General features: G+C 37.1%; 1 protein-coding gene, 1 long non-coding RNA gene, 1 other non-coding gene and 1 pseudogene across 9 annotated transcripts; 1 reads left to right on the plus strand and 3 right to left on the minus strand.

Moving 5' to 3' along the window:
* The first annotated feature begins 5,363 nt into the window (after positions 1 to 5,363).
* MDA1 (Mitochondrial transcription termination factor family protein) lies at positions 5,364 to 8,365 on the plus strand. 7 transcript variants are annotated; one of them, XM_039027302.2, is made up of 5 exons: positions 5,364 to 5,610; positions 5,942 to 6,109; positions 6,315 to 6,364; positions 6,492 to 6,704; positions 6,811 to 8,365. In XM_039027302.2, the coding sequence occupies exons 2-5, from the start codon at positions 6,036 to 6,038 to the stop codon at positions 7,893 to 7,895; spliced, it is 1,422 nt and encodes a 473-aa protein (XP_038883230.2). In that variant the 5' UTR covers positions 5,364 to 5,610; positions 5,942 to 6,035; the 3' UTR covers positions 7,896 to 8,365. The 7 variants fall into 7 exon arrangements, with proteins under 7 accessions (XP_038883230.2, XP_090168480.1, XP_038883231.2 ...); XM_090312354.1 differs by having other exon boundaries at positions 5,401 to 5,610; positions 5,997 to 6,109; positions 6,297 to 6,364; XM_039027303.2 differs by having other exon boundaries at positions 5,401 to 5,610; positions 5,997 to 6,109.
* A 5,565-nt stretch (positions 8,366 to 13,930) lies between these two features.
* On the minus strand, positions 13,931 to 14,037 carry LOC120080674 (small nucleolar RNA R71). Its single transcript, XR_005482624.2, has one exon. It is a non-coding gene; the product is annotated as a small nucleolar RNA R71 (small nucleolar RNA).
* Positions 14,038 to 20,886: 6,849 nt separating this feature from the next.
* LOC150037295 (uncharacterized) lies at positions 20,887 to 22,036 on the minus strand. The gene is made up of 2 exons (XR_016528195.1): positions 21,564 to 22,036; positions 20,887 to 21,480 (listed from the first exon to the last, which is right to left on the minus strand). It is a non-coding gene; the product is annotated as an uncharacterized LOC150037295 (long non-coding RNA).
* A 14,732-nt stretch (positions 22,037 to 36,768) lies between these two features.
* Positions 36,769 to 46,401, minus strand: LOC120090800 (F-box/LRR-repeat protein At1g67190 pseudogene; annotated as a pseudogene).
* Positions 46,402 to 72,089: the final 25,688 nt, after the last annotated feature.

A 72,089-nucleotide genomic window follows, 5' to 3' on the forward strand; every position in this document is an offset into this window, starting at 1 on the left:
CCTAATGGATGTGTGCTTCACCACTGGATAAAAGACCTCAGTGTAGTCAATTCCTTCTTTTTGTGTGATCCCCTTAGCAACTAGTCTTGCCTTGAACCTAGACTTTTGAACCCCTGGAATTTCTTCTTTGAATTTTTAAATCCACTTACATGAAATAGGTTTGTACCCTTTAAGCAAAGGTACTAGTCTCCAGGTGACATTTTGGTTGAGGGACTTCATTTCATCATTCATTGCCTTAATCCACTGTTTAGCATCAGGGCTACTTGTTGCTTCCTCAAAGCTGGTGGGTTCATTGTTTCTTAATGAAATGGCAACACTTAAAGCAACACTAGTAAAGTCAGATTCTTGATATCTTGCCAGTGGCACAATAGTTCTTCTAGTTTCGTCTCTTGCTAATGAGTAATTCTGTAAGTCTCCATGTGTCTCTACTTGTTCACTTGATACATGTTCACTAGTTTCAGCAATGTCCTCGCCAATAAATTAGATTTTGAGAGGAAGTAGAAGCTTCATGATCATTTTGAGGCTCTATCTCAAACCTTGTGCTACTTGTCTTTGACATAGATATAGTTGGTTGTTCAGACATCATAAACATTTCATTCTCTTTGAATACCACATCTCTACTGTTTACACATCTCTTCTGAACAGGATGCCACAGCCTATAACCCTTCACTCCCAGTGTAAAGCCTAAGAACATGCATTTTACAGCCCTAGGTTTCAACTTACCTTGGCTTTGATGCATATAGCCTACACATCCAAATACCTTCAAGTGTTCCAGCTTAGAAGATTGTCCTGTCCAATTTTCTTCAGGAGTTTTCAGCTCTATGGACTGATGTGGGCACCTATTTAGAGTGTAGATAGTGTAGGAAATAGCTTCAGCCCAATATTTTTCAAGCAAAAGTGCATCGGACAGCTGATATCTAACCCTCTCAAGCACGGTTCTTTTTAATCTTTCAGCTACTCCATTTTGTTGAGGTGTATACCTCACTGTTCTGTGCCTCACCATGCCATTCTCCCTGCAAAACAAGTTAAATTTCTCTCCATAAAACTCTAAACCATTGTTAGTTCATAAGTGTTTAATATGTTTAGAGGTATGTTTTTCAATCAAGGTCTTCTATTCTTTGAATCTACTAAACACTTCATCTTTGGTTTTTAGAAAGTAAACCCAACTCTTCTTTGAGTAATCATCTACAAAGAAAAGAAAGTACCTTGCTCCACTTAGAGATGGAGAGTGACCTGGCCCCCATAAGTCTGAATGCACGTATTCAATTTTCTCTTTGGAGGCGTGTTGTCCTTTAGGGAAGTCTTGCCTTGTTACTTTGCCTAGTATGCAATGATCACAAAATTTTAAGCTGACTCCAACACCCTTAGGAAGAATTCCCTATTTTGAGAGTACTTGCAGCCCCCTCACACTGATATGAGAAAGCCTTTTATGTTATAACTCATCTTCAGTGGGTTCTTCATCAGTTGTAATCAAGGCCGAATGTGCCATTTGCACATATTTGATGACATACAAGCCATTTACTTTGGTTGCCACCAATACTACTTTTAAATCTTTAATTATTTCAAAGGTGCCTCCGACACCTCTATACTCACAGCCAATAGCATAAAAAATCCCCAATGATAAGAGATTTCTCTTCAAAGTAGGAACATGCCTCACATTCCTAATCAATTTCACTGAACCATCTTGCATCTTCAAGGATATAGACCCTATTTTTCCCCTTGTTCTGTTGGTTTAGCTTCCTCTTCAAGACATAGCAGTCCTTCTTCATGTGTCCCATTTTGTGGCAAAAATGACACTTAATCTTGGAGTTGTCACCACTATTCTACTTCCCCTTCCCGTTATTCTTTGTTTTCCCCTTTGAAAACAAGCCTTCTCCTCCTTGCTGATCTTTCTTGCTCATTTGTAACTCTAGTTCTTTGACTCTTACTGCTAATATGATTGCTTCTGTTGTTATTCTTTCTCTACCGTACTTCATGGCTATCTTGATATCTTTGAATGATTCTGGTAGAGAGTTAAGAAATATGAAAGACTCATTTTCTTCCCCAATATTGTCTCCTATTGATCTGAATTCTGAAGACAATTTCTTGAACTCGTTCAAATTATCAGTGAAGGACTTTGCAACATCTATCTTGTATGTGAAAAATATTTCCCTCAAGAAAGCTTTGTTAGGCAAGTCTTTGTTGAGATAAATCTCATTCAGTTTGTTCTAGAGGGCATAGGCAGTAGGTTTGTTAACAATCTGCCTTAAAACACTATATGTGATATTCAAGACAATGGTTCCATAAGCATTTACTTCGATTGTCTTTTTCTCTGTCTCGGTGAGTGTTTTAGGGTATTTTATAGGGTCTGTAATGGCAGAAGAGCCTTCTGCTGTCCCAAGACTGCTTTAATCTTCACTTTCCACAGTTCAAAGTCTATCTTTCCATCAAACTTCTCGATTTCATATCTAGTTGTAGCCATTCTTGATCTTCAAGATTGACTTATCTGATTATAATATGCAAGAATTCAAATCTTGGATCTATCTTGAACTGTTCACTGAGCTCTAGTACCACTTATTGTCCCAGATGACTATGATCAACTTGTTTGCAATAAAAAACTACTCAGAATTAACGGTCAAGACTCAGGGGAGGCTGTATGCTTAAGGCTCCAAAACTCTTTTATCGTTTACCCAATGACAGCTCAATCGTGTAGACGAAGATCTAAGAACTAAATTATAGTTCAATTATGTAAACGATAGACCAAAGTGCTAGATGATCGTGTAGACGACAGTTGATTAGAGCTAAACAATTGTATAGACGACAGCTGAAGAGCTAGACGATCATATAGACGATGAGATGCGGAGCTAAACACGATGCGATAGGAGCTAGGCGATCGTGTAAATGATACTTAAGTAAATGCTAATCGATCGTAGAGTAAGAAAGAAAGAACACGAGTGTTTAAGTGGTTCAACCAAAGGCCTACGCCCACCGTGCAAATCGGGAGGGTCTCTTTTATTGCTTCTTCTTCAAAGTTATTACAGAATGAATGCCTTGGTCTCTCTCGTACATTATTCTCACATTGATTTTCCTTTTATACACAGACGCTCATGGTTAACGATGAAGCTCTGGTGGTTACAACAACATAACAGAAAGAAGACGACAACGTTTTAACTGTCTGCAATCTTGTTTTCTTGTCTTAGGTTCTTTCTATAACACCATCCCAAAGTTACATTTTCAAATGTTGCTATGTAATTACAATAACTCTGCTAAAACAAATACAAAACATCGACAGAATGAAGAGAAACATGGTGTTGGCACTGGCGCTAGGAGTTTGCAGGAGGATGAGGCTTCTCCTTCTTCCACATTGAATACATTCAATGTGATTGCCCAATCTGGAAGACGCATCTTTTAAAAAGAAGAAAAAAAACACAATCATTAAAATTTTATGTGATGCTTCATTGGGTTGAAAAATGAAAGAAGATGGAGAATGATAGAGAAAAGTGGAGATGAGGGAGAAACAGGAGAGATATAAGAGATATTAAAAATAGGGAAATTATATCAAATGGTAAAACCGCTCAAAATATTTACAAAATATAGTAAAATTTCATAACTATCACAGATAGACGCTGATAGACATTCATAGACTTCTATCAATGTTAATCAATATACACTGATAGTTGTGAAACTTGGCTATATTTTATAAATATTTTGGTTAATTTTTAGTTTTGAAACTTGGCTATATTTTGTAAATATTTTGGTTATTTTTTCTCAATTTGAAAATAGCCCTTAATAATATATTTTTTTTTTCATGCCATCCTTGCCACATCATCCACCTAGTCAATTTCATGAATAAATTTAATGGTGTAATTGTAGAGGGACCTTTTAAACATATTATTAAAAATTTAGGGACTAAAATCATTAATTTGAAACATTAAGACCAAATTTCTTAAAATTCAAAGACCAAAAAGTATTTTTATCATATAGATATATTCTAATAATATTAGAAATTGGAGTTGATTTGAGTCAAGCCAAATTTTTAAAAGTGTAGGTCGAATCTAACCTAACCGGAAAAAAAACCATTAGAAAATCCAACCTAATCAACCCCGAAATTAAAACTAACCCAATCCAACCTTTACAATTTGGGTTGGGTAGTCTGGGTTGTTTAGTTAGTTGACTAATTTAAATACCCCTAATAACAAGGGCCAAAGGAAGCATTTTTTTTAAAATTCAAGGCCTAGAATGGACGCTATTGAAAGTTTGGGTATCAAAATAGAAGAAGAAGATTTAAACATTTTTGGTTAAATTATAAAAAATGCCCCTGAACTTTATACTTTGTGTCAAAAATGCCCCTAAAGTTTCAAAATTTTCAAAAATACCCTTAAACTTTCAAAAATGTTAAAAAAAAAAATACCATTACTATTAGTTTTGGATGGAAACCGTTAAAACTTTATTTAAAAAATACCCATGAACTTTCAAAACGTTTCAAAATACCTCAACCATTAGTATCTGAACAAAAACTGTTAATTTCCCGTGACAAAAATGACTTAAATTTTTTTTTAAAAAAATTAAAAATGTTCATACCATTAATATGACAATCAATTTGTTTGAAGTTTTTTTTAAGCTCAAAAAAACCAATTTTAAAATAAATTATATAGATATCCTCATTTTTTTCATACAGATGCTCTCATATTTCTCTTAATTTTCCAAATCTTAGTTTATACCAGTTTTTTCAACAACCAAAATTTTAAGTTAAAACATAAAATGCCACAAAATTTAACAAAATTCCAAAATCAAAATTTCCTCTTGAAACATATCAAAATCATAAATAGTCAAGTAAAAAAAGTATTTAGCTATTAACGCACACTCAACTACTGACGTACAATTTTGTGAAAATATTTTAATCTTAAAATCATTTGGTGCTTTATCTATTATCTTTCTTCTTATTATAGTTGATATACCTTAATGAAAGTGTGCAATCTTGTTTATTTATTTATTTTAGATAAAAAAAAGTATCAAATAGTTAACAAAAATGAAAGTAAGAGGGTATTGAAGAAGGGAGAGGAGAAAAAGATCGAAAATAGAGAGGTAAGACGATATTAACAATTTTTGTTTATATAATAGTAAGAGTATTATTTTTTTATTTTTCATTTTTAAATTTAATAGTATTTTTGAAACTTTTGAAAGTAGAGAAGTATTTTTGACATAAAATATTAATCGCTTCTAGTCAAAATTAACGGTAAGGATATTTTTAAATTTATTTTGAAAGTTTAAAGGTATTTTGAAGTTTTTTGAAATTTTAGGAACATTTTTTTAATGTAAAGTAGAAAGTTGAGGGACATTTTTTTTATAATTTAGCGATTTTTTTTTAACCTTCTATCTACCGCACCCGACTTGTCACTCTCGAGCTCGAAACTCGTCCGTCTTGCTTTGGCACATAATTTAGGTTATTATTTTACCTTCGTCTCTTTCATTCTCTCTTTCTTCTATCTCTGCCCTTCAATCTTAATCTCTCTTTCCGCTCACTCTTCTTCTTCTTCTTCTCAACCATTCTTGTTCAGTCACTCAGCTTCTCTTTCGATTCTCCCACCCACTTTCTGATCTTAACCATTCTTCTGCGGAGCTTCAATTTTGGTAAGTTCCATCCTTCCCTTCCCTTCTCTCCTTCATATCTGCAATTCGCGATTAGAAAACACTTGCACTAAGAATTAGTAAAGAACTTCTAAATATTGAAATACCCAAAATCAAGGCAAGCTTAATGGTACATAGTAAAACATGTAAAAGGAGGTTGGTTATCTGTTTTTGCTAGTAATGAGATTGTGAATATTAAATTTGGCCGACGTAGTTGCCAGCGTATCTGCCTGCATTTATTCACGTTGTTTGATTCTTACTTTTGTTATACTGGGGGTTTTTCACTTTTCTGGGAGAGTTTTGCAAATGGGTTGTCTTTCTTTTTGGTTCATAGCTAGGTCTGCGGCTGATTGCACAAGTGACTCACTGACTGTACCGTTCAATTTTAGTCACTCAATTCAGAGAATCATTTGCGCCAAAGCTTAAAGATGAGAGCTGCTGGTTTGCTACACTTCGCCCGTGTCTTCTTCATGTCAAATCGTAGTCTCATCACTACTCAAAGGTACCCTTCGAATCTGTATTTTTGAGCTTGAATGAATATGTCTTCACTTATTTAACAGATTTGCATGTGTTTCTTTCTCTGGTTTGTTTTGAGATATGTTCAGTGAATAATTTTAAGTTAGAATGTTTGCACGAGCTGCCCTATCTATGATTCTTTGTCTGTCACTTATTGAGAATGGGTCATCCAGAAGTTTTGTTTTATATAGGGTTCAGGTTTCATTCCCAAGGAAACCCTTTTCTTGCCGAGCAAAATTTGGTTAGTGCTTCAGTTTGAAATTCCATTGATGTTGTCATTGACTTGTTGTAGTTACTTAATCTCTTGATGAAGTCATGTGGTCTCTTGACCATGCTAAGTACTATGTTTTGATGATCTAAAATAACAGATTCTGAGATTGATGGATCAGCCAACATAAAGATTGTTTCTCCAGCCCTTCTAACAGCAGAAAAAGAAGAGGCCAAGGCAGTTTTAACCTTGTTTTTAAAGAAACAAGGTCTAAGCAATGCAATTGCTGCAAGAACAATAAACAAGTCTGATCTCTTCATTGACCATCTTGTCTTGAGGCTTCATTTGATTCATAAATCTCGGTATCTAGTAGGTACAATTTTAATGTACTTGTTATCACCAATCACAGTGCATTTGATTTAGTTGGATAAAGAAATGACAATGCCAGAAACTATAATCTAGTTCATATGACTATGCAGGACGAGAGTTGACTACACTTGAGATTAGAGATGCTTTGAATCCTTATCTTGAGTCCCTTTTTGAAGAGCATGGGACTCATCTCGTGCATGCTGTAGAAAACTTTCCGAATCCTCCTATTAAGGAAAAAATTGCTACTAGAGTTCCTGTCTCAAATTCAACAATTGACACGAAGAAGCTGAGAGCCATCTCTCGAGTGAGTGAAAAAGGTCCTACTGGAAAGCTCCGACCTCAGATACTTTACCTGATTGAGCATGGCTTAAATCTTGATCAAATTAAAGAAATTACTCGCAGATTCCCAGCATTTGCTTACTACAGCTTGGAGGGGAAAATAAAGCCTGTGATCGAGTTTTTTCTTGATCTTGGAGTGCCAAAATCTGATATCCCTGTTATCCTCAACAAGAGGCCTCAGTTATGTGGAATTAGTCTGACTGAAAATCTAAAACCAACCATGACATTCTTAGAAAACTTGGGCGTTGACAAGAAAAAATGGGCAAAAGTGATATACCGTTTTCCAGCTGTTCTCACCTACAGCAAACAGAAGGTTGAGACAACTACTAGTTTTCTTTATGAAATGGGACTCTCAGAGGAGAGCGTTGGTAAAGTATTGACCCGTTGTCCAAACATCATAAGTTACAGTGTTGAGGAAAAGTTAAGGCCCACGGCCAAATATTTTCACTCACTAGGAGTTGATGTTGCTGTCCTTCTCTATCGTTCCCCGCAGACATTTGGTCTTAGTATTGAGGCTAATTTGAAACCAGTGACACAATTTTTCTTGGAGAGGGGCTACAGCATGGAGGATGTTGGAACCATGATCTCAAGATATGGAGCCTTGTATACTTTCAGCTTAGCTGATAATTTAGTGCCCAAATGGGATTTCTTTCTAACCATGGGGTATTCAAAATTGGAGCTTATCAAATTTCCCCAATATTTTGGTTACAGCTTGGAGGGGAGGATTAAACCAAGGTATGCAATTATGAAAAAGAGCCAGGTGATGTTGTTACTGAACCAGTTGTTAACATTATCAGAAAGTGACTTCATCGAGACTGTGAAAAAGAAAGTGAACAAGTTGCTTCCCAAGAATTGACTGACTTTCTGTAAGAACAAGAGTACTATACTGGGAAGCTTTTATGATGACCTATATGATGTCCGGCCTTGTAAGTAATTCTCTTGCAGTGCTTTATCTGCAACAAGAGTTACCGTGTCTTGGGATGATCGGAATTCTGTCATTTGGTCTGGTTATAAGAAGAGATTAAAGTATCATGTGGTTCATTTTCCAGATCTACACCTTTCATCTTACTGTGAACTCTCATGAGTTTTCATACGTGGATATGGAAGACAATGCCTGGGGCGAGTTCTGTGTACCTGGCCTGGAGATGCTTTCTTGAATCTTGATTTGATCTATCCCTTTGGTCTTGATTTTTATTCTTATATTCATCATTTCCCACCAATGTAATAATTTTAGTACTCGAGTCTTGGTCTGTACAAAACTTTAAATTTTGGGAAAAATGTGAATTCTATATTTCTATATAAAAGATAATCTTCTCATTCTCTGAACTTCATTCAGCACACAAGCATTTGAACCATCGTGGCCTGTTCTAATGGTAAAAAAATCACGGGTTTTTAATAAATAATTCGAGGGAATGGGTCCAATCTCATGGTGGCTATCAATTTAGAAAGGTATTTTGTGTATGATCTATGATTCAAAAATTATTTCTAATACATGTTAAATTGTGAAGGGGTTGTAGGCTTGTAAATAAAACTACTCGTATTGAAACTAATGAAGCTACTTGCCCTTAGGAAAACAAACGAAATATAAATAAAGGGTGAATTATTTCTTTAATATTTAATAGTTATTTGGTTGATATTTATTTTTAAGTGCAAAAAATTTGTTGCAACCTTTTTTTTTAGTATGAGTGTTGGATTTATATATTGTAACGTCCTACTTTCTAGGATGGGTGTTGATTTACATGCAAATATAAATCTCAAAACGACTCTTTCATAAAATTTAACTAAATCTAAAAGAATTTCATAAAATAACTACTATTATAAAATCTAGAAAGTGACATAAGATCATTCTTCGGGATACCTCTAACTCAAGTTTGAAATAATTTAAACAAATAAATAAACGAATAAATAAATAAATAACCAAAGAATATTGAATGTTTGACCACTAAACCAAAACATGCCAATTTGAGAAAATAAGTGCAGAATCGATGTCAAGTCCCAAGGCTCCGTCACAGATTCCTCTTGTCATTTACTGTTTTGTCCTTTCCTTTACCTAAAAAATATAGAAAAGAGTGAGTATAAGAATACCCAGTAAGTGACCCACTACTAGGTCCACTAGGTTTATAGGTTAATATCCCTATCACGACAGAGGTGTGCATCTCGGCATAGACATAGACATAGGCATAAGGAGCAAACCCGAAGACATGCTTTCATAGGAAGTAACTCCGAAGAGACACCATAACATAATCGTAGGTGGTGATCCCATATGTAACGACCCAATCCCCTAGGACTCAAGTTAGGCCGTTACTATACATATGCATGCATAGAATTTCAAATGACATATTTTCCTAATGAAATAAATGCTAGATAAATAAAGTCAAATACAAGATTTCCATTAAAACCAAAAAATAAAAGTTCAATAACAAGTACCCATAAGTCATAAATAGATATAAATAAGTAGAACTTTAAAAGACTGAAACTAATTCCAAATGGTGAGTTTCAAACATCAAGACTGAAAGTTTAAAACATAAAAGAAATCTTAAGACATGAGCAGAAGCATAAAACTGGTGCCAGTGGCTCGATCATGGATTCCACTTGTCATTCGCCGATGTATCCTTACTCTTACCTGAAAGATAAAACATGAAAATGATGATGTTGAGTTTTATGTCTTAAAACTTGTGATTTGTAAACAATAAAATCATTCTGTAATTCAATAACGTTGTTATTGAATATATGAATTGTTTATTTCATTTTAGAAATAAATCCAATAAACTAAAAAGATCCATGACTATTATATGAGTACTTGAACTTTATGTGGAGACATAAAAGTGGATCAGGTTCGAGTAAATAGTCAAAATGAACTATAGTATATGAATAAGGTTGGGTTCTTTATTCTGGTAACCCTATTGGATGCAATCCACTCTGTAGTTATTACAAGAAGTTGTAAAGTGCTACAAATGAAGTGATCATGATTTGTACATGTGATGACATGAGGAATGAGGGTGTCATGTGCAATGAGTTTGCACAAGATTGGACCACGAAGTAAGTCACTCTTACTTTATAATGTTGTTTACTATTTAAGACTGATTATTTCAAAACGATGACCTAGGTAACTTGACCTTAATTCTGAGCTAACTATGAACTCCTGTTTATTCGGGATTATCCTTAAATTTGCATAAGTGAGGGTTGGTTCAACAACGCCAGCTCAATAAGCCTCCTATTTCAGGAGTAAACCGGGTAGATAGCTGGGGACAAAGGGTGCGAGATGGAATTCACTCCTACTCGTCTTCAGGGATAGTAGAGAGGTTGTTCTCTTAAGTGCTGACTCCGGGTCTTGAACAAGGGGTCCCACCCTCTCATCAGCCCGAGAAGAACTCAGTTTGATGATTGGATCACTAATCAACTGTTCATTAGAAGATCAGTGGGACTTAAGGAACAAGTGGTAATCTCGGGGTAGAATAGAATTTTGACCCAGCCGTTATTACGAACAACCTGTGAAGGGTTAACTTACTAATTATGGTTATATCGAGTGGACACAATATATCTACAATGAAGGGAGTGCAACTACGAGCTTTAGTAGAGTAACCCAGTAGTTAATGAATAGGGGTTAATTCGGTGTAAAGAGTTTAACCAATTAATCTCAGATCGTTGAAGCCCATGATCTGTAGGTCCATTGGGTCCCTCTACTAGATTACAAATGAATTAGCCTTAGAGTAGTGTGATAAGTTGATTTGAAACATTCAAATTAGAATTAAGGAAATTGGTAATTATATGTGATATAATTCCACGTTTAATTTTAGAATTAAATGGAATCGGAGAATCGATTAATATTTAAATATGATTTAAATATTAAATTCATGAATAAAGATTCATAGTAATGGAATTGGTGACAAATTAATTTAATATTTGATATTAAATTAATAAAATTATTTAATTACTTTATTAATTTTATTAGAAAATTAATAAAATCGTTTAATTAATTTATTAATTTTATTAGAAAATTAATTATTGAATTAATTTTTTAAAATTAATAAAATTTCATTTTTGGATTAAAATGGTTTTTTGATTTTGGAAATCAAAATAAAAGAAGAAATTTGGAAAAATAGAAAAGTGAGATTTTCCCATTTTCTTCCTAGCAGCTCACACACAATTTCATTCCTATTTAGCTCAATAATTCAAGCATGAGCTGTGATTCATGCAAGGCTGTTAGTTGTATAAAAGTCATGCAATATAAGGCTGGAATTTTGAGTGGAAAAGAGAGAGCAATCGTTGCTAAAGCTGAGAATTTGTGCTGAAGAAGTGTTCTTCACACTGTGAAAAACCAGTAACCTCCTCTTTAATTCCCCTCAATTCAAGCTTATTTTGAGTCTCACAACTCAATCTAAGATACTAAGAGAATAGTAGGGAAGACCTTGTGGTGGTTCACACCCAAAGAAGAGAGAGATTGCAGCTAGAGTTTGTGAATCAAAGGTACTTCAAAGTTTAGTGTTGAAACTATGTTTTTAGTTTATGAGTATGTGATAACTGGTAGAAATACAAGTTATTACAGCTCGAACAAGTAAAACAATGAGAGAATGCGAGGTTAAAATAGGCAATATCATGTTTGAAAGCACCAAACTAAAAGGAATTGCGATCGCGAGTGCTCATCGCATAAAAGCAGTTAATTTACGTATTTTATGCAGGTACAATGCGATGGCGCATATGAAATTGCGGTCCAAAGGCACAATGCGACAGCGCACTTAAAGTTGCGATCGCAAGTCATGCGATCGTGAGAAGTTTCTTAAAAAAGTGATCGCATAAAGACCTTACATCAAGGCGACAACATAATAAATCATGATGGGACATAAAGCTGATAACAGTTGATTCCACATTCAGTTGACAAGCCGTTAAAAGCCACGCTGTAGCAAGTACATTGAATTTTTGGTGACTTTTAAACGGCGGAACAGAGTAGGAAAATTAATGCCGCCCATCATTGTAATCATTTGCAAGAAAAGCTGCTTCACCTTGAATCTATAAATACTGAATACCACCAGAGAGAAAAGGGGTCGATCGATCCACACACATACATATACATATACATAGAGAAAGGAGAGAGCAAGGAGACGAGGCGAAGCCGAGAGAAATTGCTCCGAACAAATCGAGAGACTGCCGGAAAGCAATACAAAGGAGAGAGGGTCAACCCTTGCGAGAGCAAGAATTCATAACTAGAACAGAGTTGAAGTGATAAAGAGCAATGTAAAAGGCCACGGGAAGCAAGACATTGCTTACCGAGCTTGTTATCTCTCAAATCCATTTGTTATTTTGTATTCAACACTTTATTTTCAGAAAATGGAAACTTCATTTCGATTTATGTTCAATCTCTCCACACCATGCATAAGTAGCTAAATTTTTGAATGGGTTGAGAAGTACTTAGCTAGCATGACTTAAAATTTACATTTTATGCGATCATCTTGTCTTATGTATGCATCATTCACCTTTTGGACATACTTGAGAGAGTAGTCTAAAGATAGAATCTAGGCTTGAGAGAGTCAGATTAGAATCTAGGCTTGAGAGAGTCGGATTAGAATCACATATGCAAGAGTAGAAACTTAGACATAAGTTCTGTTGCTATTTACACATCACATGCGCCCTAGAAATAGGAATGGGGGTATGCGGTCACCTTGTCTTATGTGTGCGTCATTCATCATTTGGACATACTTGAGAGAGTAGTCTAAAGATAGAATATAGGCTTGAGAGAGTCGGATTAGATTGTATAAGCAGGAATAGAGACTTAGATATAAGTCCTATCGACAGTTTTCGCATATACATCGCATGCGTCCTAGAAATAGGAATTATGGCTTTCTGTATTGAGAAATGTAGTACTGTTATTTGTATATAGCTTGATCGTATAACTTGTGCACAATCTTGGAAAATGTTAGCTAAACCCCTTCTCAACCCCTTCATCGCATACTTATTGTACTCTACACTTTCATCACTCCACGTTCAACTTTGTCGCATAGGAAAAATCTAAAACAAAACAGTATCCACTTCTTTTTCACGCCGCAATAGAATCAAAGAGTTTGTCGCATATCTACTTAGTAGTCCTTGTGTTCGACCCTGGACTTACCAGAAAATCTAAGAAAGCTTATACTTGGGCTTTGTTAGGAAAACTTGCATGACCATCCATAACACACACATCATCGCATACTCACACCATCGCATCATAATTCTATGCATCAAGTTTTTGGCGTCTTGCCGGGGACTACGGTATAGATTGCGCTAACATTAAACCTCTTTGATCTTTGCAGCTTTCGACCTCTGCTGCATTGCCATTCCTTCGGTAAAGGAAGAAGCAAGCATCGCATGAGCGAAGGACACCCTCTTGAGCCCAACTACGACCCAGAGATCGAAAGAACATTTCACAGAAGATAGAAAGACAGACGTAGACAACAAGGAAGAACTCACAAAATGACTGAACAACCTGAAGAACGAGCCGCAAATGAAAACAACATAATGGCAAAGCCTATCCTACTGGAAAATGATCGTAATAGACCCATTCTGGACTATGCGTCACCAAACTTGTATGATTTCTCCCCAGTAATCATGAGACCAGCATTGGATGGATCAAGGTTCGAGATGAAGCCGGTAATGTTACAAATGATACAAACAGCAGGACATTTTGGAGGACGACGTGGTGAAGATCCGCACACCCATCTACGAAGCTTCATTGAAATTTGTAACACTTTTGTGTTCCCTAATATCTCCGCTGAAGAAGCTCGACTCACGCTATTTCCATTTTCACTATGCGATAAAGCACGAACATGGGCATACTCCCTCAAACCAAGAGAGATAACTTCATGGGAACAAGTTGTGGAGAAGTTTATGAAGAAGTATTTCCCTCCTACAGAGAATGCCAGAAGGAAGAAGTTAATCACCAATTTTGAACAAGAAGAAGATGAATTGCTCAGTGACGCATGGGCGAGATTCAAGAGACTAGTGCGCGACTGCCCACACAATGGATTGCCGGATTGCCTCCAAATGGAGATTTTCTATCATGGACTAAATTCTGCATCGCAGACAGCTGCCAATGTGGTAGTAACAGAAGGTCTATTGGACAAAACTTATGACAAGGAAAAGAACATTCTTGATCGCATCTCGAAAAATCACGAAAATTGGCAAGAATGCGATCAACGAGTAAAACCTAGAGAAGGTAACACAAATAATGGTGCCATCACATCATTGCAAAACCAGATGAATGCGGTGATAAATTTATTACAGGGCATCGCAATAAAAAATCGCATAACACAAAGAGGGCAAGTCAACGCAATAGAACAGACAAGCACCAGCTGTGCTACATGTGGAGAATCGCATTCAGTTGAAGAGTGTCCACGAAATCCGCAGTCGATCTACTTTGTCAAGAAGAACCCTTTTTCAAACACGTACAACCCCGAGTGGCGAAAATTTTGCTTGGAAAAATAACCAACAACAAGGCTATCAACCTATGGCACAAAAAGAAGGACCACCAGGATTTTTCCAAAGAACTAACGGTCAACAGCAACAACAAGCCAACAGCTCTCAAACACCACCATCATCCTCTCTAAAGAACCTGTTAAAATAGTACATCGAAAAGAATGAGTTGGTCCTCCAAAACCAGGCGACTTCCATCCGCAACTTGGAAATCCAAATAGGATAGATTGTGGGAGAGCTGAAGAATAGACCGTAAGGGACACTACCGAGCTCAACTGAGCTCCCACGCAACCTGGGGAATATAGGGAAAGAACAATGCCTAGCAGTCACACTAAAAAGCGGAAAGGCGACAGTGGAAGTTAGGAAGGAGCTTAACAGGACCAATTCAAATGCGATGGAATCTAAGAAACCATTGACCCAAACTAAGTCAGAGGAGCCTAAGGTTATGGAACCTGAAGAACCTAAAGATGCGATCACCTCTAAGCCTTCAGACCATGGAACAATAAAAGTACAGCTACCTCCATTCCCTCAAAGATTGAAAAAGAAGCAAAACGATGAAGGTCAGTATCATCGCTTTCTAGAAATATTGAAACAACACATAAATATTCTATTTACAAAAGCGATAGAGCAGATGCCGATGTATGCCAAGTTTTTGAAGGATATTTTTTCGAAGTAGAGAAGCATAGGAAAATTCGCCACGGTGGCATTAACACAAGAGTCAAATATTATAATCCCACCAAAGATACGCGACCCAGGCAGCTTTACGATACCCTGCTCAATAGGAGGGATCTACATTGGTCAAGCATTATGCGATCTTGGGGCAAGCATCAACTTAATGCCCATTTCAATCTTCAAACAATTGAATGTAGGTCAGCTGACACCCACGACGATAACTCTCCAACTTGCAGATAGGTCCCTGATACACCCTGAAGGAAAATTGAAGGATGTCTTGGTCACAATCGACAAATTCATTCTACTTGCAGACTTCATCATTTTAGACTATGAAGCGGATATAGATGTGCCAATCATATTGGGACGACTATTCTTGTCTACGGTCGTGCTCAAGTAGATGTGCACAAAGGAGAGATCACAATGAGCATCAATGGAAAGAAGCTCAGGTTTAAGGCGATCAAGATCCCAGAAGATGAAGGCTTACTAGATTCCGACGATAAACACATTTGCGTTGAAGATGGGGAGGCCAAGGAGGAACATGAAGAAAGAGAGGATGTGACAGCATCCTTAGAAATCTGCCATGCAATTAGTGAACAATGAAGAAAAATTGAAGTTGAATGAAGAAAGAAAAACACAGAAACCCTATGCGTTACCGAAAGAAAAAGAAACTGCGCTGCTCAGTATTTGGAAGAAATGTATTAGAGCAATCGGAGGGATGCGTGCAAATATCAGAAGCTATAACCAGATTATGATCGCACCAGAGGAGTAAGAAAATGAGAGAAAACCTCTGTGGACCTGTGGAAGCCAGAATGAAGAAGAAACGTGTAGTCCCTGCGTTGATAAGCGACACACATTCATTAGGGACGAAGTATATCCTTTTTTTAGTATCCTTTTGTTATTTTTCTTTCATGAATCTATCGTAATTTTTGCATGATTACTACTCTTTATAATTGTCAACTCTTTCTTTCATACCTTTTATCCTCTTGATATTTATCACTAATCATAGTAAACGATTGCGATGGAGTAATGCGATAACCTCAAACATGCGACCAGTTCGATCAGCCCATCGCAATCAAAGAATCAGCCCACGCAGGAAAGGATGTGATAAAAAATGATGCGGGCGACAAAAATTTGGGGGTTGTGTCTTTCCTTGCCTCATCTTATTTCAATTTTTCACTTCTCGCATTTCAATTTAATATTGCTAAATTCTACTATCGCATCCTCTTTAGTTTGACTCAATCTTGAACTTTTGATTACTTTATTTAATCGCCGCATTCACCCCATGCCAATTATGACTTCAATGATGAAATTCATGCCTTTATTTCTTACCGCATGTACTAGAGTCAGATTAATTTTAGGACAGCCAATTCATGAAACATTTCTAAAATTTAGCGGTCTACCAACTTTCCTTCAAAACCATTTTTACGAAATTTCCCAAGTCCTTTGCATGAGTTATTTCGTCTCTCAACAATGAGGACATTGCTATGTGTTAAATTTGGGGGTGCTAGTAATGTTATTTTCAACCTTGTTACTTTTAGAAATTCGATTTAAAAAAAAAAAAATTATATAACGTTGAGATCGGATCCTGCTCGTAGTTAGATGTCCGCATGACACCCGTGGGGGCAAGCCAAAACGAAGGTGGGAATCATGATCAATGCATAAACTAAGTGATCGCAAATCCGCTACCAAATAAAGAGATGGACATGAGTTTTAACTGAGAAAGAGCACCTTGCTCGTAGTTGGATGCCCGCATGACACCCGTGGGGGCAAGCCAAAACGAAGGCTGGGCACTCGGATCAGTGCAAGATCACAAAATAAATATCTGAATCGCGCAAGGGTCAAAATCACTTGAACACCCTGGTGTGAGAGAGTTTAAAATAAATCATGCGATGTCCTGGAAACAAGTAAAGTTTTTTTTTAAGGCTAAACTTGTGGTCCCTAAAGATTAAAAATATTTTAGGAAGAGATCAGGATAGAAATTAAGAAGGCATTCGTTCATGAAATTTGAATAAGGCACCTTGAGAAGTCTAGGTAGGGTAAAGGCGGTTAAATTTTTAAAGAAAATCTTTAGTTTATGCTTGAGGACAAACATTGTTTTAAATTTGGGGGTGTGATAACTGGTAGAAATACAAGTTATTACAGCTCAAATAAGTAAAACAATGAGAGAATGCGATGGTAAAATAGGTAATATCATGTTTGAAAGCGCCAGACTAAAAGGAATTGTGATCGTGAGTGCACATCGTATAAAAGCAGTTAATTTACCTATTTTGTGCAGGTACAATGCGATCGCACATATGAAATTGCGGTCCAAAGGCACAATTCGACAGTGCGCTTGAAGTTGCGATCGCAAGTCTGCGATCGTGAGAAGTTTCTTAAAAAGGTGATCGCATAAAGACCTCGCATCAAGGCAACAACATAATAAATCATGATCGGACGTAAAGCTAATAGCGGTCGATTTCACATTTAGTTGACAAGCCGTTAAAAGCTACACTGTAGCAAGTACATTGAACTTTCGGTGACTTTTAAATGGCACAACAGAGTAGAAAAATTAATGCCGCCCATTATTGCAATCATTTGCAGGAAAAGCTGCTTCACCTTGAAATCTATAAATACCGAATGCCACCAGAGAGAAAAGGGGTCAATCGATCCACGCACATACATATACATATACATAGAGGACAGAGAGAGCAAGGAGACGAGGCGAAGCCGAGAGAAATTGCTCTCGAACAGATCGAGAGACTGCCGAAAAGTAATACAAAGGAGAGCAAGAATTCACAACTAGAACAGAGTTGAAGTGATAAAGAGCAATGTAAAAGACCACGGGAAGCAAGACATTGCTTACCAAGTTTGTTATCTCTCAAATCCATTTATTATTTTATATTCAACACTTTATTTGCAGAAAATGGAAACTTCATTTCGATTTATGTTCAATCTCTCCATACTATGCATGAGCAGCTAAATTTCGGAATGGGTTGAGAAGTACTTAACTAGCATGACTTAAGATTTATATTTTATGCGATCATCTTGTCTTATGTATGCATCATTCACCCTTTAGACATACTTGAGAGAATAGTCTAAAGATAGAATCTAGGCTTGAGAGAGTCAAATTAGAATCGCATAAGCAAGAGTAAAAACTTAGACATAAGTTTTGTTGTTATTTACACATCGCATGCGCCCTAGAAATAGGAATGATGATGGTATGCTGTCCCTTTGTCTTATGTGTGCGTCATTCATCATTTGGACATATTTGAGAGAGCAGTCTAAAGATAGAATATAGGCTCAAGAGAGTTGGATTAGATCGCATAAGCAAGAATAGAGACTTAGACATAAGTTCTATCAATAGTTTTCGCATATACATCGCATATGTCCTAGAAATAGGAATTATGGCATTCTACATTGAGGAATGTAGTACTGTTATTTGTGTATAGCTTGATCACATAATGTGTGCACAATCTTGGGAAATGTTAGCTAAACCCCTTCATCGCATATTTATTGTACTCTACGCTTTTATCACTCCGCGTTCAACTCCGTCGCATAGGAAAAATCTAAAACAAAACACTATCCAATTCTTTTTCACCATCGTAATAAAATCAAAGAGTCCATCGCATATCTACTTAGTAGTCCCTATGTTCGACCCTGAATTTACTAGGAAACCTAAGAAGGCTTATACTTAGGCTTTGTTAGGAAAGCTTGCATGACCATCGCATAACACACACATCATCGCATACTCACACCATCGCATCATAATTCTATGCATCAACATGCTTAGTTTGAAGCGAAAATTAATGAATTAGAATGCTTAATGATCCTGTTTTGCTTCCGCTGCTTGCTTCCTGAATCCATAGATTAGTATAAAATATTCAATAAGTAACCCCACTATCGGGGTCAGGCTAGGCATCTATGTCCTCTAGATGCCAACCTCTGGTGAACGTACATAGATCTCTTGTTTTCATGGAGCATAAATAATATCTGAACTCATCCTAGTATAGTTAGGAGTACTCACAACCTCTAGTGAATCCCGAAGGAGACACGACCTTCTGGTGAATCCCAAAGGAAGTACCACTTCTAGTGAATCTCAAAGGAAACACTACCTCTAGTGCATCCCGTAGGAAGCACAGCCTCTAGTGAACCCCGAATGAGGTCACCACCTCTAGTGAGTATCTAACTAACAGTAAGGATGTTATCACTATAGTAAACATCACATGCATTATAACATAGTGCCATAACGTGTAAATACATCTCATCATACTAATAGGTTGATCAAAAGCTCATATAACTAACAATACTGAAGTTTATGCTAGCATCCATAAGACCTCATCATACTCATAAAAGTCAATCAAAAGCTTGTATAACTAACAATACTAAAATTCATACTAGCATTCATAAGACCTCATTATACTCATAAGTCAATCAAAAGCTCGTATAACTCACAATACTGAAGTACATGCTAGCGTTCATACATCTTTCATACATAATCAGTTCCTCAGGATCTCAAATGAAGTCGTACATAAACATTAATCTAAACAACCTACCTCAAAACCTCAATAAAACTTAAACTTTCGCCTAGCACATGGGCAGTTCCAGTAGGAAGATTACTTACCTCGAATCAAAATTCCAAAATTAACCCAAGCAATTAATCTCAAACAACGTATTAATTCCCCTAGCACAAAACACAAACACTAGAATCCAATCCTTGAATCCAAAACCAAAACATACAACATTTAATCCAACGATCACCAATTAATTTACCCAAACGAAACTTGATCAACAAACACTCCTAAGATTTCAATTCCAAAATTTCCTCTTAAATAGATTCTAATTCCAATGGATGACGACTTGAAACCTTCAAAAATACCAGAAATCGAGCCAACATTTAATTCAATAGTTAGTGGGTTCCCGAAACCAACAAAAGGACCACAACACATATCGCTCGACTTGAACCTAATAGACAGCGATGGCCTTCCTTCCAAATCTCGTTCTACATTTAACTATGAAGAATATGGACAAAACAAAGTCAAAACTTAGTGGGCAGCTCCAAAATCCCTCAAGAAACTCAACCAAACCAACTGGATCTTACCCTAAAACAAGAGTTTCGGCCAAAACGACGTCTGAACTGTACAGGTGGGCTGAACGGCAGTAAATCAATCGGCCCAAAAGCGTGGACGAGCTTGGGATGACACGCAAATGGGGCTAAGACGAGGCATGGCGACACGACTGGACGGACTGCTTCACGTGGGTGTTGGCGACAGCGGAAGAAAAGGGTTTGGGGTGGGGGGTGGGGGGAAGAGATTTTTAAAAGAAAAGAAAAAATAAAATAAAACAAAATTTTATTTAGTTTTATTTTATTTGATTTTATTCTTTCCTTCTAAACACACATAACTATAAGTGTATATATATTTGAAATCATTTCCACTTCCTCTTCAAAACCAAATTCCAAAATTAAAAGTCAATTCGCCAATTTAAATTAAATCTTCGACATTAACAAAAATATCAAATTAATGTGACATGAAAATCCAAAATTTTTCCTTTAAATAACTAAATTTCGAAATTAACAAAATGTCCTCAACTAATACAAAAATCATAAATTCAACTTTATGAACGCAAGGGTTGTTACACCATAAGGACACCGAAACATACTAAGGGGATGAACACAATCCGATAGAGGTGCTAACAACCACCATCGGTCTACATGCAACATACGTCGTCCAAGTTCATATCAAACCACAACAAAATACAATAATCATAGTAACATATCTCATAAGTTTCCATAATAGTTTTAACGGTTCATCCATCAATCAAACATAACAAAACCTTCACATATCATATTTTCCATGACATAAATACAAGTTTCCAAAACACCCTCAATAGTCCAACCATAGCAAATTATAGCAATTCAACTCATCAAAACACAATCCAATCGCAATCCTAATGCCAACTTGGGTTCGATGGCGAGCCGATAGTAAATCACTTACCTCAAAATCTATGGTCAATAATTTGATCTACTTTGTTTTTACTTGAGAGACGCTGAGTCAAGTACTACTACCTGAACCACAAATCAATTTGGACTTTTATGCTTAATTCCACACATAAAATTATCTTAAAATTCCTCGTATCATCTACCCAATGCATAATGTGACCCCCAATTACTCCTAAATGTCAAAAAATAACTCATCGTATGTGACATTAAACTCCAAGGGTTAAAGACCCAAATTCCAACAACCAATATTGTTATCAAGGGGCTTTCAAGGTCTTGCTACTCACCAAAATTTCTCTAAAACAACCTCTAAACCACTGGACAGCGAGCCTACAATCTCCAAAACCCAAATCTAACATCAAAATAAGGTTTAGTTTAGAAATTCATTGGGCGACAAAGAATCAACCTGAGACAGACCAATACCCAAAATCTTACCCAAACGGCAAAATCCGATGAAACCTAACAACAATCTGGCAATAGAAAGGGTTGTCAGCGTCAGTCTGGTGAACGAAGGTGCTAAACAACTAGCACCGACGGGCTTCACAACGATCCGCATGTAGACTTGTAGGGCTGACGAACCGCAGCAGTGAATGGGGGTTGGAGGAATCGTGTGGTTGGAGCCAAGCGAACGAACTGCTAGGCTACGTCGCGGACGTTCGATAGCTTCGCGTTTGACTAGCGTGGGATCGACAGCGGGCGTCTTCGCGTGCGACTAGCGTGGATGGCGCACGGTTGTAAGTAATTTAGAAGGGGGGTCTGGCGGTCGAAGAAAAGGAGAAGAGGAAAAGAAAATTTCTTTTATTTTTTCTTTGCAGGCACAACGAAGCCACAAAACCCTATATTTATAACAACTTCCTTTTCCAATCAAACTCTAATTTCCCAATACAAACAAATAAACTCTTTTCTTTTCCTATACATTTTTTCCCATTAAAACTCCTTAATTCCATCATAAAACATTCCATCATAAATAAAATTTCCAAAATTAACTTAAGTCCAAATCTCCAAAACACTTATCATATATTGTTAAACCCAAAAAAAAAAAAAAAAAAAAAAATCAAATCAAATTCCATTTTTGAATTTCCAACTTCAAGATAAAAACAATTTGACTTTACCTTAAAATTTCTGGGACGTCACATTCTTGCCCTATGAAGAACTTTTGTCATTAAAGGTTCTAATCCTAGAAGAGCTCTGGGTATTGAGTCCTCATCTCATCCTTCCTTTCCCAAGTTATTTCCTCAAACGGATGATTCTGCCATAATACTTTTACTAGTTCTATCTCACAATTACGTAGAGTTTTCACTTCTCTAGCTAGGATTTGGATAGGTTTCTCCTCATAATTCAGGTTTTCATTCAGCTGTAAGGGCTCGAAGTCTACCACATGGGATGGATTTATTACATACTTCCTTAATATGGAGACATGAAAACATTATAGGCCACAGAGAGAGACGGTGGCAAAGTTAACCGATAGATCACAGGGTCAATTCGCTCCAAGACCTCAAATAGTACAACAAAACGTGGACTTAGCTTTCCCTTCCTTCCAAACCTCAGAGCCCCTTTCATATGGGTTGTTGGGGTTGATGCTCTAAATCTTGTGAGTCTTGTAGTTTGTAATTGTGTTGTACAAACCATTTTATTTATTTAATAAAATATGAGATATTTTACTCATTTAGTACAAAACTAATAAATTAACATCCAAGGTTTTCTTCTATAGCTTAAACATGTATGTAGAGGCATATATGAAGATCATTTAAATGATAACCTAAATGGTCTGTAGTAGATGGATAAGGCTGGATACCTTATCCTGGTGACACTACGAGTACGTGATAACTAGTAGAAATATAAGTTATTATAGCTCAAATAAGTAAGACAATGAGATAATGCGATGGTAAAATAAGCAATATCATGTCCAAAAGTGCTAAACTAAAAGGAATTGCGATCGCAAGCGCCCATCGCATAAAAACAGTTAATTTACTTATTTTGTGCAGGAAAAATGTGATGGCGCAAGCAAAATTTTGTTCCAAAGGAACAAGGCGTCAGCACACTTGAAGATTGCGATCGCAAGTCATGCGATCGTATGCAATCGTGAGAAGTTCCTTATAAAGGTGGCCGCATAAAGACTACGCATCAAGGTGACAGCATAATAAATCACGATGGAACGGAAAGCTGATAACGGTTGAATCCAAATTTAGTTGACAAGCCATTAAAGCCACACTATAGCAAGTACATTCAACTTTCAGTGACCATTAATCGACGCATCAGAGCAAGGGAATTAATGACCGTCCATCATTGCAATCATTAGAAGGTTGCTTCACCTTGAGCTCTATAAATACCGAAGGCCACCAGTGTAAAAGGGTTAACAAGTTAACAAGTTAGAGAGTTAGTTAGTTTGTTCACGCACATACTCATAAATATACTTAGAAGACGGAGACGAACAAAGAGATGAGGAAGTCGAGAGATCATTCCCGGGCAGAAGAGAGCATGAAGACATATCAATATAACTCTAAAACAATTTTTAACATTTACCTTTTATCTAGTTAAGATTAGAAACCTTGACATGTCTACAATAACCACACAAATTTTTATACATATAGTTTGATTTTCCTACACTTTTCTTATTACACAATCCGAGCCATGCCTTGAAAGATTACTAAGTCCTAGTGTTTGGAGGTTGAATGACTCTTCCCTGAACGCTCCGCTTCACAACCTGGGGGGGGAGGAATAAAGGAAAACATTTGGAAAAGTGTGAGCTAATAAGCCCAGTGAGTGTTGCCTTTTTAAAATAACAATAGCTTTAAAAACATATTTTTGGGGAAATCATAACATAAACAACAATCACATTATAACCTATGCATACACATTTATAACCTTAATCAAACATTTTTCCACCAACCACATGCTATTCTTGGCATGTCCATATTATGAACATAATAATGATAATAACTTTTCATGGAAACTTTTCTATATCCCGTTTTTCCGCCAATGTGCACATTGACAACTATTTCCCGCTAGCTATGCTAAGGTAACTTGACTATATTTCCCGTCGGTCGTCACCAACTATCATTTTCCGTCGACCGAAGCCGACTATATTTTTCCCGCCAAGTACCCTTTTAAGCATGCTAACTATATATTCCAGGCATAATCTTAGTTTTCATAGTAATTATACAGACAATATCATAGCAAGCATAATAACATTACAATCATGCATCTTGTTCATACCTATGCATTTATACATACAGCAATGCATAAATCTTAATAACCACTCACCATTTGCAAGATTTCTTACTGGAACTTACTTTGAGAGTATTTCCCTGAGATTTCCTCCATTTTAATGAAAATTCCCAATTAATACTGTTATATCACTAAATAATGTCAAAATAGTCAAAATACCTCTTTATATTAAAAGCACCAGTTTACCCTATTCAAAAAATTTGTCAAAACCTCACAATAAGCCTTTAAGAGGTTATTTTAATTGTAGCTTGTGCAGGAGGCGTGCGTGCTGCATTGTATGGTTGGCCGCAGCGTTGGGCTGGCGCGCGCTATGTTGCACGGATGGACGCAACGTTACGGTCGATGCGTTGGACTGGTGTGAGGCGCGCGCTGTGTTTGCATGGTTGAACACAGTGTTATGAGGGATGCGTTGGGCTGGGCGAGCTTATGTGTCCGTCCGAGTCTCCAAGTTTATCGACGCAACTGTGACTCCTTCGAACTCTAATTATTTTGGCAGCCTGAGTACCTAAGCTTAATACTCTAAATAGACTCTTACAACTGAGATTTTGGAAATGACACGAGTGGACTGTTTACGTCTGACCTTCTATTTATAGCTGCCCTGAGCTCTCCCCTTTGTGACACCTCAACCTGCAGGTGTCTCCTCTTTTAGCTGCCAACACAAAATCCCTTCCAGCAATGCTTTGTGTTGTAATAACCTTGATTTGCCAGCAAATATTTACTTTGCATGTAATCTCCATCTTCCACCTCCTGCTTAAATTGATAAGAGTCACTTTTGCATGAAATATTCTTCCGCCACCTCATTTACTTAGTGCCTAAGAATGTTTATCCATAATACTTAATATGCCCATGGATGCATCACTTGAATGGTGTCTCCTTCTCTTGAGGTTTTTGTCAACGCAACCTTTGATCATTGCATTCTTGGCCTCCATCACACAGCTTTTCTTTTGTCCATGCGTCCACACATCTACTACTAACACATAGTGTGGCCCTAACCATTGCATGTTCTTGGCCATCCACTATTAAGCAATAGGCCCATGCCATCGACGCATAGCCTTGTCATATGTTAGAGCTTTGTCGTGCATCATAAACACATGTCTTCAACCATCGGCACATACTTCCATTACCGCAAGCCCCTTCGCCGCACGCCTTGGTCCGTATTGACGCTTAAGCGCTTGGCCGCATCGACTTACCATGGCTCGCTTGGCCGCATCGATGCATAGACGCTTGGCATGGGTGCTGGCGTCGACACATGGGTGTTTGGCATGGGTGCTGGGCATCGACGCATGCCACCCTCCAGTGCATGCCTTGCCCCGCGTCCTAGCTTACCCCGTGCACACTCGCATGCCTGCGTGCCTTTGCGTCAGTGCATGCAACTACTCACGCGTGCCAGCCTATGGCGGTTGCCCACGCACCTCTTGCATCCAACAATCAAAGAAACTTGGAACTGGCCACCCTCGCATCCTTAGGGCCAGCCATTCACGCATCCTTAGGGCCAACCATCCACGCATCTCTTGCATTCAACGCAACTTAGGCCCTCACATGCGCTGTCCATAGTCAAAACATTTGTTTCACTTGACCACCTTTTGATCCTCTCCATTTCCACACAACCTCTAGAAACTTAACACTAACGCATAAACAACACTTACCATTTTGTCTTGATCCAATACATATTTCTTTTAGTAATATTTCTTTAACATTTACTACTTAGAATTTCTTTCTTCTTTTAGTAATCCACTACCCTGGATTTAAAATTAGGGTCTTACATTTACCATCCCCTTAAATATAATTTCATCCTCGAAATTAAACGAATCTTATTTTACAACAATTTTTTTTATTAATTGCTTTGCTTAATACAGTTTTATTACATAACAGCTTCTATCCTAATCCTCTAGGATTTTCTCTTTCCCTTTTCCCACATCTGGTACATCTTCCTCACTAGCTTGAGCTATCCCATATAATTGTCCCAACGTTATTTTTCCTGTTTTCTTTTTTCTTCCTCCAACAGTCCATTCTCCCTCGGGTTGTTTGACGGCTGTTTATTTCCAGCATCCATCAATTGGGGACATTCTCATTTAAAGTGTCCCGGGTTTAACACAATTAATACATGTACGCGATCTTCCTTGGGTTTGTTCCCGACATTTTTCCCAGTGATATTTATTACAGATCGGGCATCTCGGTTTTTTATTTATACTCGCCATTGACTCCTTTATCTGGCTTTCTCATTCGGGGTCCGCTTTAGTATTTGTGATTCCTCTTCTTTTCCACACACTTCTATTTTCTATCCTGGGAGTAAAATTTCTTAGTTCTTCTTCCGCCACCTACTCATGGACGAGCCCCCTTCTGGTCTTAGTTCTTCTGTCGTTAAACTTTTTTCTACTCTCATTGCGGCTTCTACTAGTTTTGAAAATTCTCCCCACTCCGCGGTTGTTGTGACAGAAGTTTGAATCTCTTGTTTTAATCCTGATTCAAACCTCCGACAGCGCTTCTTTTCATCCACAATTATGTTTAAAGCATACTTGGATAGCTCAGTATACTTTAATTCATACTCTATTACAGTCATGTTTCCCTGCATGAGCTGTAGGAACTCATCTTGTTTCATATCTCGGAACGATCGAGGATAGAATCTCTCGAAAAATGCTTCTCGAAATTCTTCCCAACACATTTCTTCTTGGCCCCCTCTTCTATTCTTCAGTAATTTCCACCAGTTTTCAGCCTGTTTTTGTAGTAAGAATGTTCCAAGACTCACCTTTCTGTTTTCAGAGCATCTCATTACCCCAAAACATTTTTCTAACTGATTCATTCAGACTTCTACATCTGCAAGGTCTTTTGTTCCTTCAAAGTTTATGGCTCCTAACGATTTCAATCGTTCTATCCTATATTTTTTCTCGGGATCAGGTTGTATATTCCTCAAACTCTCTTGGAGTCTTTGGGTGAATTTATCCATTTGTTCTTCTTCCTTTGTCTTTTCTCTCGGATGACTTAAGGCACTTTCACTTCCATTTTCAGAGGGTTGCCCAGTTCTATGTTTCCCACTTCTCAGCGTTTTATCTACAACCAATCACATATAAATTAAACATAAATTATCAACAAAACATACTACTTTTATTTATATACATAGTTCATACACCTATTTACATCACTAGCTAACTTTATTCTTCACAGTTTTCTATCTACTTCCTATCATGTAGATATAGTTTTTCAAAGTTAATTCGCATTCCCTCGTCTCTCCACGGGCATCTTTCCTGCACATGGCCAATTTCTTTGCAGAAAATACAAAACTTGTAAGATTCTACATTGTTGGATTCAAGTGCAGGTTGTTCCTCGAATTCTATTACTATTTGCTGAGGAATATCCTTTTTAGCCGCTCATGCCCATTCTTGATCTACTATCAGTTCTAGTAATACATTGTTGCTTCCAGAGCTTGAGCCTCTAGCCATCTCCCGCTGGAATTGCTCCTGGATCTCTCTGGTTTTCTTCTGAAAAAACATAACAATTCTTACGAATATGGCCGTACCTAACACATCCGTAACAAATTTCGGTCCCCATCAAGCATGGACCGCTATGATTCTTGCCACATCTTGAACATCTCTTATTATTTCGGGATTCCGCTAAGTTTGTATTAGTCAAGGAAGTAGGGTGTTTGATATTATTATTCACACTATGTTCAGACCTCTCAAGGATTTCCCCTGAGTTAGCGTCGCGATTTTCTTCTCGAGTCCAGGGGTCGTATCACCATGATAACTTGTAGAAATACAAGTTATTTATACTGCTTTATTTAGATATTGCAGTTAAAAGAAAGGAAAGTTGCGTCAATTGTATGGAAATTGGCTAAGAAGTACAATAATTATAAATTATCGTCAATACACCCACTAACACCATTGTGATGGTAGAAAAGAATATTTCAAGTCTATTTTGCAGGAAATCCAGTCACCGTATGCGTTCATGACTCAAGAGAGAGATTAACGCATCTACGTCGCATTGCGCCCATGATTCAGGAATGAATAGACGATCAATGCAATGACGGCGCATGCGACAATCGATCAAGAGCTTTGCGATCAACGCAACTTCAACCGCATGCGGTAATCAAAAAACGACATCGCATGCGAACACACGATCGAAAGATGCAAATGAGCAAAATCACGGAGGATTTTGACATGTGTACAACTAACCGTTGGGCATCTTCGGCAGATTGATTGCATAACAGAAGGAATATTTATTCCACCATTCTCGGAATTTCCATACAATAAAGTGGGGACCACAAGACAGAGGGTCAAATCTTTTATCTATAAATACCCTCAAAGAATTCACTGGAAAGATATACTTGATATGGGATAATTGATATGAGGCTATTGAGAGAGAGGCTAATCTGAGTGTTGATCGGAGAAGATCCGAGAAGAGAAGAGAAAAGGACGAGAGGTAAGTCTCGGGGCGAATCATTCCAAATCCCCGCCGTGAAGCTCTGTACCTAGATCAACTCTACCATTTAAGCAAGCCTGAGAGGGAAGCCCATCCTTCCGTTCACTCCATCTATGCCGGCAAGCAATCTCTCCATCCAAATTAGTGTCAAGACATTGGCACTTTTTTGTATCTGTTTCTAACTCTTATTCATCAATTGTATTTCATCTTTCTAGTCTAAATCATTCATAACCATGTATCAGATGCTTGATTTTATAATTAAATGTCATGATCACTTTCATTTTCAAATTTCTGTCTATTTTCGTTCCTCCATTAATCGTTTTCTCCACGATATTTTCTTAATCCCGTGGTGATTAATATGAATTAAACAAGTAACTTAATCTGTGCTAAAGAAATAAAGATGTTTAGCTAAAGCATGCTAGACGGCATCTTCACCTACGAGAGCAGAAGTGAAGATGTCATTCTGATCTGTCAAGAGAAGGTTAGAAGAATGCGTTAACTAAAGCAAGAAGTACTTCCAGAGATGAAAGTAACTTTGCATTCACTACATTCGTCCCTGTTTCACCACAGAGATGTGAGAAACGCAGCCGATCACCGAGAGGTGTACGCCAAGGGAAAGGGAACCGTACTTATATCTTTGATGCAATTAAGGAACTTGCAATGTTTATATTAATTATCCTTTCTCTTTTTGTTTTGCACATAAGCCTTGCCACTGCAGAACACGACCTTTGTATAATCTTCACAGTCAGTCTCAACCTCGGTATCTTGTATCATATAACCTGTATCTTGTATTATCTTAGCTTAGGTTTATTTTATCGCACGTTACTTTTATCGCAATTTACTTTATTATCGTATTTTTATCGCTTATCTTTACTTTACTGCACAATTTACTTTATCGCATGTACAAACCACATTTTTATTAAATTGAAAAACCCCCGATCGCATATATCACGAACGTAACATAATCAACCTAAAACAATCCCTGTGTTCGACCTTGGATCACTCCGAGAAACTTGCGGTGAAATTATACTTGGTTTCAACACATAGCATACTACAAGCATATCGTTAATAACACATATATCTAGAAGTAGTATCGCATATCATCGCAATTATCCATGTGTTGTATGACATAAGAAGATAAATTTTATTCGTTCATATTCATATTTGTCCACATGCTTAAAATAGAAGCATCGAATTTTATGCGTTACAAGTTTATGGCATCATCGCATTTTATGTTATCAAGTTTATGGCGCCGTTGCCGGGGAACTGGTAACGGGAACATGGACTTGTAGCTTAGATTAAAATTATGTCATCAAGTTTATGGCGCCATTGCCGGGGAACTGGTAACGGGAACATGGACTTGTAGCTATGGATTAAAAATTATATGTCATCAAGTTTACGACGCCGTTGCCGGGGAACTAGTAAAGGGAACATGGACTTGTAGCTATGGATTAAAAATTATATGTCATCACATCACCAGGTCTTTTTGCTCGGATCCATTTCCTACAGTGGACATTATTCAGGTTACAATCAACTAATCTTTTATTCCTTTTTTTTTTCCTCGAGATTTCCTATGTCCACCTATTATCATTTACTTTTTTCCCTAACCCTACCTAATCTTTTGTTATTCATTTTAGATTTTCCTACTGTACATCATTATATTTATCCTTTTTAGGTTCTGACCTAGACCAGTTTCTAGTACTACCTGGCTTCCATATCCTAGGTAAGCCGTTTTCCCTGACGCTGCTTTGGTTTTAAATTACCCCTTTTCCCTTTTCGTTTCTCTAGTTTCAATTTATACTTATGCTAGACTCAACTTCCCAGGTTTTACGTAAACCTTGGCTCTGATACCAAAATGTCACAACCTCTCCCTAGCCTTAACCCAAGACTTAGAAGAGAGCATGAAGACATATCAATATAACTCTAAAACAATTTTTAACATTTACCCTTTATCTAGTTAAGATTAGAAACCTTGACATATCTACAATAACCACACAAATTTTTATACATATAGTCTGATTTTCCTACACTTTTCTTATTACACAATCCAAGCCATGCCTTGAAAGATTACTAAGTCCTGGTGTTTGGTGGTTGAATGACTCTTCCCTGAACGCTCCACTTCGCAACCTGGGGGGGAATCGAGGAAAACATTTGGAAAAGTATGAGCTAATAAGCCTAGTGAGTGGTGCCTTTTTAAAATAACAATAGCTTTAAAAACATATTTTTGGGGAAATCATAACATAAACAACAATCACATTATAACCTATGCGTATACATTTATAACCTTAATTAAGCATTTTTCCACCAACCACATGCTATTCTTGGCATGTCCATATTATGAACATAATAATGATAATAACTTTTCATGGAAACTTTTCTATATCCCGTTTTTCCGCCAATGTGCACATCGACAACTATTTCCCGCTAGCTATGCTTAGGTAACTCGACTATATATCCCGTTTTCCTACTTAAATTGATTAGAGTCACTTTTGCATGAAATATTCTTCCGCCACCTCATTTACTTAGTGCCTAAGAATGTTTATCCATAATACTTAATATGCCCATGGACGCATCACTTGAATGGTGCCTCCTTCTCTTGAGGTTTTTTTCAATGCAACCTTTGATCATCGCATCCTTGCCCTCCGTCGCACAACTTTTCTTTTGTCCACGCATCCACACATCTACTACTATCACAGTGTGGCCCTAACCATTGCATGTTCTTGGCCATCCACTATTAAGCAATAGGCCCATGCCATCGACGCATAGCCTTGTCATATGCTATAGCTTTGTCGTGCATCATAGACGCATGCCTTCGACCATCGGTGCATACTTCCATTGCCGCAAGCCCCTTCGCCACACGCCTTGGTCCATATTGACGCTTAAGTACTTGGCCGCATCGATGCATAGGCGCTTGGCATGGGTGCTGGCGTCGACGCATGGGCACTTGGCATGGGTGCTGGGCATCGACGCATGCCACTCTCCAGTGCCTGCCTTGCCCCGCGTCCTAGCTTACCCCGTGCACACTTGCATGCCCGCGTGCCTTTGCGTTAGTACATGCCCTTGCATCAACTACTCATGCGTCCCAGCCTATGGTCGTTGCCCACGCACCCCTTGCGTTCAACGATCAGCGAAACTTGGAGCCAGCCACCCTCGCATCCTTAGGGCCAGCCATCCACGCATCTTTAAGGCCAACCATCCACGCATCTCTTGCGTTCAGCACAACTTAGGCCCTCACATGCACTGTCCATAATCAAAACACTTGTTTCACTTGGCCACCTTTTGATCCTCTCCATTTCCACACAACCTCTAGAAACTTAGCACTAACGTATAAACAACACTTACCATTTTGTCTTGATCCAATACATATTTCTTTTAGTAATATTTCTTTAACATTTACTACTTAGAATTTCTTTCTTCTCTTAGTAACCCACTACCTTGGATTTAAAATTAGGGTCTTACACTTCGCATGAGTAGCTAAATTTCTGAATGGGTTGAGAAGTACATAGCTAGCATGACTTAAGATTTACATTTTATGCGATCATCTTGTCTTATGTATGCGTCATTCACCCTTTAGAGATACTTGAGAGAGTAGTCTAAAGATAGAATCTAGACTTGAGAGAGTCAGATTAGAATCTAGGCTTGAGAGAGTCAGATTAGAACCACATAAGCAAGAAATAGAAACTTAGACATAAGTTTTATTGCTATTAACACATCGCATGCACCCTAGAAATTGGAATGATTATATGCGGTCACCTTGTTTTATGTGTGCATTATTCATCATCGCATAGACAAGAATAGAGGCTTAGACATAAGTCCTATCGACTTTTTTGTATACACATCGCATGCGTCCTAGAAATAAGAGTTATGGAATTCTGCATTGAGAGATGACATGTTGTTATTTGTGTGTAGCATGATCGCATAACTTGTGCATAATCTTAGGAAATGCTAGCTAAACCCCTTTTCAACTCCTTCATCGCATACTCATTGTAACTCTATGCGTTCATCAACTCTGCATTCAAACTCCGTCGTATAGAAAAAAACCTTAACAAAAGCATCATCCACTTCATTTGTTTTTACTACCGCAAGAGAATCAAAGTGAATGTCGCATATTTACTTAGTAGTCCCTGTGTTCGACCTTGGACTTACCAGGAAACCTAATAAGGCTTAAACTTGGGTATTGTTAGGAAAACTTGTATGATCACTACAAACTCACACCATAACGCGTCACAATTTGTCACGCATCAGTACGACCCACTTTGTAGATGTTATAATTGTTGTAAAGACATGTGAGTGGGGTACTCTATACAAAGGGGTTTGTATAAGACCGGACCACAAAATGAATAGTCTCATTATATAGCACCATTAATCATAGAGACTGACATTTCATTAGGATGACCAGTGACATAACCTGAATCCTTTGTGAGTTGTAAACTCCTGCCTATGAAGGCAGTCCTTTTGATTTGTATTTGTAAGAGTGACCAAATCGCCAACTCAATAAGCCTACCATTTTGGGGATTCGTCTGTTTAGGGAGCTAGGAACACAACTACACAAGAGAAAATTCACTTCTTCCCTAATGTCGGTATAAGTAGATAAATCACAAAACTTCCTAAACCATTTGGTACTATAAGAACTGGTGCAATTACAAGTTTTTGCTTGAGATTCTGAAAATTGTCCTCACAAGATTTACTCAAACAAAAGAAGCTCTATTTCTGGTCAACTGAGTCAAATGAGTGGCTATGCGAGAGAAATCCTTTACAAACCAACGATAATAACCAGCTAACCACAGAAAACTTCGCACTTCACAAATGGTGGTGGGATGCAGCCAATTCATAACTGCCTCAATCTTTGCAAGATCTACCGAAACTTTCTTCTTCGACACTACATGCTCAAGAAATGACACATGTCATAGCCAGAATTCACACTTGGAGAATTTATACAACTTATTCTCCCTCAACGTTCCCAAGACCTTCTTGAGATCTTTCTCATGTTCCACCTCTGTTTTGGAATATACCAAAATATCATCAATAAAGACTATCATAAAAGTGTCAAGAAATTCCTTGAACACCCTATTCATCAGATCCATGAATATAGTAGGAGCATTGGTCAAGCTAAATGGCATCACAATGAACTCGTAATGTCTATATCTAGAATGGAATGCAGCCTTAGGAATGTGACTATCTTTTATCTTCAACTGATGATACCCTGAATGTAAAATCAATCTTGGAGAAAACTGTAGCCCCCATATAATTGGTCGAACAGATCACCAATCCTGAGGAGAGGATACTTGTTCTGGATGGTTACCTCGTTCAACTTTCTGTAGTATATGCATAGGCGTAATAAACCATCTTTTTTCCTCAAGGACAACACCGGCGCATCCCATGGTGACACACTCGGACATATGAAATCCTTGTCAAGCAACTCTTGCATCTAGGTCTCAAGATCTTTCAATTCTACTAGAGCTATTCTATACAAAGCTTTAAAGCTAGGAGTAATGTCTGGTTTTAACTCAATAGTGAAGTCTATCTTCGTATATGGTGGCAATCCTGGGAGATCTACTGGAAAAACAAACATCTAGACAATCCCTCACCACTAGCTCGGATGAAAAAGTGACCTCAAAGCCTTCAGTATCAACCACACTGGCCAAGATACTCTAGGTACCTTGATTAAGCAACTTGTTGGCTTTCATAGCAGAAATTACCTTGGGCAATATCATGGTCCTGACCCCTCTAACTTAAAGCTAGCTTCCACATGAGGGTTAAAAACCATCTCCTTGCGGGAGTAGTCAATACTGGCATGGTTGGCAGCCAACCAATCCATGCCTATTATCACATCAAAATCTCGTTTGTCCAACACTATTAAAGTCACATCTAATATATGGTTTGCTATTTTAGTTTGACATGCTTTTATCTCCTCATTTGCCAACATAATTTTTCTAGACGGAGTAGAAACTGATAAAACATAGTTCAAAAGCTCTAGTTCTAGCATAACATACTTAACAAACACTGATGATATAAATGAATGAGACAAGCCAGAATAAAATAATACCAAGGCGTAGTGTCCCAAGATTGGGAGCTTACCTGTCACCACCATACCTGACTTATCGACCTCTGATCGAGTTGTAGTATAAACTCGACCCTGTTGTTTCTGTCTATTCAAATTTCTGTGAGGCGTACTCGAAAACTGACCACCTATGATCTGAACACCAGGGCATTGATCAACTGTCACACCCCCTCCCAGACTACTCTCTTAGCCCAAGCAAGGAATGACTGCAGCAGTTATCAACCCTTGTATGACCTACTAACTCTTTTTAAATAATCTGATAACAACATGCAATCTCAAACACAGCAGCTGCCACTAAGGCCAAACAAACATTAACTATTAAACACAAACATTTACAAAGTTTACGACATAAGCCTCATAAGTCCCAACTCCCAAACTTAGTCTCTACATGAAACAACTACAACATGTGTACAAATATTTACAGTAACCACCTAGTTGAAGGATTACTATAACTTCTGATTTTAAGTGGCAGAGCAGATGCAGAGCTATCTTCGAAGGATTTGACCGCTACCTGGGGAAAGGAAACATTTGAAAAAATGGCGTGAGCTACTAGCCCAGTAAGTGACTAAAGAAAGAAAACAGGTTCTCATGCATAAGTCTTAATAAAGAGATCATACTGAAACATAAGTCTTTATAGTAACCTTGTACTGAAATATAAACTTTATAGTAACATCGTACTGAAATATAAACTTTACAGTAACCTCGTACTGAAATGTAAACTTTACAGTAACCTCGTACTGAAATGTAAACTTTACAGTAACCTCGTACTGAAATGTAAACTTTACAGCAACCTTGTACTGAAATGTAAACTTTACAAGCATTAAACATGCAAAGCCGTTTTCATCATAAAACATTAAATTGAACCTTAGTTGAGAGTAACCCTACTATGGTTAAATTCCAACGTAAATTCCTTAGCCAAGAGAGAACCCTTTTGCTTAAACTCTAACTTCAAACTACCTACATGCACGTGGTTATAACTAGGTACCGTCATACATTAGGTACTACTGCTCAGATACATTCTCAGTGTCCTTCAGTATCGAGCTGCTCGAATACCTTCTTAATATCCTTCAGTATCGAGCTTGAAGTAACATTAGTCATACTAAGACTTACTCTTTAAAGCATGCAAAGCTAAATGCATAGAAACATGTCTCTAAAAGTACTAACGCATGCTTTGTGCATATGAGCACACATAAATAGTTTCACAACATACTTTTATACATGGCATGCGTTTGAAAACATAAACTCATAGTTTGCTTGGAAAACTACTTTGTAAACTAGCTAGCATGAGAATAATCTTTCTTAAAATCATGGGTTCTTTAAAAATATTGTAAATACTTAGTTATTTTTAAATACTTAGTCACTCACAACTTTAGGGCTACTCCTTAAAGGTTGATATACTTCTAGCAATGGTGTCAATCCTGTGGACACAACAACATATATTTAGCTACTAGCAATGGTCTCCCTTTTGAGACTAACTTTTTAGAATAAAGTTCATATTATACTTGACATATTGACTTTACCTTCCAATGCCAACTTCCCTAGGTGTTGAACACTCAAGATTTTTCTTTAGTTGTTAATTTGGCTTATGCGACAATCCTTCCTTCCACCACACCAATCGAGCGTCAATCGTCCAACCTGTATCTTTTCTGAAGTCACAGGCATATGCGTCAAAGGTAGGCAGAACATCCATAAAGTTCCAAATACAAACACTGTTATGGTAATAAAAAGACCGAAAGAAGAAAAGCCAATACAAAATAATGGTGAGATGGCAAGAAAAATAAAAAAATCTCACTTCTTTCCAAGGACATGGATTTACAATTGCTTGGAGTTAAAAATGGAGAAGAAAACATACTTCTTATAATTCTGATGATGATGACAGTTCTGGTGATAATCTACCTAAGTAGCTACATTTGCACTTTCCCAGCTGCCTATGTGCTATTCAAAATGAAATCGGACCTCAATATGCAGATATTTTCTCATAAGTTCAACGATAGATGTGGTAAACTGTGCTAAGGTTTGGCATTTCTCGTGGGTATAACTCTCTGATACAACCCCACAAATTATCAATTTCTTCAACTTAGGACATCTTTCAAGAAATTTTGCCACCCAAATAGAGAAGAGATCACTAATGTCGCTCCATCCAAGTTCTAGCATGGTCACATTCTCCATAGTAAACGATCTCTGCAGGTTATGATGAAAGGCCTCATGTCTTAGACAATAACGCAAAGATAAATAGCTTAACTTGGGGAAAAGGGTGGAAAATGAGTCCAAATTCACAACATTTTCATCAGTGTCATCAAATGTTGCACCCCACAGCCGAAGCTTCTTCCACATTGATGCCTTTGCCATTTAGCTCAAAGATATCTAGATAACATCCTTTTAAATATAAAATTTCAAAGGTATCAGCCTCTAGGGTGAACTTCTCTAAACTGAGATTTTCAACAAAGATATCCTTCAACGGAGAGCTGCTAAGTTCCAGAGATTTTGACATCACGATGTCTGGGTTAATTAGAGCTAACTTTTCGAGCTTCAGACAAGCTGCGAGAAGAAGGTTCACCCCTAATACAGTTATGAAGACATTATTTAGTGGTAGAGATTTCAAGCAAGGGAACTTATGTTACGTCGGTTCAATGGCACCTATAGGATTATTAGCCAATGTTAAGTTTCTAGTTCTTGTCGACTACACTTGACCAATTATATCGATATTTGGAGTAGTGCCCACATTATAGTATAGTCAACAGATTGTCTCTTGTATACATGAGCCAAGAAATCACTGAGGAAGTTGAGAATGCAGCTACATGATCCAGTCCCAGTGGTCTAAAGTATTGTCTGTTATAATAACTTCCAAGGACTTCGTTGATGGGTCATGAGGCACAGGCCAATCATTCGAGTTGAAGGTCAAAGAATCATTCGAGTTAAAGGTCAAGGAATGGAGGTGATTACGCCAAGCCTCTCTAAATTTCTTACAAGCAACAATAACACGGACTCCTTAAGCTTGATATTTCTTAAATCACCAATTGATCCAAAAGTTTAAGCTAGTGAGTAAAGACAAATTTAATTATATCATCTAACACTCCCCTTACTTGTACGCTTGAAATATGGAGAAAACAACGTTACATGGGTTTGAAGAACATAGGACCTCCCTGGAGCACCTGCTCTGATACCATCTTAAATCACCAATTTACCCAAAAGCTTAAGATGGTGGATGAAGGCAGATTTAATTATATCTTCTAACACTCCCCTCACTTGTGGGACTGAAATATGTAGAATGGAATTTAATTATACAATCTAACACTCTCCTTACTTGTAGACTTGAAATATGGAGGAAACAACATTACAGGAGTTTGCTTAAGATGGTAGATGAAGGAATATTTAATTATATCATCTAACACTCCCCTCACTTGTGGGCCTGAAATATGTAGAAAAACCAAACAATTGGAAATTAATATAAATTGAGGAGGAAATAACATTGCAGGACTTGGACACAAGATATATAGAACCTACTTTAATACTATCTTAAATCACCAATTGATCAAAAAGTTTAAGCTAGTGGGTAAAAGTAAATTTAATTATATCATCTAACAATATTGCCTTTTAGGTATGGAAAATCATGATTCTAAGAGCTTTTCTCATAGAAACTGACCCATGATCTATAAGAAAGTTAGAAAAAAAAACAAAATCTGAATTCGTCATAGGAAAATCCCCAGTAAAGCAAGTGGAATTATCGACACAACCGATCGAAAGAAGGGACACTAAGTACTGCAAAGAAGATTTAAACTGTATTAGTCGAAGAATTAAAGTACTGCGTCAAAGAAAACCAGAAAAAGAGGCAAGATATACCAACTGGAAGGAGAAACTCGTTTGAAACTCTTCAATGACTAACTCTAAACCCCTTTTTCGACACAATAATTTACAAGATAAGGTCAATGAAGAGCAAAAAAATCTGCCTAAATTACCTCAATGCTAGAATAAGTATGATTTTGAAGAGAATCTGAAGCCATTGTTGGACGAATCAAACTGATAACACGAAGTAGGAGAGGAATCTCCGAGAAAGATTATAAAAGCCACAGCCACAAGTAAGTGCGAAGCGTAGAAGTCATTTGAATGGGGGTAGCGAAACTTGGACCCAAGGAGACGAAAAGATAATTCGAATTAGTTTGATTGGCTACCCATGAAAATAAAGTTTTCAACCCAATCCTTAAATTTTGAGTTAAGTTGAGATGGGTTGTCGGGTTATAATTTATTTTTTTATTTTTAATGAAAAATATGTAAATTTATATATAACACATGACTAATAACTAAAATCTCATAAAATTATGATGTTAAATACCAAATATCTATGATATTTATTGTAACTTTAAACGACAAATATCATAACAATTTTAAAAGAAAAATATTAAAAATTCAAAAATTAATCAATACAAATAAATCAAGCTTTAAACAAAAGAGGAATATATATATAATTCGGGTTAGGTTGGGTCAACCCAATTTTTTTTAGCCAACCCACAACCCAACCCAATCCAATAAAAATAGAAAAATTCAACCCAACTCAAGCCCAGGTTGTCGGGTTATTTGAACACCGAGATAATATTGGAGTTTTATATTTTTCTTCTTTTTCTTTTTTTAGGGAGTGTTTGGCTCATCGATATGGGTAATCAAAAAATTAATGACCTAAAAAAACCGATTAATCAAATCCAGTTTGTGTTAGGTTATCAACTCATTTGGATTGAGTTGGGTTCAAATAAATTAAAAAAAAAAATTGAGTTGGGTTAGTTCAAGGTTCACCTAAATTAATCCAAACCAACCGAAACTTATTATTTACTTTAAAGGTGTATTTTTTTACTTATGATACAATTATATATACATATATTTATTTTTATTTATTTAATTTCTTTATTTTTAAAATTTTTATTTTCTAACCATTCATAAAAATAGTTTTTCAACACTTTGGAAAGAAATTTTGCATTATATAAATTCAAATTGAGATGTTTGAAATAATTAAATTAAATTTCTACGTATTTGTTAGAGTTAAACAACATGCAGCGGAAGTATCAAGGATCCATAAGCATTTTAATTCACTAATTTTGGCAAAAACTAAAGCATGTTGTTCATAAAAATAGGTTTTCAGAACATACCTTTGAAGAACTCTTCAAAAAAAATTGTTTGTTCAGCTGCTGTCTTCACTGGATATCAATGTGAACCACCTCAAAGCCTTCCCTACTATGCGCTTGGAGCTTTAGGCAAAGTTGTGGGACTTAAGAACAGCTTGTAGATGTGGAGAAACAAGGGAAGCTCACAGCAGCAAGTTGAAGAAGACAACTTCTTCTTCACCGCGATTTTTCTCTCAAAATTCTGTATCCATCTCCTTCTCTAACAACTTCAATCTTCTTTATATATCAAGATGAACATGCAAAGAGATGGAGTGCATGACTTGCAGCTCATGCTTGGAGAATCAAGGTAGAGAAGATCATGTTTGTGTGTGAGCATAAAGATATCATAATAGAGAAAAACCTTTTTCCACTTTGTGCCATGCAAAACGATTTTTTCATTTTCCTTTTTAAAACAAAAAATGGCTTTTAAATCATTTTAATTTAAAAAATGATTTTCTTAAATTAATTTAATATCAAATATTAAATTATTTTTTGCACAATAATCATCTTTATATATTTAAATCATATTTAAATATTTATTCTCTTGTTCCGTTTAATTTGAACGTTTCAATTTACTTTCTCAAGCTACCCTAAAGCATACCCATTTACGAACTAGTAGGGGACCTCGCGGACCTACAGATCATGGGCTCCAACGATCCGAGATTAATCAGCTAAACTCATTAGACCAATCTAACCCCATTCGTTAACTAATGGGTGATTCCACTAAAGCTCATAGTTGAACTCCCATGATATATTATGTCCACTCGATATAACAATGATTAGTAAGTTAACCCTTCACAGGTTGCTCATAATAATGGCGGGGTCGAATCTCTGTTTTACCCCCGAAATTACCTATTGTCCCTTAAGTTCCACTGATATTGATTTGTGATCCAATCAACAAATCGAATCCCTCTCAGGCTAATGAGAGGGTGAGGCCTATTGTTCAAGACCTAGAATCAGCATTTGAAAGGAACAACCTCTCTACTAACCCTAATCGGTTAGGAGTGAATTCCCTCTTGCACCCTATGTTCCCAACTATTCATCCGGTCTTATTTCAAAATGATAAGCTTATTGAGTAGAGGCAATTGGTCTATTCTCACCGTTTGCAGATCAAAGGATAATCCCGAATAAATAGGAGTTCATAGTTAGCTCAAGATTAAGGTTAAGTTACCTAGGTCATCGCTTTGAAATTGTCAGTCTTAAACAGTAAACAGCGTTATAAAGTAAGAGTGACAAGTTTCATGGTCCGATCTTGCACAAAACTCATTTGCACAGAACACCCCCACTCCTCATGTCTCAACATGCACAAATTAGGATCACTTCCGTATGTAGCACTTTACAACACTTTGTAACAACTACATAGTAGGCCGCATCCAATAGTGTTACCAAAATAAGGTACCCAACCTTATTCATATACTATAGATCATTTTGACTATTTACTCGAACCTGGTCCACTTGTATGTCTCCACATAAAGTTCAAGTACTCATATAGTCAAGGGACTTAGGTTTATTGGATTTCTAAAAAACAATCTATTCAACAATAACTTTATTGAATTCTCAGAATAAGTTATAATGTTTACAAACCACGAGTTTTAGGACATAAAACCCAACTTATTTTTAGAATAAAAATTTAAATAAAATGACCAGAGTAACCCGAACCAATCCAACCCAAATATTTCATGATTAGGTCGATATAGATTCATTTTTTAATAAGGGTTATTTGAGTTGAAAAAATTTACAACCCAAATAATTGGGTTGGGTCTGAAAAGTACTTCAACCCAATCCACGAACACTCCTAGTCACCAACATGAGTTGAGTTGGTATAATATACCAATTCAATGTTTGGCTCACTAATTTTAAATATTGGGGAAGTTGAGTTGGTATATTTTATCAACTCACCCTAACTCATCCTTCTTTTGATATTTTCAATGGCTCTACTTATCGGCCATTATCGGCGAGTATCGTTGTCATGCTACGGGAACCAACTCTGGGCTCCTACAACCACCTCCGATAACCGACTCCGACGACCACTTTCGCGTGATCAATTCTAGCTTCTGCTATCACCTCTGATGACAACTTCAGTGATCCATCTCTAACGACCACCTTCACGTGACCAACTCCGACAATCAATTTCAAACTTCGATAACCACCTTTGAGAACAAACTTCGATGATCAACTCCGACAAACCACCTTCATAGGCTCTAAAAATCACTTTCGACTACAAAACTCCAACATAAATCACCTTTGATGATCAACTTTGATGACCACCTTCAAACGAGCAACTGCAACGACCAATTTCATGCTTCGACAACCACCTCCGACGATAAATTTCGGCAACCAACTCCAATACCAGCTTCATGAGGCCAACTTTAGACTCCAACAACCACCTTCAACTACAATCTCCGGCGAAAATCATCTTCGATAATCAACTTCAATAACCACCGTCATGCGACCAACTTCGAACTCCGAAAACCACTTCCAACGATAAAAATTCAACAACCAACTCCAATACCACCTTCATGTGACCAACTTCAAGCTTCGACAACCATCTACGACTACAAACTCCAACAAAATCATATTCTATAATCAACTTCAATAACTACTTCTGACTATTACAAGACTGATGATTGTTAAAGTATGTTGTAGGGTTGTCGATTATATGTAGAAAGTTGTAAAATATATTTTTATTCAATTGAATTCACATACTCAAATGAGTATTAAAAATATTTGAAAAAATATGTATTTAGTCGAAAAGTATGCAACATATAATAAAAAGAAAAAAACCATAAGATTGAAATTTTGTATGGAACATTTTTCTAGCAAGAATTAGTGAAAATTGGATATTTGTTTTCTCTCCAAATTTAAAGGAATTGAAAGTGAAATTATTGAAGAAATATTGTGACATTCTTGGCTGCTAAGATGATGGGGAGATTTAATTTTTTTTTAAAAAAAATCACAACAGAGTAAAAATACTGAGCAACAACAGAAAGAAGAAGAAAAAGATGGTGGTGGTGATGAAATTCATGGAGTAAAAATTAGGAATCAAAAGTTTTAATTTCTCATTGATTTCTCATTTTATTTAATCATATTTCTATAATGAATGTATTAGGTTAATTATTGTTCATTACCCAAAAAAAAAAAAACTACATCAGATACTCCATACATATGAACTCAATTCTGCACCCCAAACACAAACATAAGAACTCATGCTAAATAACTCTACACCCCAAACATAGACATATAAACTTCACAGAAATATGAATTCCAGACATCATATTTTAACTCAGCGTCCCAAACAACTCCTTAATTTTTTAATATATCGGGTGCATGCTCGACCTCCTTGAGTTGCCTGCTTGTTCAACCCAAGCAACTATCTGCTTGTTCAAAGATTTCCATATTCAATTTATAATTTGTATAACTCATGATACAGACCTTATCTCAGGAAATTTCTTTTACAAACTTTTTCATAATTTTCTTAGAAAGCTTACTTCAAAATTTGGGCTTAGAACTCTTCTTCGTTTGATCAGGAGCTTCAGATCTTGACCACTGGCTTCGATTATCCTGAGAACTTAACCTCTCTGAGATTTCTTCATTCTCTGGCCTTCTTCCTTCGAGGTTTTTCTTCGGCAGCACCACACACAGAAACTAGACTTCTTCAGCTTTCAAATGGCATTGAAATCTCTTAGATAGCACGAGGAAATTGTCCAAACCGAGCCTCTTAAGTTGAGCTGCTTGCTTATCCTTCCCAAGTAGCTGTCTGTTTGTTCAACAATTTCTAGGTTCAACTTCCAAAGTAAATAACTCAAATTCTAGACCTCATCTTAAGAAAGTTCCTTTTATCTTACCTTAAAATTTTAGCTAAAAAATCCCATAAATTAGACTCGCCTAGCTTTCGAATGCCTTTGAAATCACCTCAATAGAACGAGTAGATTTCCCAAAATGACAATTTAAATTCGGCCTACCTATTTATACCCGAGGTCGTGAGCTGTTGTTATTTACTAAATTGCCACCTATGTCACACCCCCTCCCAGATTACCCTCTTAATCTGGAAGAAGATGTGACAGTAGTAGTTACTATCCCTGCTGTTAACACTTACCACCTTAGCCCTCTAACCTGAATACCAACCTATTAGACATTATTAATGTACACATACAGCACGTCGCCATAAGGTTCTACATAAGTTTATATAATCACTTGCAAACAGTCATGACATGACATCTACAGGTAAAATATTTACAGTTGGGCCCAAACTTCACTAACAAAGCCCTAATCCCCCTCAAAACATGTGTACATAGATAGACCATCAACCTAAATTATTCTTAACAAGCCGGGCCTTTCAGTGGCAAGCAGCAATAGGATCAACCTTGAGGAATCTAATTGCTACCTGGAAAAGGAAAACATAGAAAAATCTGTGAGCTAGTAGCCCAGTGCGTGACTATAAAATCATATTACACCATGCATTACATTATTATAAACATTTAAATATATCAATGAGCATCTCAAGTACCTTCCTCTAAACATAAACATTGATAAACATTCTTAAACATCATTAAACATCATTATTTCTTAGTTGAGAACGAGCATACATCACTCTAGCTCTCAACATCTGTCACCGACCAAGAAACCCATACTTCGGCCTCCCTTTGCTGGTATTTGGCCTAGGAGACCCATACTTCGGCCTCTCATTCAAAACTACCTACGTGCACGTGAAGTTTTCTAAGTACCGTCAACACCTTAGGTACTATTACCCAGATACCTTCTCCATGTCCTTCAGTACCGGGTTATTTTCTAGCATCAAATTAGGCTTAATTGCATACTATTTACACAAAGACTCATTCTATCATAGCCTTCCTCCAAAATGCATGCTTCATCATAGGAACTTAACTTTTATAGTGAATTCACAACATATCTTGGCATGCATTAAAACATGTACAAGCTGGAGAAGATACGCTATGTTATTCATTAAACATTTGTTGCTTGAGAAAGTATAAATTCATCATCAACATCGCTGTAACTTACATGGTCTTTTATACATAACATTGAAAGCATTAAGTTCATTTTAGTCACTCACAGCTCGTCAGGGCTCTTAACGGTTTATATGCCTCTCCTAGCTCCTCTTGGCCTGAAAGGACATCATTCTCGGTTAGATTCCTTAGAATTCTCATCAAAATACTTCAGACAGTTTACTTACTAATGAAACTTTCATCAACAAAAATCAGCATTACTATTGAGATGTTCATCATGAGCAAGATCATCCTCACGAGCGAGATTTCCCACTTTCTAGCGAGATTTGCCACTTTCCAGTGAGATTTGTCACTTTCCAGCGAGATTCTATTCTTGAGTGAGATTCAGCACAAAACCAGCGAGATTTTCATCTTTAGCGAGATCCACTTCTTCCTTATCTCGCTCTTGATCTCGCTCATTTCCTTATCTCGCTCTTGCTCTTGCTCATTTCCTTATCTCGCTCTTGCTCTTACTCATTTTCTTATCTCGCTCTCGCTCTCGCTCATTATGGTGAGCTGCTTGCTTAATCTTCCCAAGCAGCTGCCTGTTTACGTACCAATTTCCTGTTTCAAATTCAAAAATTCATAACTCAAAATCCAGAACTCTTTTTAAGAAATTTCCTTCTACAAACTTGTTTAGAATTGAGTTACTTTCTTACCTTAAAATCTCAGCCTTAAATTTCTTGTAATTTGGCTTGGAGCTTCCAATCTTCACTCTGAGCCCTGATTAATTCGAGAATCTACCCCTTCTATAAATTCTTCACTTTTTATTCTTCTCCTTGTGAGATCTTTCTCCGGAAAAACAACCTCGAAATCTAGATTCTCTCAGCTTTCAAATAGCACTGATCTCACTTAATTTGGTCAAGTCATTTGCCAAAACCGAGCTTCTGAATTTCCTTTTTCTTTTATACTTCCTGCCGCCTCCCATGTTCAATGGTCAAACCGCCACCTTATCCAGCACTTAGTGCTTCCGGCCAATTCCAATTAGTGAGTTTCTTCAATTAATTTGTTTTTCCTTCTCCTTTGTAACCCCTGTAAGTAACCATGGATCTCCACTTATCAAATAATTAATATAACATTCTTATGGCTAAACATGCTTATATAGGAAACGTAGAGTTCAGGGTTTACAATCATCTCCCCCTTAAAAGAAATTTCGTCCTCAAAATTTACCTGATATATCATTAGAAAAGTTGAGGATATCTCTTTCTCATTTGCTCTTTGGGTTCCCAGGTTGCTTCCTTGATTCCATGATTATGCCATAATACCTACACCAAAGGAATCGTCTTATTTCTGAGTACCTGGTCTTTCTTGTCTAAAATCTCAACGGCCTTTTCCTCGTAAGATAAATCTTCTTTGAGCTGTACTAGTTGTACTGCTAGTATGTGCATAGGATCAAACACATACTTCCTTAACATTGACACATGAAATACGTCATGAATATGAGTTAACTCCATAGGTCACTGCAACCTATATGCTGCTGGACCAACTTGTTCCATAATTTCATATGGCCCAATGTATCGCGGACTTAATTTCCCTTTTCTCCCAAATTAGAGAATTCCTTTCCATGGGGACAATCGAAGAAATACCCGATCTCCAACTTCAAATTCTAGTTCTCTTCTTCGCTTATCAGCATAGCTCTTCTGTCTATCGCGAGCCGCTTTAAGATTATCCCTGATAAGCTTCACATTCTCAATTTTTTGTTGAACTAATTCTGGACCCAATAATTTCCGTTCTCTGACTTCGTTTCAACATATTAGGGTCCTACAAGGTCAGCCGTACAATACCTCATAGGGAGCCATTCTGATACTAGAATGGTAACTGTTGTTGTATGCAAATTTGATCAACGGTAATTGTGAATCCCAACTTCCTTTGAATTGTAACACGCAAGCTTTTAACGTATCTTCCAGTGTCTATATAGTTCTTTCCGACTGTCCATTTGTTTGTGGATGAAACGCCTTACTGAAATACAGTTTAGTGCCCATAGCCTTCTGTAGACTAGGCCAGAATTTTGAAGTAAACCTCGAGTCTTAGTCTGACACTATCGACACTGGGGCTCCATATTGACTGATTATCCTGTCCACATAAATCTTAGCTAGACGGTCTAGTGTAAAAGTAACTTTTATTAGTATAAACTTGGCCATCTTGGTTAGTCTATCGACTTCACCCAAATGCCATCGTATCCTGAAGGCGTTCTAGGCAATCCAAACAGAAAGTCCATTGTCACATGCTCCCACTTCCACTCAGGCATTGGGAGTGGGGTTAGTAGACCTGTTGGTCTTTGCCTCTCAGGTTTCACTTGTTGACAGACTAACATCGATCCACATATTCTGCTATGTCTCTCTTCATCCCAGGCCACCAGTAAGATCTTTTTAAGGTTCTATACATCTTGGTGCTTCCTGGATGCATAGCATGAGCAGAACTGTGTGCTTCTTCCAAAATGGCTTGCTTAAGCCGTAGCTTATTAGGCACACACATTCTTCCCTCCTTTTCTAGTACATTATCTGCTCTCAATTGGAAGTCAATTCTGATTCCCTTACTTACATCTTCAACAATCCTCTGAAGATCATGGTCTTTCAGCTGATCCTACTTAAGGTCTTCTATTAAGGTAGGCCTTACCTAGAATGAAGCTATCAATCCCCCTGACTGTCCCACTGATAAGGTGGTTCTAGAATTCCTGAATTCCTGCAATAACATTCCCCTCATTGAGCCAATAATGGCCCTGAATCCTAAGGATTTTCTACTTAACGCATCTGCTACAACATTAGCCTTACCAGGGTGGTACCCAATGGAATAGTCATAATCTTTGATCAGCTCAATCCATCCTCTCTCTCTCGGATTCAACTCTTTTTTTATCTTAAATATATTTTAAGCCCTTGTGATCTATGAATATTCTGCAACACTCTCCAAATAAATAATGTCTCCACAGCTTCAGAGCCAAAGCAACTATTGGCAACTCTAGATCATGTGTAGGATAAATTCTCTCATGCTTCTTAAGTTGATGAGATACATATGCAATCACTTTCTCATCCTGCATCAATACACATCCCAATCCTTGTCGGGACGCATCATGATAAATCTCAAATTCCTTACCTGGAATAGGCAAGGTAAGCACTGGCGCTGATACTAGCCTCTGTTTCAGCTCCTGAAAACTATGCTCACACTCCGACGACCACTCAAACCTCATGCCTTTCCTAGTCAGGTTCGTCAATGGAAAGGCTATCTTAGAAAAACCCTCCACAAACCTTCTGTAATAACCTATCAAACCTATGAAACTACGTATCTCCGAAAGAGTCGTGGGTCGTTCCCAATTAACTATTGCTTCCGTCTTCTGGGAATCTACACTAATACCATCTGCTGAAACAACATGCCCGAGAAATACAACCCGATCTAACCAAAAATCACACTTGCTGAACTTAACATACAACTGCCTATCTCGCAGCGTCTGCAATACTATCCTCAGGTGGGTCATATGATCCTCCCTACTGCCAGAATATACCAATATATCATCAATGAATACTATCACAAACTGGTCCAAGTAAGGATGAAATATAATGTTCATAAGGTCCATGAATACCGCAGAGGCATTTGTCAGTCCAAATGGCATTACTAGGAATTCATAATGTCTATATCTTGTTCTAAATGCGGTTTTAGGAATGTCAACCTCCTTCACCTTCAGTTGATGATAACCCGATCTTAGGTCTATCTCTGAAAACACCGTGGCTCCTCTTAGCTGATTAAAAAAATCATCAATGTGTGGTAACGGATATTTATTCTTAATCGTTATCTTATTCAGCTGCCTATAGTCGATACACAATCTAAGTGTACCATCTTTCTTCCTTACAAATAACACCGGAGCTCCCTGTGATACACTAGGTTGAATGTATCCCTTGTCAATTAACTTTTGCAACTAAACCTTTAATTCTTTTAACTCAGTTGGCACCATTTTGTATGGTGCCTGCGATATAGGAGTTGTTCCTGGAATTAAGTCAATAGTGAACTCTACTTCTCTATCGGGTGGCAATCCCGATAATTCCTCAGGAAATACATCCCAGAACTCATTTACCATGGGGACGTCTTCTAGGTTCAACTTTTTCCCTTGAGCAATCACTACATGAGATAAATCGGCCTTACATCCCTTACTCAGCAGCTTCCTAGCTTTCGCTACTGATATCAGATTTCCCGTAGTTAATCTTTTGCTTCCTACCAGTATTGCATCCTGGCCATTTGATTTTCTGAACACTACTTCTTTCTTGTAGCAGTCCACTGAACCACGATATTTACTTAGGAAATCCATCCCTAGGATAACATCAAACTCTAACAAATCCAAGGGAAGTAAATCAACATAAAAGTCCTAACCATTGATCAGCATCTCACAATGTTTATAACATTCCCCTACTATTATCACATCTCCCATAAGGGTAGAGATATATAACTCTTCAGACATGGCTCAGACAACCTATCTATGTTAGATGCAAACATGCTGGATATGAATGAATGTGTGGCACCAGGGTCAAATAAACAAAAGTAGACTGTCCACATAATATGAGTACGCTGGGGTGCCATCGATTGGGCTCCACTCGGTAAAACTGCCATTCATCTCATGCCTCAGTATGCTTTGCCACCGACTGTAGAAGTCCACCCTCTACAACCCTACTCTTCTCACCCTAATAAATGAAATGAACCCTTGAAACCAAGTACTCTCACGATCATTATCTCCACAAAAGGAAGTGAGTTTTCATCATGCACTAGCAATATGATGGGCACTAGAGAGGCTAGAAGTAGAAATGAACGCGAGGTATATGGGGATATTTTGGAGAATTTGAAACCCTTCAAAAGTCTGTATGATGAGGGGGTTGCAAATCAGCCCAGTAATGGGATGGCTGGAAGAAAAGCCTCACCGCATGGGTTTTTCCCTACGGCAAGTAGCCCTAAGGCACTGGCTTCCAATGTACCAAGTCCAACCAGCATTAAGCAAGCGGCCAAAGAAAATGGTGGTAATGCGACCAAGTGACCAAGAAGAGGCGTTGAAGAAGAATAGTTGCGCCAAGTGTTGACATGGAGAAGGAAGAAGATATGCCTCTCCAAAGAAAGAATGCTAAGAAAAATAAGTCCACTACGAAAATACGCAAGGTGGTGATTTTGCCCACTTCATTAGAAGAGTAGTTGGTGGCCACTTTGGCCAGCAGAACAAAGAAAGAAAAAGAGGACTTCCAAGTGTTGAGAAGGGAAGTCGAAAATCTCATAATAGAAACTAAATTTCACCACGAAGTACGCGATGAGGAATTTGACGAAGCCGACACCACGGCTCGAATTAGGTCTGTTGAATAAGGGACAATGGATAGTGCGGATTGTGTTGCAATCGAGTTTGAAAAAGAAATTGAGGAAGATAGCGATGTGGCAAAAAGAGCCAGCGCAGCAAAGGCTCAATGCATAAAAAAAATGTGAAAAAAACTTAGGGAGGAAAATAAAGTTTTGAGGGAAGAAGAAGAAAGAAAAAGAAAATCGGTTGGAAAAGAAAAATAGCCATAGAGGGAGGTGTAGAGAGCCACTAGAGAAGCTTTGACTCAAATACCTCATTTTTTATTTATTTATAACTAACTTTGTGATGTAAATGGTCAGCTGGTATACTCTATAAATACCTCTGATCTTTAACACAAAAACAGAGAATTATCATCATTTTTTCCTAGTTTTCTGTAAACAACAAAAACGGTATGAAATCTTCATTAGTAAAAGAACTTGTATCTTCCTATGGACGTAGGAAATCTTGCCAAACCACGTAAACTTTGTGTTTCATCTTCTTGCCTTTATCTTTCTTGTTCATATGATTGTCTTCATTCTGCAAATCGCGCACCATACATTCACTATTCAAATCGCATCAAATAATAGAGTATCGAGTTCAATCGTGCATCAATCTTCGCTATCGAGCAACTTTGAGTTGATTGTTTTCACCTTCGAGTCACATCAAGTATCGTTCAAGAACCACCGAGTAAGATCGAGTATTAGTTCAATTTTCATCAAGTTCCATCGAGGATTTATCAGAGACTCGTCAGATGAAGAAGGGAATTCTCATCGAGCATCAAGTAGGAAGACGTCGAGCATCGAGTATCGGTCATCGAGGATTTGGTAGAATATTTCTTAGCCTTTTCTTCATCTTTCCAACGTTGATCTTGAGTATTCAGGCCTTAACCCAACAATTTGTGGTATAAGAGCGTTTGAAGATCATCAAGGTCAATATTATTGGAGCATCAAGATACTCAAGAAATCTAGACTCGATACTCAATTAGATCAGAAATGGTTGTTACAAGGCATGAAATTGAGAAGTTCGATGGGAAGGGCGATTTTGGCCTATGGAAGGCCAAAATCAAAGTTATTCTTGGATAACAGAGAGCTCACAAGGCCCTTTTGGACCTATCAACTCTGCCACCTATTATATCAGCTCAAGAAAGGGAAGACATGGAGCTTACAAATCTGGGACTCTGGTTCTTAATCTCAATGACAACATCTTGAGACAAGTGATTGATCAAGACACGACATACAAGATGTGTGTCAAGCTGGAAGGTCTTTTTGCAACCAAAGATCTCCCCAGCAAGATGTATCTAAGGGAAAAGTTCTTCACGTACAAGATAGATTTTGCCAAGCCTCTTTCAGATAATTTGGATGAGTTCAAGAGGATAGTTTCTGAGTTCAAGAGCCTTGGCGAGAAAATTGGTGATGAGAATGAAGCTTTTTGTTATTAAACTCTCTACCCAAAGCCTATAAGAAGGTGAAGAATGCCTTAAAATATGGTAGAGAATCAATTTCCACTGATGCCATCATTTCAGCATTAAGAACTAGAGAGTTAGAGCTTTAGTCAGTCAAAAAGGAGCAGCCTACTGTAGAGGGGTTGTTTGTCAAGGGGAAGAACAAGAAGAATCAATCTAAGGAGAATAAAAATCAATCAAGTGAAGAGCACAAACCTAAGACCAAGTTGAGATGCAACTACTGCAAGAAGAAAGGTCACTTGATGAGAGATTGCTACGGCTTGAAATGGAAAAATCAAGAAAAAGAGAAGGATCAAAAGGGAAAACAACCAGAAGCTTCAGTGGTTGAAGGTTCCAACTTTTATTCTGATGCCTTAGCCTCCACTAGAAACCAAACCAACCAAATCAATCCTCTTAGGAAGCATGACTGGGTACTAGACTCCGATTGTACCTATCATATGACACCTTTCAGACCTTGGTTTAATAGTTATAAGGGTGTAGATGGAAAATCTGTGTACATGGGAAACAATGAAGCTTGCAAGATCAAAGGGGTTGGTTCAATATCCTTGAAGCTAAAAGATGGATCAATCAAGCTTCTAAGAAATGTGAGACATGTACCTTTGCTCAAGAAATACTTGATATCTCTGGGTATGTTGGACTCCATTGAGTGTGAATGCAGAGGAAAAGGTGGAGTTCTTGAGGTGATCAAGGATTCCAAGGTTGTGTTGGTTGATGAAAAGGTTATTGACCTTTATATTATGAGAGGAGTAGAGATGATGACAAGTGCCTACACGATTTCAATAGCAAGCTTAACAGAGGTTGACTTGTGGCATAAAAGACTATCCCATATTAGTGAAAAATGGATGCAAGCATTGTCCAAGTAAGGTATACTACCCAAAGGTATTAGTGAGAATTTTTCCTTTTATGAACACTGCATTCTAGGTAAAGTAACCAGACAAAGTTTCACAAAATCTCAGCATACCACCAAAGGAACATTAAATTAAATCCATTCTGATCAATGGGGACCATCTTCTACACCAAGCCTTAGTGGCTCAAGGTATTTTCTAACATTTATAGATGACTTTTCTAGGAAGAGCTGGATATACTTTCTTAAAACTAAGGACCAAGATTTTGGGAAGTTTAAGGAATGGAAAGCCATGATAGAAAATCAAACATCTAAAAGGTTAAAATACTTTAGAACCGATAATGGGCTTAAGTTTTGCAATGAATACTTTGACAAATTTTGTAGTGAGAACGGTATAACTAGGCATAGAACAGTGAGGTATACACCTTAATAAAATGATGTTGCTAAAAGGTTAAATAGAACGATAATAGAAAGGTTAGATGTTTACTTTCTGATGCTATCTTAGGGGAATATTAGTGGGCAGAAGTTGCAGCCTATATAGTGTATACCTTGAATAGGTGCCCTCATACATCTTTAGAGTTGCTTACCCCTGAGGAAAAATGGACTAATCATCCTCCTAATCTAGATAACCTCAAGGTCCTTGGATGTGTAGGGTTTGTACACCAAAATAAGGGAAAGTTAAAGGCCAGAGCAGTCAAATGCATGTTTGTAAGCTTTAAAGAGGGTGTCAAGGGGTTTAAAATGTGGCATCTAGTTGAAAGGAAGTTCATAGTGAGCAAAGACATCATCTTTAGGGAAGAGGAGATGTTTATGCAAAAGGAGAAAAAGCTTGAGGATGAAGGTGAGTCATCCAACATACCAATAGAGTCGAGCCAACCTAGTGACACAAGAAACTGAGGAAGATGTAGGGGAACATAAGGAGACATCAAGTGAGCAGCCTGATTTAAGTCAGTATGTTTAAGCTAGGGATAGACAAAGAAGAACCATTACACTTCTAGCTAGATATACTGAAATGAACTATATGAATATGGTTTTAAATGTTGTTATAGCTCCTACTAAATAAGAACCAACAACTTTTGAGGAAGCAACAAGTTGTGTTAATGCAAGGGATTGGATAGAAGCTATGAATGAAGAGATGCATTCACTAAAGATGAATGACACTTGTTCTTTAGTTCGTCTATGAAAGGGTTACAAATCTGTTGCCTCTAAATGGTTTTCAAACTTAAGGAAGAAGTATCCTGTGATCAAAAGCCTAGGTATAAAGCTAGATTGGTTGCAAAGGGGTTCACCCAATGGGAAGGAATAGACTATTATGAGATTTTCTTTCCAGTTGTCAAATAGACTTCCATAAGACTTCTTCTATCCTTAGTTGCTCAAAATAATTTAGAAATGTATCAACTAGATGTAAAATCTGCTTTCTTCATGGACATCTAGAGGAGACAATCTATATGATGCAACCTAAAGTATTTGAAGTTAAAAGAAAAAAAAAAACTCTATTGTTTACTCAACAAGTCTATCTATGGGTTAAAACAATCACCTAGGTACTAGTATAAGAGATTCAATGACTATATTTCTAGCAATGGATTCAAAAGAAGTTCATTTGACATATGTGTTTATGTAAATACAGGTTTTTACGAGGACAAGGTTTACCTACTCTTATATGTAGATGATATGCTATTGGCAGTAGGCCTAAAGGAGATCTAACCCATGTTAAAAACCTCTTAAAAAGGGAGTTTAATATGAAGAACTTGGGAGAAGCAAGCAAGATTCTAGGAATAGAAATCCAAAGAAACGAAGAGAAGTCTATTCTAAGCATCAATCAATCCAATTACTGTGAGAAGATCCTTAAAAGGTTCAACATGAATGATGCTAAACCTTTGAGCTTACCTATTGCCCAATACTTTAAGCTTTCCTTAGCTAATTCTCTTAAAGATTCTGACCAAGAACATTAGAAACAGATGGTTGTCATACCCTATAGTCAAGTAGTCGGAAGCTTAATGTATTTAATGATTTTTACCAGACCTGATCTCTCATATTCAGCTAGCTTAGTTAGTAGATATATGTCTAATCCTGTTAAGAGACACTGGGAGGCTACTAAATGGATCCTAAGTACTTGGTTTGATCTAAAAACTCAAGATTATTCTACCACAAGTCAATTGAACCAAACTTAGAACTTTATGGATATGTGGATGCTGACTATCTGGTGATTTGGACAAAATGAGGTCCTTAATAGGATACCTTTTCCTTTATGGTCCTAATTTAATCAGATGGAAAGCAACACTACAACCTATAGTAGTCTTATCTACAACATAAGCTAAATATATGGCTTTAACAGAAGCAATCAAAGAGGCATTGTGGCTTAAGGGATTGCTGAAAGACTTTGGAATAGGTCAAACAGTGGCGAAACTTTACTGTGACAACCAAAGTGCTATCCATTTGTCCCGAAATCCACAATACCACACTAGAGCTAAGCACATTGGTATCAAGTATCATTTTATTAGAGATAAAATTGAGACAGAGGAGATAGAAATTTTAAAGGTCATACTTCAGATAATGCAGCTGACATGTTAACAAAACCTGTTTCAAAGCTTAAATTGATTAAATGTTTAGAACAGGTTGGTTTCGAACTTCCAAACACAAGGTAGACAAAACGGTCAGAATCAAGAAGGTCAGAAGATTGTAAGGCATTAGAGTCAAGGTCAGAAGATTTCGAACTTCCAAACACAGGGTAGACATAATTACACGTTTAATTTTAAGAATTAAGCGAAATTAGAAGAATTAATATTTACATATGATTTAAATATATGAAGGTAGATTTGGGTAAAAATTAATTTAATATTTGATATTAAATTAATTAGAATTATTTAAATTGTTTAAATAATTATTTATTAATTTTATTAGAAAATTTAATTTTGTAAAATTAATAATATTTTGATCTTTGAAATCAAATTGATTTTTAATTCCAAATTTGAAATTTAATCAACACAAAAATGGAAAAATGGTTTTTTCCACTAAACCCACTCTCTTTGGCTTCAATAACTCCAAGTATGAGCTACATCTCATGCAGCCATCTTCTTTGCAAGAAGGTCCTGTAATATATTGAGAAAATTAGAGTGAAATTGGGGCATGCAAATATAGAGTTTTGCTAGAAAAATCGTGTTGAAGAAGTTGTTTTTCAAGTGGTGGTGACAGTGAGCTTTTATTCATATTTCCTTCATTAAAGCTTATTTTGAGTCTCACAACTCAATCTAAAGCTCCAAGAGAATAGTGGGGAAGATCTTGAGGACATGTTCAAGACATTTTCACGAATAGAGGCCCCCTCTTTCATGTGGCTATTGTAAATGTACTTGGTAGCATCATGCCTCAGGGTGAAGGATGGTTGTCTAAACATCCCTCGTATAGATTCTATAATCTCTTTGGCAGTACTCATATCCTCATGTTTCTTCGCCAAAACATCAGATAAGTTGGCGAGGATATAAGCACGGGCTTTATCATTCGCCCTGATCCATCTATCATACGCATCCCAAACAGTTCGGTTTATATTAGAGCTTGGAACGGAAGGACAATCCTATATTAAGACAAACCGCAAATCGCCTATCACAAGTATAGTGTTCAAATTTGATTTCCAGGTCACATAATTATCCCCGATCAGTTTATCCGATGCCAACAATTGTATTATTGAACTCGTCATTCTGAAATTATAAACAAATTCTATAAGTGTATGGCTTTTAAATCCAATCAAATTTTAGCAATTTAATAATGTACCCAAGATTATTCTTTTCCAATGATACTACAGCGAGACATTCTTGATTAAATACTATCTCCATAATAACTAATATTCCGATAGTCATTTAGGTACTGCTTTTGGTCAGAAATTATTAACATTTAATAATTCTGTAAGTGTAACCCTCCATTTTCAGACGTCAGAGGTCGGCCCCAACTATGCTACCGAAGTGAAGAGTTAAGGTTAAGAATGAACCTAAGAAATCTTATCCATCTCTGTAGCTTGAGTTGTTTTGAATCCTATGTTACAACCCTTCGTGGGGATAGCCGTCGTTAAATGACTAGCAAAGGGCCGCTTAAAGCTAACCAGCAAGCGCAACATAGGAATCTCACGGTCCAAACTAATGGAAGAGGCCGCAGGATATGTTGACACATTTCCTTCACCCACTTACTATGAAATACTTCCTCCGTTTACCTTGATATTGACTCATATATCCACTTTCGTATGAAGGTCACTCCCAAGGTGACACGAAGCGTCATATGAATCTCACGGTGTAAACTATGTGGAGACGTGGCAGTTGAAATCGTATACTTGATTTCTATTCGAACAACTTTTTCTTATTCACTGAAATCTAGATTTAAGTTAAAAAATACTTTTCGTATGGAGGTCACTCCAAGGGTGACACGAATTACTGCTTAAACCTAGACTATGAACTCTTAGGGACGTGAGAGCTAAAAATAATGTATCGTATATGTTATTAATCTCCCACTGAAGTTTTCTAATAACTTTATCATATAGAAGTTATTGGACTACCACTGAAGTGTTCTATTAAAAGGGTAATTTTATACTTAGGTTCTTTTTTGGCTAATAAAAACAACCATAAGTCTATGTGATTTATCCAAGTATAACACTTATAAATGGATTTAAACCTATGTCTAGGTGTAAACCGTTTTATTACCTCACATCGCTCACGTATGCTCATAAAATCGATTACCAACGCTCAATAATTTGGCCATAATCCCCAGGTAGGAGGTATTTCGTAAACCATCGACTTAAATTCCCCAACCTTCGACAGGATTATATACCGTTGAGTTTGTAACCCTAGTTTTACAAGTTTTAACGACCTATTTTAACTATTAAAACAAGTGGTTAACCTACGTGAGCATGTAACTATTCTTTGTTATGGATTTTAAACATCTAACCTAATTTTATAACAGCTTATAAAACTTTAGACATACTAAACATCCACAAAATACATAAAGGCATTCAATATTTAATATAATAATTATATTAAATATAAGAAACCCTAACATGCATACTATATATTATAACAAATTATAACATACTTTCAATGCATGTAACATGCTTCCCACGGTGGGATTTTAAATCTACATGGCATACTGTATGAACATACAAGATTTATTTAATTATAACATCAAATGCATAAGTAATTAAACACAGACTGATATGGTTTTAGTTTTGGCAAAAACAAGCAAGCAAAAGCCTAATTATTACAAAATAGCTTCTGAACGCTTCTGGACCGCTCGAACTGCTCCAAACCGAACCCAAACAGCTTGAACCGAACCAGCAAAGGCTAAACCAGACTAGCCAAAAACCATTTGAGGTTCCAGACCGGACCTCAAGAGAACCGGTCGAACCGGCTGCTCACGCTTTATGCTCAAATCTTGCTAAGGCTCATCGTTTAGCATTGACGACTATCGTCTTATGTTTACCTGATCGTTTAGTGTTTGCCTGATCATGTAGCAGCCAACGCATAGCGCCTGACCAAGCTATACGATCGTGTAGTGTGTTCCTTCTATCGCATAGTGCTATCGTTTAGTGTCGGACAATGCTACACGATCGCTTAGTGTCCAACACTATCATACAGCTCCCTCATTTAGTGCCAGACAAATGCTACATGATTGCTGAATGCCATCGCATAGCGCCTCTTGTTGATCATTTAGCGCACACATAGCTACACGATCGCGTAGCGCTATCGCATAGCATTTCAAGGCATCGTTTAGCTGCCACATAAATGTAAGCAATCGTGTAGTGCTATCGCATAGTACTTCAACACATTGTTTAGCTCCCACACGAAGCTACATGATCGTGTAACGCCATTGTATAGCACTTCAACGCATCGTTTAGCTCCCACAGATGCACGATCGTCTAGCGCACAACACTTCAACGCTCAACGTTGGTAGCTACATGATCGTCTAGCTTTTCTTCACATTGTCTAATGGCTGAAGCTAAATGATCGTCTAGCACTAAACCTCAACAATGATATGAATAGAGGCTGAAAAACTGGAATCTACAACTCGACCTTCTTCATTTGTTTCTTTAGTTACAGCTTAATTTCAACTCTAATAACTCCAAATAAATTACAGAATCTTGGGAACATATATAAGCTCATCAAACAAGAGCCAATTACAAATTTAATTGAGAAATCAAAGAGAAATTAAAAGCCAAAACTCAGAAAACCATATCAGTACAGTAGTTTCATATAACTCATGAAAAACACCTACCACACCAAAATTAAACCGAATTGAATGCTTATATGATGCTTTGATACCAATTGTTGGATTGTATCAGCACGCAGCGAAAGCGACAATGATTCATAAGCACTCTAATTCATTAATTTTGGCAGAAACTAAAGCATGCTTATACAGAAATAAGTGGGTTTCAAGTCATAACTTTGTAGTCCTCTTGAAATCTCGATTTCTAGCTGCAAATCTCTCTAAATCTTATTGTAGACCACCCTAAGATCTTCCCTACTATTCTCTTAGTGCTCTAGATTGAGTTGTGGGACTCAAAATAAGCTTGAATTAAGAAAACTTGGAGAAGTACTCACAGTAGCAACCCAAATGAGGAACATCTTCTTCAAACGAATTTTTCAGCAAAAAATCAACCAATTGCATGCCTCAAATTCACTCCAATCTTCTCAATATATTGTAGACTATCATGCGAGGAAGATAGCTGCATGAGATGCAGCTTATGCTTGAAGTAATTGAAGCTTAAAGATGGTGGCTTATGGGTGAGTTACTTGAAGATGATAATGGAAAAACTATTTTCCATTTTTGTGTATTTTTCTTCTTTTTCAAATTTTCAAAATTGATTTCATAAATCAATTTATTTTATAAAATTGAAAATATTATTAATTTTACAAAATTAATTTCATAAATTAATTTTCTTAATAAAATTAATAAATAATTATTTAAACAATTTAAATAATTCTAATTAATTTAATATCAAATACTAAATTAAATTTTCACAATTCCACCCTTATATATTTAAATCATATTTAAATATTAATTCTCCAATTTTGTTTAATTCTAATTTGAACATTTCAAATTAACTTATCACGCTACTCTAGAGCTAATACATTTCCGAGCTAGTAGGGGGACCACGCGGACCTACAGATCATGGGCTCCAACGATCCGAGATTAATTAGCTAAACTCATTAGATCGAATTACCCCATTCGTTAACTAATGGGTCACTCCGCTAAAGCCCATAGTTGAACTCCCCTCACTGTAGATATATTATGTTCACTCAATATAACCATGATTAGTAAGTTAACCCTTCATAGTTTGTTCGTAATAACGACTGAGTCAAATCTTTGTTTTACCCCCGACATTACCTCTTGTTCCTTAAGTCCCACTGATCCCTTAATGAACAATTGATTTGTGATCCAATCAACAAAGCTAATCCCTCTCGGGCTAATGAGACTGTGAGGCCTCTTGTTCAAGACCCAGAATCAGCACTTAAAGTGAACAACCTCTCTACTAACCCTAATCAGGTAGGAGTGAGTTTCATCTTGCACCCTATGTCCCCAATTATCTATTCGGTCTTACCCCTGAAATGGGATGTTATTGAGCCCTATTAAGCCAACCCTCACCTATGCAAATCTAAGAATAATCCCGAATAAACAAGAGTTCATAATTAGCTCAGGATTGAGGTCGAGTTACCTAGGTCATCGCTTTGAAATAGTCAGTCTTAAATAGTAAACAATATTATAAAGTAAGACTGATTTCGTGGTCCAATCTTATACAAACCTTTTTTCACAGGGGCACTCCCACTCCTCATGTCATAACATGTACGAATTAGGATCACTTTGTTTGTAGCACTTTACAACTCTTTGTAACAACTACAGAGCAGGCCGATTCCAATAGTGTTACCAGAATAAGGCACCCAACGTTATTCATATACTATAGATCATTTTGACTATTTAATCGAGCTTGATCCACTTTTATGTCTCCACATAAAGTTTAAGTACTCATGTAATAGTCAAGGGACTTTTAGGTTTATTAGATTTCTAATAAGCAAAACATCTATTCAATAAAACCTTATTGAATTTTTCAGAATAAGTTCTATTGTTTACATACCACGAGTTTTAGGACATAAAATCCAATAGTGAAGCAGCAAAAGAAGCAGTATGGCGCAGAAAGTTCCTGACTGATCTAGAAGTAGTTCCTAATATGCACCTTCCAGTCACTTTTTATTGTGACAACAGTAGAGCAGTTGCAAATTCAAAGGAACCTCGAAGCCATGAAAGAGGAAAGCATATCGAGCGAAAGTACCATCTCATCAGGGAGATTGTACACAGAGGAGACGTAATTGTCATGCAGATAGCTTCACAAGACAACTTAGTTGATCCATTTACAAAGGCCCTCTCGACTAAACTGTTCGAGGGTCACCTAGTGGGACTAGGTCTATGAGATATTCATCACTAGGGCAAGTGGGAGAATTTATGGGTATTGAAATGCCCTAGTTTATTGTAATTGTATGTTTTGTTCTCTCCGGTATACTCAATATTGTATATATTTGTATATATTGATCCACTGAAGTTTTAGTCTAAGTGGGAGCATTGTTGAGCTTTATGTTCGAGAACTCGTAGTTTGTAAAAAGATAAAAATTTTCTATAGTCAATAAACTTATTATTAACTTTATAATTGTATACATAAAGGTCTAAATCCAACAAACTAAGACCCATGACTATTACAAGAGTACTTGAACTTTATGTGGAGACATAAAAGTGGATCAGGTTCAAGTAAATAGTTAAAATGATCTATAGTATATGAATAAGGTGCCTTATTCTGGTAATACTTATGGGATGCGGCCTACTCTATAGTTGTTACAAAGAGTTGCAAAGTGCTACAAACGAAGTGATCCTAATTCATACATGTTATGACATGAGGAGTGGGGACGTCCTATGCAATAAGTTTGCATAAGATCGGACCAAGAAATAAGTCACTCTTACTTTATAACGTTGTTTACTGTATAAGACTGACTTTTGCACTTAGATGACCTAGGTAACTTGATCTTAATCCTGAAGTAACTATGAACTCCTGTTTATTCCGGATTATCCTTAAATTTTCATAGGTGAGGGTTAGGTCAACAGCATTAGCTCAATAAGCCTCCCATTTCAGGGATAAGACCAAATAGATAGGGACATAGGATGCAAGACGGAATTCACGCCTACCCGATTAGGGATAGGAGAAAGGTTGTTCTCTTAAGTATTGAATCCAGGTCTTGAACAAGGGGCCCCACCCTCTCACTGGGCTGAGAGAGTTTTAGTTTAGTGATTGGATCACAAACCAGTTATTCATTAGAAGATCAGTAGGAACTGAAGGAACAAGACATAATCTCGAGGGTAAAATAGACATTTGACCCAATTGTTATTACGAACAACTTGTGAAGGGTCGACTTACTAATTATGTTTAAATCATGTGGACATAATATATCTACAGTGAGGGGAGTTCAACTATGGGCTTTAGTGGAGTGACCCATTAGTTAACGAATGGGGGTTAATTCGGTGTAATGAGTTTAGCCAATTAATCTCGAATCGTTGGAGCCCATGATCTGTAGGTCCGCGAGGTCCCCCTACTAGCTCGTAAATGGATTAGCTTTAAAGTAGCGTGATAAGTTAATTTGAAACGTTCAAATTAGAATTAAAGGAATTGGTAATTATATGAGACATAATTACACGTTTAATTTTAATAATTAAATGGAATAGGAGAACTAATATTTACATATGATTTAAATATATGAAGGTGTATTTGTGTAAAAATTAATTTAATATTTGATATTAAATTAATTAGAATTGTTTATTGATTTTATTAGAAAAATTAATTTGTGAAATTAATTTTTTAAAATTAATAATATTTTGATTTTTGAAATCAAGTTGATTTTTAATTCCAAATTTGAAATTTAATCAACACAAAAATGGAAAAATAGTTTTTTCCATTAAGCCTTCAACTTGCTCACATGAAATCCATTCTCTTTGGCTTCAATAACTCCAAGCATGAGCTGCATCTCATGCAGCTATCTTCTTTACAAGAAGGTCCTGCAATATATTGAGAAGATTGGAGTGAAATTAGGACATGCAAATATAGAGTTTTGCTGGAAAAATCATGTTGAAGAAGTTGTTCTTCAAGTGATGGTGACTGAGCTTTTCTCCATATTCCCTTTATTCAAGATTATTTTGAGTCTCACGACTCAATCTAAAGCTCTAAGAGAACAGTGGCGAAGATCTTAAGGTGGTCTATAACAAGATTTGGAAAAGTTTGCAGCTGAGGATCAAGTGTTGAAGAAGATCTACAAAGGTATGACTTGAAACCCTCTTGTTCTAACTTGAGCATGCTTTAGTTACTGCCAAAATTAATGAATTAGAATGCTTATGGATCCTTGTTGCTTTTGCTGTTGCCGATACATTCCAACAAACAGTCCACTGGTATGCTCTATAAATACCTCTGGTCTTTAAAACAAAAATAAAAAGTTATCATCATTTTTTCCCTAGTTTTCTGTAAACAACAAAAACTGTACGCAATCTTTATTAGTAAAAGAACTTGGATCTATTCGTGGATGTAGGCAATCTTGTCGAACCACGTAAACTCTATATTTCATCTTCTTGCTTTTATCTTTCTTGTTCCTACGTGAAGGAAATTGAACACGAGGATTTCCATGAGCAACGAACAGATCATTCCAAATTATAATACAATTACAATCGCAAACAGAAACATACAATAATGCATAAAATATATACATTACAACATGTTATACAACAGATCAAGGACAAGAGCAACACACTTTTGTAGACTCATCACAGAGCTCCTTGATCACGAACACTTGATCATAGCAACACAGCAACACACGAGCGCTCGTCCAACACGATCGCTACACTGCACGATCACCACGCACTCGAACTTAGCGATCGCCTAGGTCACGAACACCCCGAACACCACAAACAGCCTCCATAGAACCTCGACAGTGTCGAGTTGAGTATGACACTACCAAGAAGGTTACCTTGGTATTCTCGGTGTGAGAATCCAGATGGTGGGCTCTGTGTGAACTTGGTTTGAGGCAGAAAACTAGAGGAAACCACAATTGTGTAAACGATTGAGCAAGTGGGAGATGGAAGAACCTATCGTATAAGTCGATGCCCATTCATTTAGGAAAAGCTAAGCGATCGTCTAGCAAAAACTATGTGATCGTTTAGCTCATCTCTTAGTTGAGTGTCTATCGCCTAAGAACACTCCACGATCGTTTAGCTAACTCCAAGCTATCGCTTAGTAAATCTTATTTACTTGACAACTTCCCGTGAGAATTTTTCCGAGATTGGAAAAATCAAATTCACTTATTACAAATCTTACATAAATTAGAAAAACATTTTTCTTTTTATCTCATGGTTACCATGAAACCACCAATAACCTCCCACTCAGTTGGTTATTAGAGAAAAAGAGATAATTATCCAATAATTAATATTATTATAAATATAAATGATAACCAACTTATCATACTATATTTATAGCCTATAGTTTTAATATTTCATCTCATGAAACATATAAACCATAGCTCTTTTTCTATTCTATGACACTTAATGTAAATCTCATTTACATTAATCCTCCACTTAATGTATCTCATACACCATACCGATCATATTATATATAACCGAATTACCTCTTGTCAATTTAAAAATTTCAAATCAACACCAAGAACTTATCCTCAACTTGAATTCATTGAGCTACCAAGGGGAACCTTATAAACCTGTAGCTCGAAGCTCCAACGGTACATGAATAACTGACTAAACTCTTTAGTCACGAGATCCACCATCTGTTAACTGCTAGGCACTCCACTAACGACCGATAGCTGAACTCTCCTTACCACAGATATATTATGTATCCGTATTAACCAATCAATAGTGCGACAACCCTTCACAGATTACTGGTAAGTACAGCTCGGCCAATAATCGTTATGCCCCTGTAGTTATATCTTACTCCTTAAGTACCACTGAATCCTAATGAACATAAGTCATAGTCCTACTATTACTGAGTCCTCTCTTCCATAGAGAAGTTGTGGCCACTATGTTCAAGCCCTGGAATCAGCCCTTAAGGGAGCAATCTCTCTACTTACCCTTGCTTCGGGGAAGGAGTGAATTCCATCTTGTGTATTGAGTTCCCAGCTCCCAAATTAGACAAGTCCCCAAAAAGGTAGGCATTTTGAGTTGGCAATCTGGCCACTCTCACCCATACTAATCAAAGAACCGTCCTCAAAGGCAGGATTTCCCAAAACACTCAGTATTGAGGTCGTGTCACCTATGGTTGTTTAGGTGAGATGTAAGTCTCCAGTATCAATGGCGTTATATATAGAGTCTAGTCATTTCGTGATCCGATCTTATATAAACTCTTTATATAGGACACCCCTGCTCGCATGTCTCCATATGAATGGTTAGAATCTACCATCTATAGTAGTTTACAACACTTGTAAACCTTTACAAAGCGGGTCGTATTCGTAGTGTCACTAGGATCAGGTATCCCACCTTAATCTTTATACTACATACCTATTTAGGATATCACTTAAGGCATGATCCACTTGTATATCACATATACATGCTTAAGTTTACATAAGATAACCATGGAGCTTTGTTTATTGGATATGAGTAAATGCCGGAATGAAATAACAATTATTTTATTCATAAAACAATGTGTATCATTACAGACAACGAGACTCCGGGAGGATTAGGACACCAATCCCAACAATATGATTGTCTTCTTTCTGCAAATCGCGCGCCCTATATTCACTATTCAAATCGCATCGAATAACAAAGTATTGAGTTCAATCATGCATCGATCTTCGCTATTGAGTAGCTTTGAGTTGATCATTTTCACCTTTGAGTCACACCGAGTATCGTTTAAGTACCATCGAGTAAGATCAAGTATTAGTTCAGTTGTCATTGAGTTCCATCGAGGATTTATTAGAGACTTGTTAGACGAATAAGGGAATTCTCATCGAGCATCGAGTAGGAAGACGTCGAGCGTTGAGTATCGGTCATCGAGGATTTGGTAAAATATTTTTTAGCCTTTTCTTCATCTTTCCAGCGTTGATCTTAAGTATTTGGACCTAGTGAAGAGTGGTTAACCCAACAGCCACAAAGAAGGATATGGTGCCAAAGAAAGTGATGTCGAAGAGTAAAAAAGATAAAGGGAAAGCACCAATGATGGAAGAGGAAGAGAAGGCGCCAACGAAGAGGCCGCCTATTTTGCTGGAAATGGGATTTTTCCCTAAAACCGCACCACAGCCCACCTTCATCAAAAATGTCGTTAATACGATGAAGTGGAGGAATTTCTTAAAGAACCCCAAATGGTGAAACCAAGTGTGGTTCGGGCGTTTTATGAAGGGAAGCCTTGTGCCAGCAATTATCGCGCTCAAATAGGTGAGAAGACAATTGGTTTTGGCATCAGAAGGGTGGACGCAATGTAAAATTTGAAAGATGACCCCAAGGCTGAAGGAAACAAGATAATTAAGGCGCCAACAAGCAAAGAAACGAAAGATGCACTAAAATTGGTTGTAGAGCCGGGGTCAAAATGGTATACCTCTATTAAAGAAATGAAGATGCTATCGCCACACAGCCTCATGCCTAAAGCTAATGTGTGATTATACTTCATAAAGAAAAAGCTACTCTCGAAAACCCACGATCACTCTATTTCATGAGATCGGGTGATGGCCATCTATTGTATCATGCGATGCATTCCTTTGGATATTAGTCGTATCATCTCGGCCCAGATTTAGAGCTTATTCTCAAGGTTAAGAGGACAACTCTTCTTTCCATCCCTTATCACAAGGTTGTGCGCCACCCAAGACCTTTTTTAAGAAGAAGAAAAAGTAAGGATAAAAAGAGTTCTCACGAACCATTCTCTCTGACCGATTAATGAGATTGCCAATGCTCAAGTTGAATGGTCCAATTAAAGCAGCCTACAAAGCAGCGATCATAAGTACAACCTGCGTCTCTTTCTCAACTTTCTCAACCCAAAGAAGAAAGGTGACTAAAACACCCAGCGCTGATGTTGATATGGCTAGGGTTGGCAACGGGGCAGGGGCGGGACGAGGGAGGTCCCCCGTCCCTGGCCCCGTGGGGGAAATTTCCCCCCATCCCCGCCCTCGTCCTTGCCATTTAAAGGCGGGGACGAGGGCAGGGATTCCCCATCGGGGAAACGGGTCCCCGCAGGGCCCCATTCCCCATTTCCCCGTGGGGATTCCCCATTTTTTTCTTTTAATTTTTTAAGTTTGGGCTTGACTTTTGGGCTTAAATTTAGAATTTATATATTCAATATTGGACTCACAACACTATAAGTCTATAGTATACATTATAAACATACATATAAATAAGTTATTTTATATATTATAAATATATATTTATAAAATATTAAAAATATAACTATATAAAATTGGGGTCGGGGATTAATGGTGGTTGGGGTCGGGGTCGAGGTCGGGGTGGGGATACCATCCCCGTCCCCACCCCGTCCCCGGATGAGGCCCCAAAAAAATTCTCCGGTTTGACCCCATCCCCGGTCAAACCGAGGATTTCCCACCCCGATCGGGGCGGGGCCCCACGGGGAATTTTGCCAACCCTAGATATGGAAATCACAATGCCATTAGAAGTGATCACATCACCTAGGGTTGAAAGATCACCCTCTCTCCACCGAGACTTAGAAAAAGAAAAAAGGAAATCATTTTCACCTTAGCTAAGCAAAAGACTCCATCGCCACGTCAAGGCAACTCTAATGTGGAAATTATCTCCTCGCATTCGCACAGAATATCCTCTAGACTGGGTGTTGACTTAAACAAGCGCCCCCTTCCTCGCTCGAAGAATCCTCCCTTCCTCTCTTGTCGATTGAACCAAGAGAGAAAACGCCTCCACTATCGCTCAACGACAAAGACACAGCTCCGATTCTTAAAAAGCCCAAGGCCCAAGGCATTCACTCTACAACGCTCGCCTCTAATGACCCAAGCTTTCTTCTCTCTGCTACTTATGAAGTAGGGAGAGGATCAGGCATTGGCGAGGATGGTAAGCATCCATCTGGCAATAACACCCAATGTAACAATCCTCAAGAAACCACTAACACTAAAGTTGATCCTGGATATGAAGAATGTTGCATATTTCTCCATGATGACCTCCGAGAGCCACTCTTAGGAGGCATTGATGAGTTGTTGCAGCAACAACGAGATATTATGAGTCGATAGATCGACTTAATGTGATAGCAACAAAAGCTCACTCGCCAACAAAGTGAGTTGTGATGATTTATTCAACACAAAATTTAGAAAATTCAGTGCCAGTAGCTTGTCATGAGGCCTTCATCGTCGCCAAATGTAGAGGCAACATGAACAGTTTTGATTCACGCTCCAATATATATTCAAGATGTTCTTACTCACCTCGTTTGTGAACCTACCATTCACCCACATCTTCTAAATCCATTACATCTCATGGAGGATGAAGCACATACTCCCTCTTAAACCTAACAACAATAGCGGTGCGGGTGAAAATTAATTTTGGGGGTGTTTGTAAATTTTGTTTCTCATTCAGGGGCTGTTTGGGACGCTGAGTTGAGATGGGATGTCTGGAGTTCATATATCTGTGGAGTTCATATATATGTGAAGTTCATATGTCTGTGTTTGGGGTATAGAGTTATTTGGTTTGAGTTCATATGTCTGTGTTTAGGGCGCAGAGTTGAGTTCATATATCCGGGTTTCTAATCCAACTTTTTTAACTCTAAATAATATGCTTTTATGATTACTTTTTTTTTTGAAACTTTTTTATTCAATAATTCTACCCATCTTTGTTTGTATAAAATATGGATTACATTTTTTTTTCTTTTAATTTTTAAAACTTTTCTTTCTTTCTTTCTTTCTTTTTTGGGCTATGAACAACAATTAACTCATTATATTTCTTGTGGAAATAAGGTTAAATAAAATGGGAAACTAAAGAGAAATCAAAACTTTTGATTCTAGCTAATTTTTCTCCATGAATTTCATTATCATCTTTTTTTCTTCTTATTTTTTTTTCTTCCTATTATTGCTTTATATTTTTACTATGTCATGAATTTTTTTAATTAAATCCCCCCATCATCATAACAACCAATGGAATGTCACCACATTTCTTCAACAGTTTCATTTCATTTGTGATAGATTTGGAGGATCATAGAACAAATCTCTATTTTTCACTAATTCTTGCTGGAAAATGTTCCAGGAAAAAAGATTCATTTTATGGTTTTTTTTGTTATATGTTACATACTTTTCAACTACATATATACTTTTCGTCTAAATATTCTTAATATTCGTTTGATATGTGAATTCATTACATATAAATATTGCACTTAATGTAGACAAAATAATATTTTTTATATAATTAACAACCCTACAACATACTTTAACAGTCATCAGTCTTATAGTAGTTGGAAGTGGTTGTTGAAGTTGATTATCGAAGATGATTTTTGCTGGATTTTGTAGTCAGAGGTGGTTGTCGGAGCCTAAAGTTGGTCACATGAAGATGTATTGGAGTTGGTTGTTGAAGTCTGTCATCGGAGGTAGTTTTCGAATCCCAGAATTGGTCGGGCGAAAGTGGTCGTCGAAGTTGATCATCGAATATGATTTTCGCTAGAGATTGTATTCGGAGGTGACTGTCGGAGTCCGAAGTTAGTCGCATGAAGGTGGTATTAGAGTTGGTTTTCAGAGTTTGTCATCAAAGGTGGTTGTTAAAGCCTCGAGTTAGGCGTCAGAGTTGCTCGCTCAAATGTGATCATCGAAGGTGATTTTCATTGGAGTTTGTAGTCGGAGGTGGTTGTCAAAGCCTACGAAGGTGGTTGTCGGAGTTGGTCATCGGAGCTTGTTGTCGAAGCCAATTGGTCGTCGGAATTGGTAGCGTGAAGGTGGTCATCAGATTTGGGTCACTAGAGGTGGTTATCGGAGGGCAGAATTGGTTGTCAGAGCTTGAAGGTGGTCATCGGAGCTATCATCGGAGGTGGTTGTCGGAGTTCAGATTTTCGTCGTAGGAATTGTCATCAAAGGTGGTTGTCGAAGCCCGGAGTTAGTTGTCGAAGTTGTCATCGAAGGTGGTTGTCGAAGCCTGGAGTTAGTTCTTGGAGTGTGATAGTGGCCGATGAGTGGAGCCATTGAAAACATGGGAAGAAGAGAGAATTGGGGTGAGTTGGTAAAATATACCAACTCAACTCCACCAACATTTAAAGTTGGTAGACCAAACAATGAGTTGGTATATTATACCAACTCAACTCAATACATGTTGATGAGCCAAACATCGCCTCAATGTTTTGTATGCCCTAGTCGCTTTATAAATATCAATCGCATTGAATGACTTAAGCTACTCATTTTTCATGTGCCTTTTCCTTGCATTTGTCTCTTGCGTATATTTACTGCATTCTTAATATTCCTCTTTGCTTTGATGCATTTTGTCAATGACCTCAATGATGATACTAGTACTAACCAATACTTTGATTTATTATGATAAGTATTTAGTACTTAGCTTTTAAGACTTTTCCTTACAAAACATTTCTCGAAATTAGTATACGTGCAAGCTTTATCTCAAACCTCTTTTGCAAAAATTTTCTAAAGCCATTGCATAATTTGATTTTTAGTAATGAGGACCTAGTTGCCTCTCAAATTTAGAGGTGGGAGAGGTTTGAGTTAAATATGTTCAAATTTTTTTAAAATCTCCTTGTTTAATTTTCTTTCCTAAAAAAAATGGCGTTAAGATTGGAACCTACTTGTAGTTGGATGTCCGCATGACACCTGTGCGGCCAAGCGAAAACGAAGGTGGGAATCATGATCAACATAGAAAATACTTGATCGCAACTCCACAGTCTGTATTAAAAGAAAAATTTGCGAAGGCATGAGTTGAGTCTGAGATGGGTGCCTTGCTCATAGTTGGATGTCTGCATGACATCCGTGGGGGCAAGTGAAAACGAAGGTGAGATGCCTAGATCAATGCATAACTAAATCAGAATAAACATATATCAAGGAAAAACTTTTTGTTAACTATGAACCATAAAGCCCATTTTTGAAAAAGAAATACAAGATAGCCTTGGAAATGAGTAATAAATTTTTTGAGAATAAGCTTGTCGCATAAACCATCGAAGGTTCTTGAGTGGAACACAGGATCGAGCCCAAACCCAAGATTTATAGAATCATAATTTTACAGCAAAAAAAACAAAAATTATGCATCTAATGAATTTATAGCATGCTTGGAAGAAATTGTAGAAAAATTTAAAAAAAAAAAAAAAAGGATTTCAAACCCTTATCTTTGAAGAATAATTCTTCAATTGAATCCCTCGAACTGAAGAACACCACAACAAAAGGCTACCACGGTATTCTCAAGAATGAGAACCCAGAAGGAGTGGACTCTGGCTATTTTGGTAAGGAAAAAGAGAAGGAGGAAGAAGATTGGGATGTTCATAGAACCTTTCTATGTTGAGAGAAAGACGTTTCTGTCATTTCAAAAGACTTGAATTGACACAAAAACAAAACAATTTTTTAAAAAGGGGAATTGGTCTATGGTCGATTCAGTAATAAATAGGAATTTGATTCGAGGGAACAAAAGCGTGGAGTTGAAATAACTCAATTACTAATCAGAAATATCGGTAAAAAAAATTCTAGTTAAATCACTTCCATTCGTGCTAGTTTTTATAAGTCCATTTATTTAATTCGACATTCCTCATTTACACACGTCGTTTTTTAGGGGGTCTACAGCCATTATGTGGCAGAGACTTTTCTGTCGTTTCAAAAGACTGCACACAATGAGGAATGCACTCCCACCCTCAAGACAGTAAAAGGTGGAGAGGGAGTTATAATTAGTTTTTCTAAAATAAATAAATTAAAAAATTATTTATTTAATAAAGCATTTAATATATATATGTATAAATATGATAACTATATTATCATATAATATATATATTAAACTATATGTTATATCAAATCCAACATATAACCTATAGTTTCTATATTGTATCAAATACAATATAACCTATAGTTTCCTTTCTCTCACCAATGACATTTAATGTAAATCACATTTACATTAAATTTAACAATATGAATCCAATTCATATAATTAATATTTGAATCATATTCAAATATTTATTTCCTGTCATTAATATTATAATGTATCAAATACATTATAGTAATTATATCATATGTAATTAAAAATTAAATTAATTATATCATATATAATTAATTAAATCCCTCAATTAATTTGAACAATTCAAATTGATCCAAAAGCTGATTCTCATTAAATCCCGTTGAGCTAACGAAGGGACCTCATGGACCTGTAACCTGAAGCTTTAACGGTATGTGAATAATTAATTAAACTCTTTAATTAAATTACTCACTATCCGTTAACTGACGAACCCTCCACTAAAGACCGACTGCTGCACTCTTCACACTACAGATGTATTTTCTATATCCATTGGATATAACCAATCAACAGTATAATG

This window comes from Benincasa hispida, chromosome 3 (genome assembly GCF_027475165.1).
Source record: "Benincasa hispida cultivar pf3 chromosome 3, pf3_genome.v1.1, whole genome shotgun sequence".
NCBI classification, from domain to species: Eukaryota; Viridiplantae; Streptophyta; class Magnoliopsida; order Cucurbitales; family Cucurbitaceae; genus Benincasa; species Benincasa hispida.

Coding starts and splice junctions, on each gene's coding strand:
- MDA1 (XM_090312354.1), top strand. CDS start 6,036: ATGAGAGCTGCTGGTTTGCTACACTTCGCCCGTGTCTTCTTCATGTCA. Junction 6,110..6,296: donor AGTCTCATCACTACTCAAAG/GTACCCTTCGAA, acceptor TGGGTCATCCAG/AAGTTTTGTTTTATATAGGG. Junction 6,705..6,810: donor TAAATCTCGGTATCTAGTAG/GTACAATTTTAA, acceptor ATGACTATGCAG/GACGAGAGTTGACTACACTT.